The 61,486-nt window shown below is 43.3% G+C and overlaps 1 protein-coding gene across 5 annotated transcripts; it reads left to right on the top strand.

The window, feature by feature from the left end:
* The first annotated feature begins 29,325 nt into the window (after positions 1-29,325).
* Positions 29,326-47,525, top strand: DDX3X (DEAD-box helicase 3 X-linked). Of its 5 annotated transcripts, none has more exons than XM_074905115.1 (17): positions 29,326-29,491; positions 31,734-31,791; positions 32,828-32,878; positions 38,011-38,134; positions 39,278-39,418; positions 39,502-39,601; positions 40,135-40,270; positions 40,682-40,767; positions 41,384-41,482; positions 41,558-41,718; positions 41,920-42,064; positions 42,168-42,312; positions 42,624-42,805; positions 42,897-43,014; positions 43,434-43,590; positions 44,518-44,642; positions 45,005-47,525. In XM_074905115.1, exons 1-17 carry the CDS (start codon positions 29,447-29,449, stop codon positions 45,085-45,087), a joined length of 1,956 nt encoding a protein of 651 aa, XP_074761216.1. In that variant the 5' UTR covers positions 29,326-29,446; the 3' UTR covers positions 45,088-47,525. The 5 variants fall into 5 exon arrangements, with proteins under 5 accessions (XP_074761216.1, XP_074761197.1, XP_074761226.1 ...); XM_074905096.1 differs by having other exon boundaries at positions 44,515-44,642; XM_074905125.1 differs by having other exon boundaries at positions 32,828-32,896.
* The last annotated feature ends 13,961 nt before the right edge of the window (positions 47,526-61,486 follow it).

Raw genomic sequence — 61,486 nt, 5'->3', positions numbered from 1 at the left:
CATGTTTATTCCGGCCCGGGTGCAAGGGGATTTCTCCACAAAGCTTGCACACCGTCTCTGGCAAGTAGCCTGATATTTATTGCAACAAAACATACATATTCGTTTGGAAGGGCTGGGTTATCACAATTAGTTTGGGGAATAGGTGTGATTGTTAGAATTATTCAAGGGGAGAAGTATGTGGTCCTCTTCGCAGTGTCCCGCTGTTAAGCAAAGTCCAGATGTCTCCTTCCTCTTCATGAATTTTTCAACTTTGCTTCCTGCTCATGCTATCTGGCCCTTTGGTTCCTCTCCAGGTTGTAGAGTCAGCCTTTTACCTGTTTGTTTTGTTAATTGGAACTTTTGTGTCTGTTAAGATGTCCCAGAAAGTAAGTCCTTTAGCTGGTATGTCTCCCCCTTTGTCTCAAAGACAGGGATTAGTTTACTATCTATCCTGTTTTCTGTAAGAATGTTATCTAGTTAACATTGCCTGAGGGCTAGCCCTCCTTTGTGTTTTTTTTGCTTTCCTCAGATCAAAGGTAGCTTTGGTGTCTTTAGGGACGCTTCCAAAATACAGTCCAGGTAGACCTAGGTGAGCCACAAAAGTGGGAGTGATGCTGGGGCAACTGTTTTCCCTACGAGTCTTGAGGACCTTCCAAGACGAAAACAATTCAATTCAAAGCTAGTCTCAGGCATCTAGATGGATCCTGGGTGGGCCAAAGCTCTTTGGCAGGGAGAAAAGCAAATTCATATTACCTTCCAGCAGAACTTGCTGGGACCTGTGTGGTAATTTCCTCCCTCTTAGATCTTCCAGTAAATTTTTCCATTAGAGGGATAATCCAACCTAATCACTTCCATTTGACCCAGTTTAATCACCACCTTCCTGAAATGGAGTTAATAGGCACTTACTGCTAACCAGCAAGCAAGGGAGGATGGTTCATAAAAGATCTCGGAAAATCACTCTACAGTTCCTAATGCACTCCATTTTGTTCTTTTGTTACCAAGAGTCGGTAACTTCTGAGGCTAAACCACAATACATCCTGAGCTCACTAAGCTAAAAATACTGACTCACCAATGACAGAATACTAACGAATCCTCCACAGGAAAAGTAATCCATCATTTGCCTTCACACCGGAACACACACAAGTGGTTAAATATCTAAAGATTTTGTACAGCCTCTCTGCCTATAACATTGTACACTGAGATCTTGATTCAGGTACTGTAGGCTTTTAAGATTCGGTTTTGGCTTATTATTCCATGTCTATCATCCTGCAATAGCACTAATTTTAATTTTGTTTTGCAAGTGTGACAGCATTCATAAATAGAGTCTCTGCTTTTGAGGTGGTTTTGGTTTTATTCTTTCAGATAAATTTCAGGGAGCAGCAGGAGCAGGGTGCTGCACATGGTGGGGTGAGCTGGGAGCCCCGGGTAGCCCCAGGGCAGGCAGTGCCCTCACCAGGCATGCTGCTCCTGGGCCAGTGGGCAGCAGGGTGGGGGTCCCAGGTTGGGCTCCTTAGGGCAGTGTAGGGCTATTAGCGCACTCAGGACCCTGATGACCCCACAGCAGGACATTAGTACTGTCCTAGTTAAAGCTGAAGACTGTCTATTCTACGTTCTCATAAATTCACATCTGTCATGTTGTCTTGAAATCTCCCGTAAGCGAGGGAATAGAGTAATGTTAATAGTCCAAACAGTAGGTCATTTGAGCTGGGGTTGTCAAGTTACAACCACCTCCTCCTCCTCCTCCTCCTCCTCCTCCTCCTCCTCCCATCCTTCTTCCTCCAAAAAGGTCATTCGAATGACAACATTTGTAACCATTGCACTGCGGTGACATGTGCGCTCCAGGTGTGTGAGCTTGGCTAACTGTACCCCATGCTTGGTGCTAAGAGCATAGGAGGGAATATGCACTGAGTTCATTGCAGTTCACCCCCACTACTTCTTGACTTGAGATGGAGCTTCTTGCTGCAGCAAAACCACTGCTTCTTAGTAACGTAATGCATGTCATCTAATTAGACCAAAAGTTGTTTTTCTCCCGTCCCTGATACCTGTTGGCACCCCTTTTCTGGCTTGTGGATTTTCTTTTCCATTTCATGACTTCTTTTTTTTAATGTAATTGTTTCTTTGTTTTTGCTTTAAACGTGGATCTTTGAAATTGTAAGAAGATACTTAATGCCTTCACTGCCTGGAAAGATCTCAGCTCCCAGGGTTGGCGCTCTAGTGGACTTACACTGCAACAATCTCAATTGCATCTTGTCTTCTCATTTCTCACTGATGATACCATCGCCCTCTCTGCCTTCAACACCAAGCTTACCTGCTGTTCTTCTACTGAGAAAAGGACCTTGGCATCATCTGTGGATAGAGTGCATTTGCTCTGTTCAACCTTGTCATCAGTATAAGCAGTGAGGGGGATTCAGTGTTCACAAAGATATCCTACCAGCGGGACTTCTCTCATGCCCCAGCCAGAGGTGGGTATCACAGAAGAGCTGGCAGTTTTCCTATTGAATATAATTCCTGGCTTCTTGCTACTGGAAACTTACTCATTCATGGCAATGTGGTAGTTTAAGGCAGAGACTCAAACAGCAGAGGCTTATCTTACCACCCTAGGACCTCTTGTGTAATACTCCTGTCTTCCTCAAAACCTGAGGTGAGACTGAAGATGAGGAAGGATTCAGGGACAGCTCGAGGATTTGTGCTGGCTGTGCATTCTTGCCGGGAGGGCTGCTGCCAAGGAATGGGAGGCAGTGGAGTTGCGCAGATGGGCTCTGATATATGTCGATCCTGAAAAATGACTATTTAATAAACAAACAAGACATTACATCCCCACAAGCATTGTTAGTAGAGAAGCAGATTGCTTGCAGAGCCTCACTGCCATCTATCATGTGAAGATGGTCTATATTTAATCCTTTGAAATTCCCAAATAAGAATTCTTTTAACACAAAGTGAAACCTCTGACCACCATCAAATACATGGTAAGGTTACATGTCCCCACTTCCTCCCTGTTGCCACAATACAGCATTCATACTTTTGTGTTTGAATCATCAGGTTTCCAATGCTAACACCCAGTCTCCAGCAGTGTTACAACACAGTAGGGAAACAGAACACGTGTCGGGCAAAACCTGACAAAGCAACGCTTGGATTTAGGTCAGGCACAGCAAACAGGAGTTACTTGTACGCTATACCTGGCTCCCATTCAAACACGGAGCCTGATGAATTCACACTAGCCCAGACATGCAGAACGGTATCTCCCTTCTACCTTTCCACGGAGATTTCTTTTCAGACAGTACGTTCAGCACCTCGTTTCTGTGCCCCCACAACAACCATTCATGTAGGCTGCCTGACTGCTGGCCACCCCCATGGCAACCACACTTCTGTTGCTCCTACTATTAACACAAACTGAAGAATTCACTGCTGATGTGGGGCATGTCTGAACCATCAAGATACACGTGTACCCCTCTTCCTACTGCAAGTGCAGCACTGCCAGCATGCTGCCACTCACCCATTTACCATTCAATACTGCTACAACTACTGTCATAAAGCAAGCAGCAGACAGTGCTGAAACTCCAACTGCACATCCTAAACCATCCAGATTGTCTAGTTTGGCCTCCTGCATAACTCTGACCAAGAAAACCTCTGCTGGACCTAATACCTTATGATGGACTATCAAGACTCACAGGGCTTGCAGCATTCATTTGATGATGCCGATAATGGCAAAAAAAACCTCCTTTCATCCTGACGGTCTTTTAGCTTTTGTCTCTCACCCTACTGTTTCTTGATCCCTTCCCATTTTCCCCTGGCTGCTATAGCTTCCTGGTGGTAGAAGCAGACTTTAGTTTCTGTTCCAGAATTGGCAGAGGCTTTTAACTCTGCATTTTCGTCCGGTTTTGCACAGGCTTCAGTCTGTAATACCTTAACTCCTCATTTGCTGGACGTTGGGAGCTGAATTTTGTCCTTTCTTGTCTTCTGGACCTGCTCAAGGCCCCTTTCTGCAGCTCACTCTGTCGTAATGAAGTTATCATCAAATGTTACAAATCTTTTGATTAATATAAATATTATTATTCCATCATGAATGCGTTATCACTTTACATATTTATAGGGATTACCTTTACTTATATTTTATATTAAAAATAGAAAAGTACAAATATCACAAACACATAAAATATGCTGAGTTTAGCCATAAAGTATTTCTCAGCTTTGCCAATTCTTGATGGAAAAGAGATTAAACCAGACTCAAAATGTAGTAACCTCACCTACAAATTTAAGACATGGTGGTAGGAGATTACATAGATACCAGTGGGTTTTATGGGATCACTTGGGAATAGGTAGCACCTTGAGTATTTCGTCAGGCTGTACCAGAAACCAGTTTAGCATAGTTCTATTTGTTCTTCAGTTTATCCTTGAAGTTTAATGTGTATAAGCCTCAGTCTTGAAACGATTTTCAATGTTTCTATTGAAAACATATGCGAGCTAGGCACAGCCAACCACAATATGATTTCTCTGAGACATATCTTAAGTGCTGAGATTCCTGAGAAGCTTTCAGGCTGTTCTGAAGGGAAACACACAGCTTCTCTCCACAGCACATGTCCCCCCCAGCTTCTGAACCGGCATGCAGGTCTGGAAGGCCAAGTTCATAGAATGCAATAACTTCTGTCTTCCCAATTTCTCTCTGCTCGGTGCTTTAAACCAGTTAACTAGCGTGGGTTTTCTTCACATCGCTAATTCTATGTTGGGTCTCATATGCTTGGGCATCACCTCCATAGCAGCCAGATAACTTTCCAGCCCTGGTATTTTCAGCACTCATCTAGCAGTCTGGAATGGGGCAGTGAATTTGGACCCTAATTGTTCCTGCATGCTCTAATTGTTCCTGCATGCTCTAATTGTTGATTTGGACATATTCGCTTCTTTCCTTTTCTACCTTAATTGGTATTTGTATAAAAATTAAGAATCCTGGCAGATATTTTTAGTGCAGGTTCCAGGGACTGTGGCTTTTTTTTAAGGTTTTAGATGGGTGACTCCGAGTTCCTTGTTATCCAGCGCATTGTCTGTACTGGTGCCATATATTAAAGAAGCTGGAATAAAACTGGCGTAATATCCAGTTTCACCCAAATGAGGTTGTTGAGAAGGATCCAGAAGTTCTGTATCCACAGAGGGCAAACACAGTATTTAAACAGAAACAAAGCCTGTGATTTTTTTCATTATTTACCAAGTGCTGTCATCGTGCTCACTACTATATAAACATTCTCTGCCCCAGGTTATTAATACTACCAGGCAGAAGCAGGTTCAAGAATCAAACACCTTATATGAAATATTCCCAGAACAAAAAGTTTAAGGACAAGTTAAATGTTTCTGCACTGCAGACATTTTTCCATAGAGGAACCATGTTAATGAAACTTTAGACCTTAGAAATAGCTGCGTTTTCCAACAAGAAGAAATTTGCGTTTGAGGACTTAACTCTCCACCCTTCCCTGTATAACTACCCCTCACTGACTACTGCTATAATATTATATATTGTATGCCCTGTGGAGTGTGTGAGTGATGCCAGAATGGTCTTTTTGTTGTATAAGGGACATCCACTCCTCCAACAAATAGGGAGAACTAGTAGGAGATCAGATTTTGGGGGTTACACTACATAATGTTCCCATATTTAAGAAGAACAAGAAGGTTTTGGTCTTTAGACTACTCAGCTCTGGAAATGCTAGGGAGTCACTGCAGGGTCCCCAGCCTGTGTTGTGAAAGGGTGGACAGTAAAATGGGAAGTGTCATGCTGGAGGAAAGACAGTATAAAAGGACTGTTAAATGATAAGTCTTTAACTCTTATAGAAGGACTAACAGAGACAAGCTATTTGGAGGCATACTGGCAGAAGAAAAGGAAGATTTTACTTAATAATAGCTTAAATACATTATAAAATCTTGAGAAAGGCTGGGAAAATGGTACTTTAACCTTCTACCTAAACATATCAGGTTGAATCATATACCCAAAGGTATATGATTCCTTGATGAAAACGTCAGTGAGTATAAAAAATATGTCTGCATGCTTAGGTCAATGAAGACTATATCTTATGTAAAGCCACTTAAAAGACAGAGCTCTCAAAAGATTTACAAATTATTCTGGGCCCACGAAAATCATCCTGGTTTTAATTACAGCATTAAAGACAAACCCACAAAGTTGTAAGTTCTGCTGGCATGGCAAGCAATCATTACAATTCTGGACAAGGGATCACACAGAACTTGTAAATAATGACTGTGAGAGATTTCAGTACTAGCTATTTTTGTCTTTAGAAATGTTTTTTGCTTCAAAAAAGTCATTAGCACTTGTGCTCAGCCAAAACTTGCTCATAAAACTAACCAGGATTTCTTAACATAAACTGTTCTGAAAATGATACTGTCAACTCCCAACTAGTCAGTTTTTCAGAATTTTAAAGATGTTTCATCACATGAATCCCTGGGGTGATTCTTGTCCTTTTGTCAGAGTACTTTTTTTTTTTTTTTTTTTTTAAGTGCTTTACCTTGCTCTGTTGCAGCATCAAAGGCTCCACACAAGTTCAGGAAACCAGAAAAATAGGGAGGAAGCAGTGAAACTGAGAGCCTGAAAAGCACTGTCAAAGCTGAAAATAAGTCAAGGGAACTAAAAGAAGAAATGAAAAGTTATATCTTCTTTTATTAATTTTCAGTTCCAGGGATTGTTTGGAAAAGAGAGAAGAATGTCAGGTAATGATATCCCTTACTTTAACGTTTAATTAAAGACAATACTGCAATAAAAAGAGGAAAGATGGACCAAATGAAAATTCTCTTCTGATATTAAGATGACTTTAAAAAAGGAAAAATATTTTTAATAATACAAATATTCAGCTAAAGCAAGAGTGCAGCATGTTCTGGAACAGACATACAGTTCCTCCGTCTTGGCACTTTAAAACAAAAGTTTGTTATGAATATTGTGATCCAATGCCAGGATGAGTTGCTGGAGATAGTTACACTGACTTCAGTGGGTACTGCGGGCCAAACAGGGAGATGAGTTCTTCAGATCATCAGACAAGAGTTGCACAATTCTGCAGTGCATTTTATTATGTCACATCTGTTTCAGCAGCCCTATCCTGCCAGTAGGGATTGTGTAGTTGGACCTTTATTCTTGAAGGGATTTGAAATGATAGCAACAAAAATCTTTCAGTAAGGATGACAGTACAAGGTTGTGGCCTGAAATGGTGGAACAAGGTAGCAGTTGAATAGGATAGAAAGTCCTCTAAAGCTAAAGCTGCTAGAGTTTAAACTACACTGCTTCTGCCAGGTTTATCTCAATACTATTCATATAACTAGTACCACATCATAAAACAAACTCTGCCTTTCTGATTCTAGCTATATTGTCATTTTGCCTGGAGTGCAACAAGGATAACTGTGCATTTATCTGGTGATGACTTCCTGGAAAGTTATCTGTGAAGATGGAAAAAAACTAACTCTTCCTGTTTCTTGGAACAGAGTCTAGATGCCTGGAAATTTGTGACTGACTAGACAGCAACTTGTACAGGTAGACTTGTGTAAATAAGGAACATTAGCTATTACCATGTCCTGATAAGTGGGAATTCACACCATTAAAACATCACCCAGTTCCCATGTGAGTGGAAGGCAGAGGTGGGTGAAGAGATAGAGCTGCCGACAGAGGGGCAGGTACATCTGCTGTGTAGTCCTTTCCCTTCTCCCAGCCCCTTTTTAGCAACTTCTTTGTCAGAATTCAATCACTGCTGCCCTGATTCTGATTGCTAGATGTGCACCAACATGAATTCTAAAGGACCTTCATTTGTCCTTTTCTCACCTCCTGCATTTGCTTGAGAAGGGCTGTAAGGAGAGCCCTAAAAAACAGCCACTGCAAGCCCCTGCCCAGTGCAACACCAAGTTTACTCCAGATGAAGAGGTTTGGATCTGGTAATCCAGATCATCCATGCAAGATGAATTTCATGCACAAATGAGCATGCTTATGAGCCTATCATTATACGCTCATACCACGTAACTTTAGACAACAAGTAGGCAGAAGCACCCTTTGGAGGTGCCTGCGTCTCCAGTTGACTCAGCAGGATGACTCACTGGTGCCTACAGTCAGGCTGGGCATGTTCCCCCTCCCACTGTGCCAGACCCTCACTGTGCAGTTTTGCATATATGCAGGCAACTCACATGCTATGTGTACATCACTCGTGGCGTCTGCCGATGTCTTAAGACACAATTATAAAATAGTTATTTGAAAATAGCAGAGTTTCTTAAAAGACAGCCTAAGTTAAAGCTTTGGACACAACTCTTCTCTGGTTTCTTCTTTCCATTTGTCTTCTCAGCTAGTCTCATTGTCGTCTAGCATTTGGCACTGCTGTAAAGGTTGTTGTGCCAGAGTGTTTCAAAAAATAACATAACCTTCTGTTGTGTTTTATGCTGGGTCTGTTCATGAAGACCAGAACTTTCTATCCTGCAATGGCAAAGAGTTAATATCCCTAGGATATTCTACTATTCTACAGCTGTAAAAAAGAAGCCAAATCAAACCTAAAAGAATTTACTATGGAAAACATATTCCAGTGTTAATGACACACTGGGATTTTGTTTAGGTTTCTTTATGACAATGAGTCATAGTATGTAAACTTCACATGCAATTACTGAAGTTACTTGTCTGCCTTATTGCTTTGGGAACAGCAGCAATGCCAACATCCTTTGCTGCCTTTGAGGGAGGACTTGAGAATTCCCAAAAGAAAACAAGGTTGTGGTATCCTAATAAGCAACGTTGCTTTTTCACCCTTTGACTAGAAAATAAAGGGGAAGATTCTCTAGACGAGCCCTCTCCACACATTAAGTCTTCCTATAAGCACCCTGGCCCTGCTAATGCTAGCTCAACTCCTCTGATGTCAGCAACAGTGAGATTCCTGTTTGTGATGGTCTGACAAAAGGATGTCTTGTTCTGTATCTGTCTGGCCTGCCTTAAGAGAAGTGAGCCATGCACAGATGAAATCAGCAGAGCTCTGTTAGTACTGGTAGTTCCACTGCTACCTTTATTACTGGAGATGTAACAATCAGAAATCCCTTCAGAAGGGTTAGGGTGAATGGAGTCCAAAACCAGCTCCCCATCCCTCTCCTTAGCTTTCAGCTAGGCCCTAAAGAGGACTTATAAGCAGAGAGACTTCCACTGTTCTCATTCATCAGGTGAGTTTCCTGCAGTGCACCTCCACAGCCCTGCAAAGAGACTCACAGAGAGGGGTGGAAAGGGAGACAGAAGACTTCCTTGGTTCAGTAAGTGCAATGCCCATTCTTGCAGGTATAAAAGGGCAGCGTGCAGTCATCTATATAAAGAATGTTCTTCCGAGGGGTTATGTATAACTCCCTGATGGCAAGGGTATCAAATGAAGGTCGAACATCAGAGACCTTTAGGCTATTCCGACATATGACTCACGGATTAGTTAACTGCCAGTCAGATTTTCCATTATGAAACTTTAACCACAGCCCATATCTGCACAGCACCAACACCTGTAGGAGTGCAAACAAACAAGTGGTTGTGTATGCATTTGCACTGAAGTGGGTCAGGAGATGTGCTATGGTATCAAAAAGAACACTTTTCCTTAATTACAAACTATTAACTAACGAATAAAAATGAGGTGGGGGAGAAAATTCTATGGTAGTAAAAAAGATTGATTTTAAGTACGTATTTTCCAAAGATTCTGCAAGAGAAATCTGTACAGTTCAACTGTATCAGATGACACAACATAAACCCACTCCTCTGCAGAATATAATTATTTTAGCCATGATGAACAACAGTGCTTCCTAATCCAAGATTTTGTTTTTCCAACTCCACATGCTGGCATAAGCAGAAGTGAAAAAGCAACTATTCCTGTTCTTAAAAATTATTATTTAAATACTAAACCAGGGAAAAAAAAAATTGTTTTTAAATTTTGAAAATCAGTAAGAAGATGTAGCCATTTGGTGGAAGACCCTCATACGTGTCTCAGCAGCCATTACATCGGGATGTTTGGAGGCAGGTGTAAATTAAAAAAGGCAGAAGGTGTGCTCTGAGAATTCACCACAGGAAGTGGGGCTTTTGACCTGTGCGTCACCAGTTTGATGGACTCCACAGGTGAGATTCAGCTCACATAATTTTAGATGTCTACAGTGTCTACCTCTGAGCCTGTTGCCCCACAAGCACTTTAAAGGTTTGTCTTATCTGATCTATTTTAAATATCTGCCTTAGGATGAGATGATTCATGACCTCAGAGTGTCTTTTCCTCTGCTGCGGCAGTAAGAGGGACCTGAGGTGACTAGCCTGGCTGGAGAGCCTTCCATGTAGTTATCTACAGCTGATTAGATGAACTCTGCCTGAATGCTCTGCCTCCACAAGACTGGTAATTTATGTGAAATGAGTTGGTTAACACTGTTCATTGCTATTGCAATGTTTTGTCTGTATCACAAAAACACTACCACATCTGGCGCATATGAATCCTAGCAGGCTGAAACAGCCTAGAGGCTACTGATTAAAGAGGAAATCTGAACCACTTAGATAAATTTCATCACTACGTTATCTTCTTGCCTCTAGAGATGTTCCAGATCACTAGTTAGGTATGAAGTTCTCACTGCTCCTACCGCTGTGGCATCTAATCTGTGAAGACAGAAGTCTCCATTTCCACGCTTGTTAGTCCAGATCATTTCATAAACACTATATTCATTTAAATGTTAAACTGCTGCTCTACTGGAAGCTCAGAAGTTATGAACTGTAAGGCACAATGAAAAACAATTTAGTCTCAAGAAGTGAAGTCTGAGGAGAGGCAAAACAGCAGTACACAAATACATAAAAAGTAACTGCAAAGAGGAAGGAAATAAACTACTCTTCCTGTTTACTATGAACGGGCTAAAAAGCAATGAGCTCATAGTATAAGCAGACTTAAGTTATTCCAAAGAGAGGTGGCATGCAACAAGCCATGCAGCCACTTCTTGGAGCTGAACAGCAGCATTGTGCCATTTTTTTGCCAAGGGGGAAGTCAACAAGAGCTGCTGTCTCACTGGGAGGCAGCAGCAGCTCCCGTTTCCCTGCAGGCACTGGGCCGGCTGCCTCTGAAAGGGGGGTGTCTGAAAGGAGCTGCGAGCCCTTGGCTCTCTAAGCGGCTCTCCAGTCTCGGCATGAAGCAGGGGTTCCTGCCTCACAGCTGAGGAGCGGTGGCTGTGGTGACATGAGGGCAGACTGTTGCCCTGCCTCTTAGGAGAGAGAGGCCAGTTGCTACAAGGGTTGGGACCCCTCTCCCAGTTTGGGGATGCAGTTGGTGTTCTGGAGATGCAGTTTGATGAGTATCCATCCAGAGTGGATAGATATATTTAGTCTTAAGGCAGTGATGGACTAGATGTCTCAAAACTCCTTTACCTTACATGATTTTATAAGTGGAAATGTTGCAATGTGCAAACTGAAGCCTGAGCTAACCCTCTTACAATGGAGTGGAGCAGAGCTCCAGCCGCGTGACCTGCACTGCTGACCAAAGCCAGCAAAAAGGATAGAGTAGTCTTTGAAGAATCCATTCAGAAAAAAAGACTCTTTTCTCCAGACAAATTTTTTTATGGTTCTTTCTATGCTGCCATCACAAGAGATATGACTGAAAGCTTATGCAGCTGGGTCCTCCTATTCACTACTCCTTGTTCCTCTGTAGGAAATACCGTTCCAACACTGTATCGACAATGTAGAAAACATCTCGGGGCAGAGGGAGGGGGAGAAAGTGATTTTATTTAAAATAAAAACTGAAACAAAACAGGTTTCACTCCACCATATTCACAGTCTCTCACTCAAAAGCACAGCCACCAGGCACAAGGTCAGCATGTTGAAGCCATCCATCCAAAATCCAGGCAACATGAGAACATACAGATAACAGGTCTAGGATCTGTTGTGAAGTCATGGAGAACTAGGGACGACAGTTATCAAGTCCTCCTCCTGTCTCCTGGGTTATTCTCGGGTTGGTGACCATGCACTGGGTTTAGATATCTTTCCGCATCTGTTTTGGAACTGGCAGTAGCTCCATCCTGTCTTGATTGTGGCAGTCATCAGGTCTAATCCCTTTGTCTCCAGATCTGAGTGTCTTGTGAAACAGCAAGTAGATGCCCTGTGGTCTTGATGACCTGCTAATCTGGATGTCATTAATGCAGGCCATTCAGAGAGCCCTTACCCTGCTGAGTGCTCCTGCTGGTGCCTCCACATCCAGGCCTTCCCACTACTGCTCTGTTCACACCTATATGAACCTTTGTATTATGTCTCCACACTGCTTCCATTCCCCTGCAGTGGCTGGAGATCCTTCACTGGCCAAGAGACAGACCTAATCAATACTCAACAGCAACAGTGAGGGAACTAGGAAGGTGGACCTTCTTCCCCCTTTCTCTTCCAAGACCAGTATTTGATTTGGTTCATTTGTCCCTCAGGCTTCATGATGTTGGTCTTTTAGTTTCTGGCAAGGCACAGCAAGGGCAGCAGCTGCCCTGGGGCTGGGGGTTGGGACTGCAGGGGTTCTCCAGGGCATCAGAGCAGGGCCTGGCAACTGGGGGCCGTCCCACCCCCAGCCAGGAGCAGCTGGGGGCACCAGGGTAGCCTCAGCCCCAAGCACTGGGCTCCTCCACTGCTCAGGGACAGCCAAGGCTGGGCCAGGTCGTGGGCCCAGGGGTGGGGCCAGCTCAGAGGGGGCCATGGCCGGGCAGGGCAGGGCTGTGTGGAGTTGGAGACCAGCCTGGCTGCAGCATCACTGGGGCAGAGGCTGATGGCCCCAGGTGGGTGACACGGGGTCCTGGGCCGTAGGCAGGTGGGGGGAGCTCTGGGGGGTCGCCAAGGGACAGTCAGGTCTGGTGGTGCCCTCAGGACCCCGACAATCCCATAGGCATTTTTGAGCTGTCATCACCCTAGTATTTGGTCAGTTACCCTCTAGAGGTTTTTCAAATAAGACACTAATATGACATGAAAGTTACATTTGGTATTTAGAAATGGTAATTGGAAGAGAAGAGGTTTACAGAAACCAAAGTGAGAAGCATTAGTGTCTTCTTCAAAGTATAATACTAATGCTGCTTAATATAGGAGCCATCTTGACTAGGTGCCTATTTGGATTTAGGCAATTACTAGCTTACCAGTTCAAACCAGTTCACAATGAGAATGCACAGCATCCAAGATTTACTGATGTGCCTCTTTCATTTCTTCTTGCTGCGGTAAGTCTCTCTTCTTTTGTCTTCACCTTCTGCTACTCTGAGCTTGCCTACAAGAGAAATTCACACTCATAAAATTACAATCTGCTTGTAAACCAATACAGTTAACTCCAAGCATTTATGCAGTGTTCAGAGAGGAGCAGTAGACGGACACACATGACTTTTTCCTATTGAGCAAGATCATTCTGAATTATTTTTGACAAAGGACTATATTTTTAATACCTGTAGTAACGCAGTGGATGCCAATACCTTTCACAGAGGCAGCAGTCCCTGCTCCTGCTCTGTTAAGTGCTGCGGACCAGCCTCCCTTGAGTAGGCAAAAGGCAGTTGCTGAAGTGTGAAACAGTCTCCTTCACAACATATGCCAGAATTTAATGGCAGCAGAGGCTGCTGCTGTGGTGGGACTAGCTGAGTGGTGGTATGTTACCTCCCTCCAGCAGACTGTGGCTCCTGCTGATGTCAAGACCATGCCCCCAGCCTTTCTTCCCATCTGGAGGACACAATCTGCAGGAGAAGCTGCTGGACTCTCTTCGTTCTGGTGTAGGAAAATGTATTGCTTTGCAAGTTTTTCCTGTTCCTAATTGACCTGATCTAACCTGAAATAAGCCATTTGTATTCCTGCAAAGGAATACCAGGGTATCCACATGGCCTTTTGCCCAGGTTTAGTATAATTTCTTAAAGCAAACTGCAAATTAATGCAACGTGCACAACTTTCTTGTGCAGGCAAGCCCTTATTCTAATTGAAACATGGAAAACAGCATTTGGGAAGACAAAGCAGTGTGTCTCACTTGGGGAGTGAGAGAGGGAGGCAAGGTAATTTGGAGTCCAGTGGGGACAATGGAGACATCTGAATGCAGAGAAATAAAAGTTGATGAGGTTTTTAAAATCCAAGCTAGCAAGGAATTTAGGGATACAAAAAATAGAGCCCAACTCAGAACTTTTCAGTGTTCATAGAACTGCCATCTTCTTTCCATTGGTTCTTTCACTCAAGACAACAGCCCTTGCCATTTTAGTCACTCTCCCTTCCATCCCCTACAACTCTGAGCCACAGAAAAAGCCCAACACGGTTCTGACAGTGCACAAGCTGAAGCATTCAGTTGGTGCTTCCTCTCAGTATCTAATACTTCAAAATCTCCCTCTCACTTAATAAGGAGTACTACCAGCCATGGGCATTCCTCAGATAGCTGAGACCACTGCTGCCTAATTCAAACACTCCTGGCAGCTGCACCATGTTGCACAACCACCATCTGCAAAGCTCAAAGCTTACCAGGCGTTTACACCTGGCAGCAGGAGTCAAGCACCTTCACACAAGAGGGGAGAGCACTGGCAAGGCTTGTCCTTGAAACCTCAAAACATATCTGCCCCATTCCTTACGTGCAGCGTGGCCAGGGAAAATCCTCCACAGCCAGGAGAGGTGCATGGCAGAGTGAGGGACTCACTGGCAGAGCAGGGATATTTAGCTGGGACAGGGGCCAGAGGCTGGGAATGAGGGGCTGGATGATGAAACCATCAGGCTCTGATCTGGGTATCAGCTAGTAGCTGCAATCCTGGCTAGGCTGAGCTAAGCACAGCTCTCTTCAGACCACAGGGCAGTGACTTCAGCAGCCCGTTGGCTGTGCACACCAGGCCTCAGGGAGGAAAGAAGGGCGAGTGAGGCAAGCCTCTCCTGCTGCAGTGCTGAGTGTCCCTCTGGACCCAGGCAAGTGAGGCCGCCACCCGGTAAGACACCAGGTCTGTCCTTTTTTGAGTCAGGCAGGTAACACTGTAGGCTCACTGCAAGCTGCATGGGTGTATCTTTGCTAGTCTGCTTACTCTTGCCTCGAAAGGGGACTTACTTCAAGATCCAAGCAAGAGACAGATAGGAAAGAGTGCCATTTGGAACTCTTCACCTACAGCAGAGAGCTAAAACTAACTAGTTCTTGTCTTGTCTCCCATCCCTTTGCCCATACTCTCGTTTCCCTCTGCTGCCATTCAAGTGCCAACCTTAGGCAGCACTCAGGTCACCAGCTCCTAGGCCCTGACCTCAGCTCATGAAGCATCTTCTGTGTGAAATTCATAGACTCATTCTTCCCTGTGTGATCCCAGTGTAACAGAAGAAATAAGGACAAAACTATGCTCGTGATTCCTTGCTTCCCACAAAAGCCTGTACTACTTAATCTTGTCTCTTAACCATTACAGAAAAGAAAGAGGACTTCATTAAAGAAAAAAAAAAAAAAAAAAGAGAGAAGCCTTGAGTGCTGCCTCAGATAAGGACTAGCGTATGTTTGAAATGTGCAAATCCTTTCAATATATATCCCTGTTCTAGAGTCATAGCTTATAAAACTTTCTGATTCTGTCTCTCTTTTCTGTAAAGTGTCTCTGTGTTCTGTAAACAGTCTTTTGTGGCTTTTCAGGACAAGATGTGAACGTCTAAAGTTTTCAAACACACTCCAGGCATCTTTTCAGAGAATTACTATGAATCTGCTTTTCATCAAGGTCTCCCCAGTCAGTTATATACATTCTATCAGCCTCTACCAGTCTGGGAGCGTGGAGAGACAAGGGAAGGGGAGCCAACAAGGCTTCATTGGCAATACACTAGCCAAAGAACAGAGGAGCTCTTAATCAGATTGCCTTTTAATTCTTCATGTAAATTAAAGGCATAATGTCCTCTCTTAAGACTTAAGATAGAGGTGTCCTCAAGCATAGGCAATGATAGAACAGAGTGTTGCAACATAGTGGAAAATTTTGAAAATATTCTGTCAAATGCTGTCCAGGCAAAGTTTAATAATCTTATTTTTATGACTAGCAACTTCCTTTATTCCTTAGAGTAAGATTTTATATCAAAACAGAGACAAAAGGACCCAAATCAGAAAACCAACTGTGCGCATTTTGGCTAAAATACCTAACGTAATTCTACAACAGGCAACAGAAAACTCAGCCCAGATTTTCCTGAGATTCCCCACTGAGTCCCATGGTTTGTGTAATGAGCACTCCAGTGCATTCCTTCCCTGAGAAAACGTGGGTGTGCATCCTGTGCTCTCCTGTTGTGGCCCTGCCTACCCAGAGACGGAGGCTGCGGCTCTGCACAGGCATCTTCAGCAGCAGTGCTGGCTGCAGCAGTTCTGGGCCCCTGTCTTCCCTGCCTGGGGCCACCCCTCCCGCTCTTGTTGGACTGGCATGGGCTTTTCTGTGGCCACACCAACCAGACTGAGGGACTGACCCAGGTGAAAAATAACACCCTCTCGCCATCAGTTTATTTGAGAGGCTGAAATGAGCTGGGGGTGCAGAGTGAGGTAGGGACTAGGTAAGCTGGCAATGCCAGTGAAATAAATGTCTGGCTTAAGTGCACTGGCTTTGCCCTGCACAGAGTTAAGGCATGCATGGTGGGAAATATTCACAAAATTGAAGAAACTCATTGACTATGAACCAACATCCCACAGGCCTTTCTCTGGGCAGCAGGTTGACTTAGGCAGGGTTTTTTTCTACCCATACAAACAGACAAGAGTTATTTTAAACTCGTATCAGTTTCTTCATTTACTGTACAGACTGGCATCCCTAACAGCTATACTGGGACAGCCGAGAGGACAGTTTGAGGACAGGGACAAATAGCAAGTGCTGGGAACTGCCTACACCAGGACTGCTGCTGAAAGAAATGCCTGAAGAACGACAGCCTCCCAAATGTGAGGAACCTGAGGTGGCCATCCAATGCAACAGATCTGGTTTTGTTTTGAAGTTAGAGGAAGGATGACAGCTTTAAAAATGCTTTTTCATTTTATTTTGCCACATAAATTACTTTTACATACATTATTTTAAAATTTACCCATTGGTCCAAAGAGATTTGTAGCTATTGCTATAGGGAAATGCAGACTTTATAGTGAAGGCTTCACTAACAGCGTATCAATGGTTGCATGTGGTCCTTTTTTTCATGTTTTTCTTCCAAATCAGTAAGACTCTGCCTTTTGATGCCTAAAAACGCCCCCAGAAATCTGGGAACTGATCAGATGCAGCACTTAAAATTTATGTTGTTAAAGAGAGATCTCTGATATTACTGAGAGATAGACACTGTTGACTAAGACTGTTTCTCAGTCCCTTTGCTAATTTGTGTCTGGACATTAACATTATATTGTTCATTGTCCTGCCATCTTGCAATATGACTCACAAAAATATGGTATGTGGTCTCAGTATCATCGCTAGCCCTGTAGAACAAATTTTCAGTACTGTAACCTGAGAATTACATCCATAGTAGGATTTACTTGTTATCACACTCTGGATTTCAGGGCCTAAGTTTGAGTTGACTTACCATCAGTAAAATACCTCTTTCCTATAGAAGTAAGCCCATAGTCCTGTAAGATGGGAAATTTGCTTGTTATACTACCAGTTGATAGTTTCAAAACAGATAAGGAAACTCGAGTATGCAAGGCCAACATCTATCAACTTTGGGTAAAAATATTCTAAACAGCAGCAACAACTTCATAAACACTGTTGACTTTACAACCCACACTTGTTATAGAGGGCCTTAAGTAAATCAATAAGCCAGTCCAATTGACTTATAAGGTCGTTTATTTAGCAAGCGACGAATGAGCAGAACAGCGCTGGGCGCCCGGGGAGTCTCCGCTCCACCAACGGCTCGTAACTTTCCTTAAGCTCGGAGTGGATTTTATACAGTCTCTTTTCCAGTACACGTGTCACCCCCTGTTGTACTCTGCGCGTGTGTTTTCTTGTTGCTAGGGGATCTTTTTCTGCCTTCTGGTGGTCGTGGGGATGAAGGCCGACGTCTTCCTCTTACGATCGGCTCCCGACCCCTCTTCTGGCTCATGCAGTCTTCCTTGTTCCAATGAATGCCTTAAAAGGTTACGTCTGTTTACATTACAGGATGTTCACGGCTGGAAACAATACCTATTGCCATGGTTGTTCAACCATGATTTCACAATTCTTAAGACTTGCAGCTATGGTTGCCCAACCATGGTTACACAGTCTCTAAGATTTGATTAACAAACAATGTCTGCTTTTTACAATCCCCCCTTTTTCTTTTCACCATTTTGTTCATCAAATCTTTTTACAACATCTCTTGCCATTTCCAAAATAAGGGTTTCACTCGTCCTGTCTTTGTCTTTCCCAATTTGTTCATATTGTCTCCTTACAAGCATTAAGTGGGCTGCTTCTAATCTATTGTTTACTACTGCTACTACTTTATTCAAAATACAAGGTCCAAATGTGAATACCAAAATTACTAAAATTAGGGGTCCAGCTATGGTTGATAACAGTGGTGTTAGCCATGGGGAATGACTGAACCATGACTCATACCAGCTCTGCTGCTGCTCTCTTTCCCTTCTTCGTTTCTCTAGTCCCTCTCTCAATTCGGCCATAGTATCCCTAACTACTCCAGTATGATCTGCATAAAAACAGCATTCTTCGCCCAGGGCAGCACATAATCCTCCTTGCTGGAAGAACAGTAAATCTAGACCTCTCCGATTTTGTAATGCTACTTCAGATAATGACCTGAGAGATATTTCTAAATCAGAAATTGATTTTTCAATCCTAATTAAGTCCTCATCTACTGCTACCCGGAGAGCTTGGAATTTTTGATTTTGTTGTACTAAAGATGTTATTACTGTTCCAGCCCCCATGGTCCCTATTGCTATAAGGGTGGCTACTGTCAAGGCTGTAACGGGCTCTCTCTTACTCACTTGTAGTTCTGAGCTTCAGTGGTTGAATAAAAATTCCCCCGGGTGATAGGAAATTCTAGGAATTATAGCAACCTGGATGCAGTAATCTTGAGAAGCATTAAACACCTTTAGGGATAGGCAAGGTGTAACTCCAGTCCTAGAACATACCCACATGGTACCGTTAGCAGGTATTAACCATTCGCTAGGTGTTTGGTGAGGGAACGTGATGTTATTACATAAGGAATTCTTTGACGGGAGAATATTCCCTATACACACTCCTTTACCAGTAACCTGTTGTAGAGTAATCCCTTGTTTTCGCTCCCTCCTTTCCCATAAACATTGACTTGGATTGGTACCGTTAGCCGCTCGTGCTGCAGTTGGTACATCTATAGCTTCATAAAAAGGGGGTCTGACGTCATAGCACAACCAACAATGCTCTGTTACATTTGGACTGACGGAGTTCAGGGCTATGTAGCTAGCTTGCACTTATTTCCAGAGGGGGTTCTCAGGTTCCTTGGGCTCTATATGCTTAATATACTTAGGCTTACTTGTTCCTGTAGAAACATTAAAGATTTCAGTTTCAGTGGTGTTCTGTTCTATTACTCTCTCAGGTATCACTGAATTTGGTCCTATTGAGTGGGTTGTTTGCTCTGCTTTTTCCTTTTTTATATAAATGAGTCCTCCTCTATCTGTTCCTGGTTCCCAGTACCTCATTCCCCAGGTTTTTCCAACTATCCAGCCCTGGTCTTCTGGCTGGGATATATTTAGGAATATATGTTTACAATCCCCGTACGGGTGGAGTATCCCTCCACTCCGATCTCTTTGGGGCAGTTTGCATCCCATGGGTCCCCATCCTACTTTCAGGAATTTGTCATTACCACCTCCACTTATCCAATCTGGGGCAATTGTCTCACATCCCCAATATGCACAGAAGTAGTGACCTGGCCTGTTGCAATATCCTTTCCCAGGGTTGGAACTGGGACAAAAATAAAATCCCTTTAAATTTAAGCAAGGTTCTATTGGTACAAGCTGACACAATTGAGCGGTAAAGCTCGGTGAGCCTGCGGTTACCTGTGTCTGGATTACCCGTTGATCCTGCCATCGTATCAAGGACCATTTATAGGGCTCATGAGGGTTATTCCTACCCATTTCAGCATTCACGGAGAAAATGAGCCAAGCAATTATCCACAACGCTATCCATAGTCTTAAGATAATTGGTGGGTTCCTGGTATGGTTTAAAAGTCTTATTTCTCCTTCTCTGGGTGTTATCCCTTTAGTACCTTTGGTGTCATGCCTTTGGTCCCTCTGAGGTGAAGTCCCCTCTTGTTGACCTGGAGAGGCCTGGTCAATATAGAGAGATTGGGAGTTACAGCCCCACATCATTACGCCTCTGCCTCCTTCGCCTACTCTTTTGCCAAGAGCAGCGAGGTGTTTCATCTTCACGGCAGCAGTCGTATTCTTCGGGGGTCCCACCTATCCCTCTCCTTATTTTATAGGCCTCCCAGTGCTTTGCTTTCACCTGAGGTGCCCCGCAAGGTGTTTGAGGTAGCTGCTTTCTGCAAACTACTCTCAAAATTTCCGGGGTAAAGTTTCGGGGTTCATTAGCATGTACACACCCGTTTTCCAGATTTATTCCTTCTGCAAATATTTTCCACCAGACTGTGGAGTCTTCTATTATTTTTCCAGTGGCTACTCCTATCCTTAGAGCTTGTTCAGTTAAAGCTCTCTCTGCCTCGTAGCACTGGTCACAGCAATCCCTAGGGGGATAGCCGTTTCTACAATGAACCCACCAATTTTCTTTACATAGTTTGCATTTAAAACATACAAGCGGGTAACAAATACAATGTGGGGTATTACAAAACAGAGTTTTACTCATCTAGTCTCTTTCTGTGCAATTTGAGCCGTAGGTCCCCCGGGGTCCCTGTAGTCTCCCACAGTTCCTCGGGGATCGGTCCTTTCACTCGGCTTGCATGAGGCCACCCGCTGTTCGAACTGCCGTTTCTGTCGTGAATAAGACAAGAAAGGGTCCTTCCCACCGAGGGGTCAAAGATGATTCCTTCCAGGTCCTAATCAGGACTTTATTCCCGGGATTGAGTGTATGGTGACATCTAGTGGTGGTCTCTGCACTACCAGTCCGTCCTTCCTTAACTCATTGCGGCGAGTCATTATAGTAATAATATACTGCTGTAAATATCCATCTTCCAGTTTAGGATGGTCTAAGGGGACCTCTAGGTCATAGGGCATTCCATACAACATTTCAAAGGGAGATATTCCAGTATCTGTTCTAGGCTGGGTTCTGCCATTTAGTAGGGCCAGAGGTAAACATTTAACCCAGGACATCTTAGTTTCTATCATTAACTTGGTTAACTGCTTCTTTATTTCCCCATTCATCCTTTCAACTCTTCCAGAGCTTTGGGGGTGCCACGGAGTATGGCATTCCCATTTGGGCTTATTTCCCATCGGGGATAATGTTTCCTTCACGGTCTTGGACACAAAGTGTGGACCCCGATCAGAATCTATAGTTTCAAAGTTCCCATATCTAGGAACAATGTTCTCTAGTAAGGTCTTAACTACACTCGATGCTGTTGCTCAAGCGGTGGGGAAGGCTTCCACATAATGGGTTAAATGGTCCACTATTACTAGCAAATACTTATACCTTCCTACCTTTGGTAATTCAGTGAAATCAATTTGGATCTTTGAAAAGGGCCTGGAAGCTAACTCTCGTCCTCCCAAAGTTCTTTCCCTCAGTTGCTGTTTATTGACCTTTTGGCATGTTAAACAGTCTCCTAAAATTCTTTTGGCTATGTTGTATACTCCTATACACATATATTTAGTAGAAAATTGGTCTACTAGTGCCTGTACTCCCCAGTGGGTCTTACAATGGAAGTTCTTCATAATTCTCCAGGCCATCAATTTCGGGAGCACTTCTCTGCCATCAGGGATTTCCCACTTTCCTTCTCTCTTGTATATTCCCATTTGTCTCAATTTTTCCTTTTCTTGGTTAGTGAACTTCAACCCCTTTTTGTCTCTGTCCTCATACTTACTTATCCTTATTCTCACTTGGAATCACTTTTATTGATAGTAAAGCTGCCCGTTTTGCTTCCTCATCTGCTAAGTTGTTTCCTCTTATTTTACTGGTGGTTCCTTTTTGGTGGCCTTTGACATGTACTACTGCTACTTGGGCTGGGCCTCTTAAGGCTTCCATCATTTGTTTTATTAATGATTCATGTACTAACCCTTCTCCTTGTGAATTAATGAGGCCCCTTTCCTCCCAATTTTTTCCAAAAGTGTGAACCACTCCAAACGCATACTTAGAGTCCGTATAAATTGTTCCTGATCTTCCTTTCAGCAGTTTCAGGGCTCTCAATATCGCATACAGCTTGCATGCTTGAGCAGACCAAGTTTTGTCTAGCGGGCCTGACTCAACCACTTCCAAATCTTTCCCATTTATCGCTGCATATCCAGATCTCCGTTTTCCTTCTACCACTCGGGATGACCCATCCACAAATAATTTTTCCCCTTCTGGCAGCTCTTCCTCTTCTAAATCTTCCCTAATTTTTGACTGGCTTTCTATACATTTAATGCAATCGTGTGTTAGTTCCCCACTAGGCTCCCCATATAAGAATTGGGCTGGGTTTTGCAGTGTGGTGGTTTCTATTTCTAATTTGGGGGAGTGGATTAAAATATCTTCATACTTCAAAAGCCTTGCATCAGTGATCCACTTCTCTGCTTTCTGTTGTAATACTCCTCTAATATTGTGAGGGGTTAACACCTTCAGTTCCCCTCCAAATGTGATCTTATTTGCTTCTTCTACTAATTGGGCCACTGCTACTATTGCCTGTAAGCACGTGGGCCATCCCCTGCTCACGGGGTCTAATAATTTAGAAATGTAGCCTACTGGTTTCTTTTTCCCCGCCCATTCCTGTGTGAGTACCCCAAAAGCTGTGCATTCTTCCGTGTTTACAAATAAATAAAAAGGTCTTTTAATATCTGGCAAGCTTAAAACAGGTGCACTTATTAAGTTGGTTTTTAAGGCTTCCAGATTCTTTTCATCTTCCTCCGTCCATCTGAGTAATCCATCCTTGGTTAACTTAGAATACAAAAATATTACCTTTTTGCTAAAATTCTCAATCCACTGTCTACAATACCCCAATAGGCCCAGTAATTGTCTGACCTGTATTTTACTCTTAGGAGCTTGTAGGGACAAAATACCATTAACTTGATCTGGGCCTAATTTCTTACTTCCCTTCACGATCCAATGTCCCAAGTATTTTACCTCCTCCTCTGTAAATTGTAACTTAGACTTTGACACCTTGAGCCCTTGCAAACTCAAAAAATTAAGTAGTTTAATACTTTCCTGTCTTACAGCATTTTTATTTTTACCAGCTAACAACAGGTCATCTACATATTGGACTAATGTCACCTCCCCACCTAATTCATCGTTTCTCAGGATTTGTTCCAGAGCTTGTCCAAATAGATTAGGGGACTCTGTAAATACTTGGGGTAATACTGTCCACCTCAACTGTTGTTTCCTATGAGTGTCAGGGTCCTCCCATTCAAAGGCAAAATAATCTCTGCATTCCTCTTTTAGAGAGCAGGCCCAAAATGCATCTTTTAGGTCGATGACACTATACCATTGATGCTCAGGGTTCAATTGGCTTAATAGTGTGTGAGAATTTGCTACTACTGGAAACCTAGTAACGGTTCTTTTGTTTATTTCTCTAAGGTCATGCACCAGTCTATAAGTTCCATCTGATTTCTTGACTGGTAAGATAGGGGTGTTAAATGGAGACATACAGGGCTCCAATAATCCTTTAGAAATGAGTCTCTCTTTCTCTGGTTTTAGTCCTTGTCTTCCTTCTTGAGATATGGGATACTGTTTTACCCTTATATGAATTCCTGGATTTTGGAGAGTCACTTCAAAAGGTTCAATGTCAAGTCTCCCTACGGTCTCTGGAGTGTACCAAACTTCAGGATTAATTTTTGCCTCATCTTCTACCGTTAGGGGGCATAACCTGACTGTCAGTTCCTTATTTACTTCCTCTAGGTTTATTTCCAGTTTCACTATTAAATCTCTTCCTAATAAATTGTAATCGGCTTCTGGAACTAACAAAAAGATCCTAAACCATATTTATATTCTGATTCCACCTGTACATTCTTTATGACTGGTGCCTTGAAAGGTTCTCCTTTTGCTCCGGCAACTTGGACTTTCTCCGAGGAAATATCACATCCTCAGGGCAACTGTTGGACTGTTGATCTTTCAGTCCCGGCGTCTACCAGAAACACCACTACTTGATGCTGAGGACCCAATTTTAATTTTATCAAGGGCTCTGTTCCTTTCGGGGTCCTCAGCACATAGAGCCCCTGACCCCGCTAATCTTCACTGAACATCTGCTCATCCTGTATCCTCTTCCTACAATCTTTCTTCATGTGTCCCTTCTTCTTACAGTAAAAACACTCCATTGTCTTTAATTCCTTCCTCCCCTGCGGTGGTGGTAGTCTTCTGGTCCCATTGTCTCCTTTCCCCCGGGACCGTACTGCCGCTATTGCTCCCTTCTGACCTTCCCTGAACTGTGGCTACTAGAATCCTAGTCTGCTTCCTCTGGGCCTCCTCTTCTCACGTATACCTGCTGTGCTTCCCTCAATAATTCGTCTAATCCTCGCTCCTGCCAATCTTCTATCTTTTCTAGTTTCTTTCTAATGTCCACCCAGGACTTTGTCACAAGCTGTGTTTTTAACAGAGCTTGTCCCAACAGGGTAGCGGGGTCCCCCCCTGAATACAACTGGAGACTCCGACAAAGCCTCTCAAGCCATTCTGTTGGAGTCTCATCTTTCTTTTGTTGTTCATTAAATGCTTTATTAATATTCTGTCCCCGAGGGACGGATTCTCTTATGCCTTGTGTAATTATGGCCTGGAGGTCTGACATATTAGCCCTGTGCTCTGCATTTTGGTTATTCCAGTTGGGCCTTGCCAGGGGCCATTTTTGATTGGCGGCCGGCCCGGCCTGATGTTGCTAGTCCCAAATTCTCATCCCTGCTCTTCTGATCACATCTCTCTCTTCTGCAGGAAATGAAATCCCTAATATTGCTTGTAACTCATCCCAGGTATATAGACTGGGGCCCAAAACCTGATCCAATCTTTCAGCAACCCCCAGAGGGTCTTCTAGAAGGCTGCCCATTTCTTTTTTAAAGTCCCTCACATCCCCTGTGTTGAGTGGCACTGACACATATCCTACTCCAGGTTGATTACCCTGTCCTGGGATGGGGACTTCCCATAAAGGGAATAATTTTCCTTCCTGGTCTTCGTCCCGAGTTTTACTTCTAGTGACCCTTCTAGGTGGTGGAGAAGGGGAATCCTCAGACTCTACACTCGGATCATGATGCCCTGCCCCCACAGAGGGTGCCACGGGTGCAGCATCAGGTTGCAGCTCCTGATTATGGGGAGCATACGGAGGTGACCAATCTAAAGGGTCCTCCTCAGGTTCAGATTTCTTAGACCTTTTTTCTTGGAGGGTATACAGAGGTACCATATCAGATGGATGTGATATCCAAAGGCAAGCGTATTTGCTCTCTTCTGGGTTAACTGCCTCTTTACTATTAGCCCATAAATTCAATTCCACACAGACCCAGTTTTCAAAGGACCCAAAAATGGGCCAAATGATATGGGGGTTTCCCTCCCCATACTTTCATGCAATAATATACCATTTTTTCCTTACTCTTTTCTTTCCTATGGGGGGAATCATTCCATAATTTAATCATTAATCCCAGAGGACTATCTGGGGGAATGTCGGGTAGCCTATCCCCAGGGCCACCCATGGGATCAGAAGGCTTGCTCTTCTGTCCCATCTTCTGGAGTGCCTTGATTTGTGCACATACACGCTCCCCTCGGACATGACTCATGCCCTCACGGGCTATGAGAACTGCACTACTGGAGGGTCCACACTCGCTTAGTCTCCAGGAGACCTCTCGTTCGTTCACACTCTGGGAAACCCAACCCCGACCGAACGGATCACCTATAAGTACTTACTCAGTACAGAGTCTTCATCCGGTTCTTCGTGCACAAAAATTATGGGGTTCTGCAGATTCTTCTGCTCACTCATCAATTTGGGAGGGGTTCGGAACTACAGGTCTTGATAGAGGGATATCCCAGATCAGGGCCATCCGAAGATGGGGTGCCTCCCTATTCTGGGTATCCTGTACCAAGTGAGCCTGGATCTGAGTCACGGCACCAAAATTGTTATAGAGGGCCTTAAGTAAATCAATAAGCCAGTCCAATTGACTTATAAGGTTGTTTATTTAGCAAGCGATGAATGAGCAGAACAGCGCTGGGCGGCCGGGGAGTCTCTGCTCCACCAACAGCTCGCAACTTTCTTTAAGCTCGGAGCGGATTTTGTACAGTCTCTTTTCCAGTACACGTGTCACCCCCTGTTGTACTCTGCGCATGCGTTGTCTTGTTGCTAGGGGATCTTTTCTGCCTTCTGGAGGTTGTGGGGATGAAGGCCGACGTCTTCCTCTTACGATCGGCTCCTGACCCCTCTTCTGGCTCATGCACAGTCTGCCTTGTTCCAATGAATGCCTTAAAAGGTTACGTCTGTTTACATTACAGGATGTTCGTGGTTGGAAACAATACCTATTGCCATGATTGTTCAGCCATGATTTTACAGTTCTTAAGACTTGCAGCTATGGTTGCCCAACCATGGTTACACAGTCTCTAAGATTTGATTAACAATGTCTGCTTTTTACAACACTGACTAGTGGCAATTGGAGATACTGCTTTCCTAACGCACAGCAACGATCTCCTCAATACTCAGAAAGCTGTATCTCTAGCTATTTTGAGGCTAACAGTGTAGCCTTTTAGAACCCCTAGAGATGAGGCTCTGCAGGTGAAGGAATAGCAAATTTGGGAATCCTGCTAGGATTTAAGAACTGAGCATCCAAGCACCCAGCAGTGTCAGGTTTTGTTTGAGTCATCAGCAAAAACTTACCACCAAGTTTAGCAGTGAGCAGGATTTGTGAGGACTTCAGTGTTAGCTTAATGCTTGACTCAAGTACTCATTAGCTGCTCAACTTCCTCCAGCAAACGTTGAGTCAGCTGCAGGAGAATAAAAAGTGAAACCGAGAATACACAGTCCTGCCGAATACAGATGGTAAGTTAATAACAAAGGGAAAACCGACTTCCCTAAGTAATGGGAACACTTGCATGCCTGCAGCAGAAAACTCCAACTTTTTAATTCGCTCTGCCTTGGGTGGACTGTGTGGAAGCACGCTGCAAGCGTGACACCATATGACACAGAGAGGTCCCTCTACTAACCTGCCACAGAGGCAAGTGGGCCCACCTGCTTTCCTGACTGCAGGACCAGGAGTTCAATTACTGTGATACTTTTAAAACATGTATAGTGAAGGAGGATTAATTAATGTAATTTTCTAGTGCATACAAATTATATCAAAAAATGAATGCTCTTGTTTACAAAACCACTGAAGACATTGTAGGGATTTAAACATTGTAGAATTGTTTTGAATTTAGAATCATCCACAAAGTTGTAAGAAGAAAAGGAATTAAAAGATTTTAAATTTGCCTTCAGAAGATCAAAATTTGGGCCTAAGTCCAATAACAGCTTTTTAAAAAAATACGGAATCCTTTTTTCTTTGTCAAGCAGCCTTGGTGAACACACCTGCAAGCATCTAAATGATATAAACAGGTGCACCTGGGGAAGAAATACAAATATAAGCCTTTAACTCTGGAGTAGTAGTTGGCTAAAGAAGCATCATGGAAGACCGAAGAAGGGGAATGGTAAATGTTTTGTTTAAGGAGGGCTCCTGCCCTGTACAGAACTGGCTGATTTGCCTGTAAGAAGGCATATGTGTTGCTTGTTTAAGGATTTGTTTGTGGGTGTTTAAAACCTGTAGAGCTTATTTTTTGGAATGGAAGGACTTTGGCTCTAGGGCCCCAACTTTGAGGGCAGTTATGTGAAAGAATTCTGTATTCAGAAAAAAACTAGGTAGATATGTGTGAGTACTGTGGAAGAGTTTTATTTTCCTTCTAAATCCCAAAGGGGAGTATAAATCTTCCTTGTAACTTCTTGTTGGAAAAAGCAGGAGCCCGAGGAGGAGGGAAACAGAGAAATAATTGCTCTGTGTGGATCAAGGACAACCAAAAGCCATGGCTTTTCTCTTGTGACTTAGTAGCCTCAGAGGTATCCTGACTCTGTAAGCAGTTTGTCAGTACTTTTACTGACCCAAATTCAAGGAAATGGCTCTAGTATTTTCTATGTCAGCAGGCTGTGATGTGATGGAAGGGTATGGGGGTGTTTCTCCTTTTTGACAAGCGACAGGTAGCTTCATGCTTACTATTTGACTGGCATTTTACAGGCTAACAGTAAATACAAATCCTAATGAATCTAAGGTGGAGCTTTTTGTGGATAGCTTGGTTAAACCATTACTACAGGGAAAATAGGGGTGACCTTTGGCATCTCAATAGATCCGATGGTTAAAGGCAGCTTTGGGAAAAAGATGAGTATCTAATAACTAGCATTGATGACTGCCATCAATGTGTTGCGGTGAGAGGCTCGGTGATGTGCCACTGGGCAGTCGGCACAGTGGATCACTTTGTTGCCCTGTAGGCATGCCCGGACCCCATGTTAATGGCTCTGTGTCCCTGTGAAGGGCAGCTGAGCTGGGATGGCCCAGAGCAGGTGAGAGGGGCTGCCTGGACAAGGGTGTGGTGACAGAACATCTCAGGAAGCATGCAACAAATAACACCAGGCTGCACGGTGGGGCCTGTAAAAGCAACGAGCTCGAGTTCCTGCCCTGTAAAGGCACTGTGTGAGCACCTCTGTGCGGAAAGGGGGGGGAGCTGCAGCAGGAGGCCAGTGTATTTGTGGGTGAGGTAGCGCGCTGCCCACAGTCCCAGGTCCTGCTTTAGGTGACACAGCAGCCGGGTAGGATCCCCAGCGTGCCGCTACTAGCGCCCTCCTCCTTGTCTCGCCGCGCTCCAGCCCGGCGCCGCGGGCTCGCCGCGCCTCCATCAGGACCTACGCCACTGGGCTGGGGAAGCGCACAAGATGGCGGCGGGCACTGGCCGGACCGCCCACGTGACCTAGCATCCGACTCCTTCTAGAGACATCTCAGCGGCGCCGCGGGGCGGTCTCGCGAGCACCCCGAACAAAAGGAGAGACGGGCCGGGGGGGAGGCGTCATCTCGCGAGACCTCGTGGCCGCTCCCCGCGGGGCCGCCGGGGGAAACCTCGCGGTGTCGGCAGCGGGGCCCGGGAGACCCAGCGGCTGCCGCGCGGGCCCGGCGCGCCCGAAATCTCGCGACACCTGCGGGGCGCCCTTCACCGAGCGCCGTGCGCGGCGGAGGCCAGCGCAGGTCTCGCGATAGCCCAGCCCCGCCCCGCCCCGGCGGCTTCTCTCGCGATAGCGCGGGTGGGGGGGAAGGGAGCGCTCGGGAGGGGCGGTACCGCGCGTGCTGAAGTCAGCGCGCGCCGCCGGGCAGGCGGGGGGCGGGGACTATATAAAGGCCGGGGCCGAGGCGGGGGGGGCTCAGTGAGGAAAGCGATTCGTGGTGAGCGAGCGGCAGCAGCGGCGAGGTCCCGGCCCGGCGAATCTGAATTTCTCGAGGCGGAGCGGGACACCCCGAGACGATCTCTCGTTATGAGTCATGTGGCGGTGGAAAATGCCCTCAGTCTAGACCAGCAGGTGAGGGACAGGCCCCGGAATGCGGGGGGGGGGGGGGGGCGGGCGGGCGGGCCGCTCCGTTAACCGGAGTGCGACGGCGGACGAGGCGGGAGGAGAGGCGCGGGGCAGGCTCCGAGTGCGCGGGACAGGGATGGCGGGAGGCACGGCCGATATTCCAAGCGCGGGACTTGCTTTGGTTCTTGGTCGCCAACGGTTGCGTCGTGATTTCCCCCCTTCTCCCCCGCCCGCGTTTTTTTTTTCTGCCGGCAGCCCCACCCATCCCCCGCGCCCCCCGCTCCCGTCAGCGCGGCCCGTTTGTGGCGTAGTCGGTTGTTGCGCAGTTTCCGTCGTGCAGCGGCTCCGCGCCGGGTCTCCCCCCGCGAGGACGCGCCATCGCCGCGGCGTGGAGCGGGCTGGGGCGGGGAGCGGCGCGGGAAGAACGGGCCCCCGCTGCCGGCCGTGCCGGGCCGGGATCTGCGCCTGCCCCCGCGGCCTCCTCGCCACGCTCCAGGCCCGGCTTTTGTGTGGCGACGAGCGACCATGGTACCGCTGGCGGCCGGGACCCCTGGCGGTGGCGGCGGGGAACGGCCCCGCGCGCGGGGGGGGTGGGGGAGGAGGAGGGAGCCGGGGGGGGGCAGGGAGAAAGACACGATAAATGGCGGCCATTGTGCCTCTTGACGGGGCGAGGCGGGGGGTGGGGGAGGACGGTGCTTTGTGCTGGCGCCCCCTTCCCCGGGGAAGGGGCTGGTGGAGGAGGCGCTGGCGGTGCCTTTGTTCGAGCTGCGTCAGCAAAGCCCGGCAGCAGCCGTTCCCGCTTTTCCCTCCGGTGCCGGTGGGCCCCGGTGACGCAGTTGGGCCTGGACTAGGAGCGCCTCAGCCCACATGTGTCCGGGCGGCTCCCGGGCCCGCGATGTTGTTCTTTTTCCTTTTTTTTTTTTTTTTTTTTTTTAAATCCCTTTCCTCCTGCTTCCTACGTCTTCAACTTCCCACCCCCTGCCCCCCCTCCACGCGCCTGTGCTGGGCGGAGCCAGGCGCAGGCCCTTGTCCAATGTAGAGGGGATAGATGGTTATCTAATCCCTCGAGAAGGGGGAGGGGGGGGCGGCGGCGGGAAGAGGCCTCCGTGTTGTAGCGAGACCCGGGGCGGGCAGCTGGCGTGGCACGGCAGCGCTAGTCCTCGGCGGTATGTAGGCTTCGGGCGGCCGCTGCTCTGGAGTCTTCGGCGAAGTAGGTCAGGGAGCCGGGCCCCCCCGCCCTGTTTCTCTCCCCCCCCCCCCCCCCCCAGCACCCCATCCCCCCCTGAGGTAGCACGTGACGGGTGCCGGCTGCCGGATTAGCTGGGCGGCTGCGGCTGCTCCCTCCTGCGCCGAAAATCCCAACCCGCAGTGCCGGCTGCACCGCCGCACTGAGATGGCGGCCGCGCCGGCCTTCGTCGCTGCGCCATCTCCGAGATCAGATTTTGGCAAGTGTTGCCCCCTCGGTGCAGACGGTGGGGGTCCAGTGCGAGTAGGTTTATGGATCACTTCTGTTGACTGCCCCTGGAGAGATCCTCTTTTACCTAGTAGAGGGTCTTTGTTTTTGTTTACTCTTCAAATAAGATTCATTTTTTAGCTTTACGTGGATGCTTGGATCAACTGAAGAGACAAGATTAAGTAGTAGCTTACAGAGAATGATACCAGGCCTGCCGTGTGAGGATTTTTCAAGAATCTGAATGTCTTAAATGGCAGCATGCAGTCGTGTCTGAACTGAAATACCTCTTGGTAGACTTTACTGTAAGACTGAGTGCTGCGAATGAAGTTTTAGGAACGCAAATAAAAAATATTTTCTCAAGTTATTGTAGGAAAAAGTTACCTGATGTTTTGTGAACAGTAGCTGCCTCAAACATGGCTAAAACTATAATGTTTTAGTGGTGTTGATGCAGAGACTCAGCTGTTTCTTCACTCTGCAAGTGAAGTGCACAAGTTAACTGGTAGTATTTGGACTGTAGTCTCTTAGGCCTAAAAAAATATCTGGTGGGTGTAAGATACTTGTTGCCTGTGTCGTGCATGTTTATTGGTGGATGTGAGGACACTGAGGATGGTAAAACCTTGAGTGCTAACTATTGTTTTGGGTTTTGTCCTTTATAGGAGATGTAATTGATACTGTAAACAAGTTTCTTTGCAGTAATAACTTGTCGGAAAACTGCTTGCTCTTGATAAGTAAAAAGAGGTTTTGTATGTTGGAGTAAATAATACAACATGTTGATACATGTTTTATTTCTTCTAGTTTTCTGGTCTAGACTTGAATTCCTCAGACTCTCAGAGTGAAGGAAGCTCTTCAAGCAGTAAGTACATGCAAGTTTTCAAGCTTACAAACACACAGTTCTAGAAATAAGAGGTTTGTAGCTCTGGAAAGTAGTTTTTGAAGCCAAGATTTACAGGCTAGTAGAGAAATTGAGGTGGTTACTAGTTAGGCCTGCTTTGAAAATGCTAAACATTACAGTTTAGATAGGAGCACTTAATTTAGGAGTGGTACAGCATGTGTAAATTTCTTAAGTGCTTGAGAGAACTTAGTGTTCCATTGTTGTCCAGATATTTTGTTGCCTCTGTTTTAATAATCAGTGGCCTCAGTTGTTTTAGTAGTGTGGTGGTCTGTCTTCTCAAAACATCCTGCTAGAGTTGGGATGTTTGAAGGTAAGACTTCTAGTAGTTAACTGAATTACTCTTAATTCATTGACTAGAAACTGCATTCTCTGCCATGCAAGGCTTAAGTATGTTAAGAGGGGGGAATCTTCCAGGAATTCACATTCAGCTTGTGCCTGGTACATTCTGATTCATGTTGCTTAGCAGACAGATGCTTCTGGATTGTAAACGAAGAGTGCTGTTCAGAGGCAATCGTGTGGCTTCTGGTTTAATCTGAGCTGAACTGATGGGGATAGTTGAATTTAAGGGGAAGGAAAAATACTGATAGTAATAATACTGTGAGTGCTAGTACTTGAGTGACAGAGTTAAAATCTTAAGCAGCTCAAATATCTGGCATCAGGTTAAGCTTTAATGAGCTCTTGGAAGACAGGCTTTCATCATAGATACTGCAACATCTGTAAAGGGCACATATGACTGACTTGGTCAAAGAAATATTTGTAAGACATCTATGCATTAAAAAAACACCCAATACAAGGAGCTACCTAAACGAATATTTCCACTGTCTTTGGTCCTCAGAAGGAGATAAAGCACTGTATTAAAGGACTGTCGCTTAAAGATGCTGTAAGAGGCCTTAAAGTTTGAGAGACAGAACTTTCTTCTGAGCAAAAACCTGCTGTTAGACTATCTCAAAAATTGCTAACGCTGCAGTCTTGTAACACTTTTTCTTTTGTCCTTTAGAAGGCCGATACATTCCTCCTCACTTGCGGAACAGGGAAGCTTCAAAACAGGGTATGTATCAGAAATACAGTGGCAACAGTTGTTACTGGTTCTCAGCCTTCTCAGTCTCTAGGAACAGACTGTTAAAGGCTTTGACAGTACTCTTAGAGGTGACTATGCAGACTGCTTGACTATTCTGTGCAAAACACTGCAACTTAATTGTCTGCTTTTAGTGTGCAGTTCTTGGTTTCTTCATCAAGTTACACTCAAGCTCCAGTTCAGTATCTAACTGGCAAAATGTCTTCCATATCTTGTTAAGCAATTAAGTGTGACTGGTGCAAGATAGGGTCTCCCATCTTCAGTCCCTCTGTCATCTTGAGTATCAATTTTAATGAATTTTGGGAGTACCATTTTTTTGCTAGTGACTGATGTGGAACTTGTAGTCACCAGTTGTTTAATATGAACAACTAGCACCGTTTCCTTTTAAATGGATGTTTTACACAACTTGCTCTTAACTGGGGAGCATGAGAAACAAAACAGATTTTGTCCTTGTTTAGCTTCTTGCAGTTTTTCTGCAAGTACTCTTGGGGACTTCCATAAGGAAATGCAGAATGCTGGTGAACAAAACATGAAGTACATGACCGATGTTGGTCATATGTGGGTGCTTGTGCTGAGAAACGGCCTTTATATGTTGCATTTGAGTTTTCCTGAACAAAACCTAAGAAATACTTGTGGAAGAGCTTCGATGAAGTAAACTATGATCTTTAGTTGTAAGATAGATAGCAAATGCTGCAGCATGCCTTATCATGTGTAATGACTTGTGTAGATAGAAAAGAAACATTTCCTGTAATACCTATTGAAATACTGGAATCGAAGAGCTAAAATACTTTCTGCTAGGCTACAACTTCAGTAATGGAAGCTACATAGCTTGGAAGGACTTGGATCTCATCTGTTCTGAAGCAGTGGACTTTCACAGATTCTTTTTTCAGTACTGCAGAAGGATTGCTTCCATTAGTGTGTGGGAAGAGAATATTGAAATATCTCATAGTACTTCTGGAGTTACATAGTTTTAAATTTGACTAGATGACAAATGCTTCATTCCAGGCTTATGCCATTTGAAGAAACAGATCAGTATGGGGTTTTGTCTTGCCTTTGCATGTGTCCAAGCTAGTGTTTTTTTTACCACCTAAAAGAAGCATGGCCTAAAGCAGCAAATGCTGAACCGCCTGTTACCAGAGCCAAATGTTTTAGGGAAAGTAGAGGGGACTCATTGGCAACTCAGTGCTCTTTGGGATTGGGAACTTCAACATCAAATGTGAGCAGCCTTTCAAGAAATGAACTACCTAAACCTGAGGAATGGGCAGGTTTTTCAAGAGCAGGACAGAACTTACTGGCTTGTGGAGATTTGCTGTTCATAGATTTCCTTTTCCTATACCAACCTTCAGTTTAATTTTTGGAGTTACCGGATATGGAGGGATACTCCAATCTTAACATTATGTTCACATACTCTTTTCTGTGCAAGACTGGAACTTAAACATTGCAATGTACATGTGATTGTGTGGCTTTTCTGGGGGCTTCAAGCTCCACTTCGCAAAAACCTCATTAAACTTAAGTTTGACACATGGCTTGTTTAATTAATAAAACATAAATTGCCAGTTTTCTTTGGTAAATCTGATGTTTGAAAACTGCTTTTAATAAACCTGTGAGTACTATATCACAACTCCTCATGGCTCCCTGTGACAAGGTTTGTGATGGCTAAATGGAAAAGCTATGATACCAGTTCAGGCCCCCTACTGAGAAGCAAAGCGGATATCAGTACAGGGATGTAGAGCTGAGCTATTTTATAGGGTGATTTGAAGTCTGTTACTTTCATGAAAGTACAACTATGTAATGTTTGCTTCTGTTATTTACAACTAAATTAGCAATTGCTGCTTTGTGTTGAAGGTGTTCCATATATTGTCCGTTTGAATCTTCAGCAACAGATTTCTTGAGGTGTAGACATTAACAAGCAACAGGCAGAAGAGACCTTGGATAATAGTGATCTTTGACAATGTAACAAAGTTCTTGGTGCAGCCTTAAAGTGTAGAAAGTTGTTAAAATATTTATTGATGTAAAAATCAGTTAAACTACTTGGTAGAATTGTCTTGCTTGCATGGCATGACCTTACAGACTTCTGTGAAAGTGTTAACTATTACTGCATTCAAAAACTTGAAAAGTGACTTGTTTCTCTTGTGTGTTGTTCCCCTAGACATGCTCTAGAAACAGATGGTGTAGAGATCCTAGCTTGAGGTTCTTGCTTTGCTCTGTAGTTGATGACAGTGTAGTAATTCATAGATGCTATTAAAGTTGCACAATGGGCTTACTTGCGCTAAGTAAGAAATTGCTTAAGGCAGTGGACTTAATAGTTTCTTTTTAAAAAGAGCTGTTCTTTGTGTTCATGAAGACCTGAGCAACATCATGATTTAGTAGGTTTGATAGGGGAAGTATGCTAAGGGATCCAGAGTATTTGTTTAAAACTCCTGTAATGCCTTCTTCAGCTTACTCTCCCATACACCTGCAGATTGGTCCCTATTGTAATAATCTGTTAGCTTTGTACATGAACTGCAGGGAGTTGGAGCATACATAAAAATACATCCTTAGGTTACTTAATGGCAGTTCTGTTTTTCAGCTGTTGAAGTTCCAGTGTATTGAGTTCAGTATGCAGGGTGGCTTGGTCTAAAGTGTCTTCATTCCATGAGCTTCATGTAGTAATGCTAAAGCTTGTTGTCATGTTAAATTTTCTTGTTAAAATTCTTGGAAGCTCCTCTTGGATATGTAAAGTATAATGACCTCCATAGATCAAGGAGTAGATGTTCAACTTCTTTTAAAGGTGTTTTCCAACCTGAAGGATTCTATGAATCTGTTTTTCCCATCTTTAAGAAGCTGATTGCTGTGTGTGGCAGCTTTTCAAGTAAGCTGCTAGTGATTGGTGTTAAAGCATCAGAAAATGTGAATTAAAATGCTGATTGATGAGAAGCATTGACAATTCTACCATTCCTCATAGGTGCAGGAAGTACAAAACTTCTCATTACTTTTTTTTACTTAACTGAAACTCCAGTCTTAGCCCATTTGAGAGAAATATGTGCCGGATAGGATCTATACCTTTTTATTTAAAACAAAAAAACCCAATCCATTGATATTAAGGTATTTCCCAATAATTCTTCTATATTCTCATAATCATTCTCCTCACTTTAGAGAAGTCAATATATGGTCTGTTACGGATTGTCTCAGTGCATTTGCTTTTGCTTTTAATTTGCCATGTGTTTTTCTAAATCACTGTGCTATCTTCTGCTGTTTAGTTACTTAGAATTGACTTGTATGGCCTGGGTCTCTGTTGTTTTGTGCTAATGCAGAAATAAAATCAAACCAGGAATACCAAATGGAAAATGGATTTAATAGCCCTAATTGTTAAGCAGGGTGTGTGTATAATATATATATATGTATGTATTAACTTGATCTAGACTTTGCTAGAAGTTGTTGCACTACCTTAAAAGTATGACAAAGTACCAGCTTCAGAAACCAATGCAGTAAGTGGCTAGATAAGTAAGCTTACTTGTATGCTGTTTGGAGTACAAAATTTTGACCCCTTTCTGGAACTTCTCAGATTTGTTAAAGATCTTAATGTAGTACAGAGTCAGCCTATTTTTTTCACTAATGAGAAACTACATCTATATCTTCCTGAGGATTGCTCTAACAGTACCACTGCTGTTGGATCTCTCAGCAGAATGACATACCCCAGTATTTTTAGTGTGATTTGGAAGTTACTCCTACTAAAATCTGGATTTAGATGCCTTCTAAACAAGCTACAAATTTCTCATGCATTAATGAAGTGATTTAGGGTATTTGTGATCTTCTGTCAGCAGTCTGTGTGAAGTGCATTTATCCTTAAGGACTAGAGTTACTTAAAGCACTTCAGAGGTCTTGAAGCATTCCATGATCTTGTGTGCTAATAAACTTCATGCATGGATTATTTTTGCTGTCTGCTTCAGTTAGACCAAATGAGTTACAGTTATGCTTTCAAAGTTCCCTTGTTACTAGTGCATGTTTGGATTCTGGGGAGTAGAATTGCTTCTACTAAATACTACTAAAAGAACGGGGGAAGGATAATGACACTCTCCAGAGAACATGTAATAAGGTAATTGTTATAGCAAAGATTTTTCAGAGAGATAGGGTCTAGAACGATCCCTTTCTTTGGAGTAATTTTGGGTTTTTGTGTTTGCTTTATTGTCTACTGCGTAAGTCTTTACTTTGTGCTGTGGAGGTGGCAAAAGCATGCTCACTAATAGGAGTGACATTACTTGTTTATGTGTTTAATTATTTCACTTATTCTCTGCCAGAATCCCATAGCTGAGACTCTGGTTGGGGTCATGTTTTCAAACTTGTGAAGGTTGCAACTTTGAATCAGAATTTGTGAGTTCAGCCTAGTACCAAAGCAGTGTAGTACCAGAGCACTGTTTAATGCTCTACTTTTCTGCAGAAAACAAACCCAAGACTTCTTACTTCATGGTGCTGGCAAGCTGATATGCTTGCTATTCTACTTGGTCATTTACCTCCTAAGTAAGCACTGACTGTACGTGTAAAAGTGCTGTGGAAAACTTAATTGTGGTAATTCATTGTGAAGAACTCCATATTCCTTATTTTTGTATGGTGCTGTTAATTTGTCTTCATCTGTATAGATCAAATTGCTCTGTGTACTTGCAGTATGTCAAAACATTCCAACTTCCATATGGTTTTCTAATGCAAGGGCTAATAACCATTTACTGATCTCCACCAGAGGCCTTGTTAACAAAAATAAGATGCATTGTCAAGGATTTGTGTTGGATTTATAGAGATAATGTAGATAAGGCTTGGGAGGACTTAGTGTCTTAATGCTGCTTTTGACACCTGTTTTTCCAGAGTAGGCAACTTAAATAGCACTAAGGCAACTGCAGTGTTACAAAAAAAGATGCTTGTACATAAGTGGAGGGATTTCAGCAAGTTCTAGTAGGCGATGAGAAATGCTTAGTCTCTATTTGAGTAAGCCTTAACATTTGTACATCTCCCATTCTTGAAGGACTGCCTGCATTTAAATCCTGTAGATGTGAAGACTTACTGGGCAGAACTTTTTTTTTTCTTCTAAAAGCCTAGACCATGTACTGTATGGCTAAAATACCTTTCTCTACTAGGTTTTGATAGTGGTGGCTGGAGTTCTAGCAGAGACAAGGATGCATACAGCAGCTTTGGTGCACGGTCTGACCGTGGAGCAAAATCAAGCTTCTTTGACCGTGGCAATGGATCAAGAGGAGGAAGGCAAGTACTTATTTGTCTGGGTGGTGCATACAAAGTCTGTCTTGGTTCTAGTAGTGTACCTGTAATCTTGATAGTTCTAGGTGTGAATAACAGGATAAGGTAGGAAGAACCTGGGAGGGGAGGAGAGAGCAAGAGAACCTTGATTTTAAAGCTAGATGAGTTCAAGGATGGGGGAACTTGCATGTCTTGAAAAATGTGCCCTGTAGTCTTATCACCAGCCACTCACTGCAGCTGTAATGACTTGCTGACTTAACAATTTCACAAAAAGCGCTAGATGGGTGGCTACTTCCAGAAAAATCATGAAGAGCTGTTGGGAGCACATAAAATACATCAAAATGGATTTTTATTTTTAAATTTCTTTTTCCTTGTTTAAAAAGTGTAGTTAATAAAACTGAGTGAGACTCTTGCAGGTTCTCTACCTTACTTGATCAGTCTTAAACACATCATGCGTTGTATGCACAAGTGTGGTGAGAGTGACCTTTATCGACTAGTAAAGCTGACACTAGTCCTGTATCCAGACTTTTCTCAAACATGATTTACCAAGCCAAAAACTAAGCAGTTGAGGTAAGGACTTTTTCCACCTTCTTTCCAAGTCAGTAATACAGGTGAGCTCCCTCTTTATAAAATAATATTGTGAGATATAATTGAGGTATTCAGTTCGATCACGTGTGGTGGGGGAATAAAGGAATAGATTACAGCACTTGAGGGATGTGGGAGACCTATGTAAAATGAGGCATGGTACTGAACAGTGTCTCCTGAGATTAAGTGGAGCTCCCTACAGAAACCTACAAAGACTGAGCAACTTGAATTGCAGCTCTACTGGCATGTGACTGAATGTGACTTAACCTTGTTAGAAAAATTTTTATTTGGTTAAGTGTGTTGAACTCAGCTGAGCTGTGAAATTGTTCAAACTCCCCTGTCTTGACAATAACATGACCTAGTCTGATGGCTGGGACTAAATTCATTTCAGTTTATAGGTCAAGAAGAAAGTACAGATTATCTGATGACTTTGAATTGTTCTACAGTTGTAGATGTAATACACAGAGCATATACTACTAGATTACTACAGCTTTAAATTTGCATGTCCAAAAATCCTGTTGCCCAGGAATAGTGGCCTGATACTCTTGCCTGATACTCATTTAGATATGAAGAGCGTGGGAGAGGTGGCGACTATGATAGGAGTGGCTTTGGCAGATTTGACCGTGGTGGGAATAGCCGCTGGTCTGACAAATCAGATGAAGATGACTGGTCAAAGCCTCTTCCCCCAAGTGAACGCCTGGAACAGTAAGTAATGGAACACTGCAAATTCTCAAGATGGGGTCAGTTGGTATATCTAGCAAATAAAACACTTTCTCTTCTGTCCTTAGAGAGCTCTTTTCAGGAAGCAATACTGGCATTAACTTTGAGAAATATGATGACATTCCTGTTGAAGCAACAGGCAGCAACTGTCCTCCACATATTGAAAGTGTAAGTGTTTTTTTAAAATCTTGTTTGCTCTTACATCTAATAGTGACTGTTTTGCACATGAAATGATGTCATGCTATCTAAGTTCAGGGAGGAAAGAAAACACTGTCTTGCCTTCTACAGTTAAGCTGTTTTGCAGATGAGGGTTGCATATGGTGAGCGAAGACATGGGAGAAGTTGTGTAAAGTTAGGCATGTTCAGTTAACAGCTTGTAGCTCACTTGTAACTGTGACTTGTGGAAGCGCTTGGAGTTGTGGGCTTGTTAGAGCAACTGCTTAAGCATAGGCATTATGTTGTGCTAAGTGTAATATGCTAGTGTAGTCTTCACTGCAGGCTTGGCTGGCTTTTTAAAAATCACTTGTGACTAGTATCTTAAGTAGATACTAGCTCCTGAGTATCTGTAAGTGTAATAGGCAAGTTTTATTGGAAGAACTGAAACAAAAACTACTTTACAAATGAATTCTTAGACTAAATCATGTGCTCCATGGTGGCTGAAGGGAAGGATCCCCATCTTACTCCTTTTAAATATATTGCAGTTCAGTGATGTTGACATGGGAGAAATTATTATGGGAAACATTGAGCTCACACGCTACACCCGTCCTACTCCAGTCCAGAAACATGCAATACCTATTATTAAAGAAAAGAGAGACTTGATGGCCTGTGCTCAGACAGGTAAGTTTGGTAACTTGTTACTGCTTAGTCCCTTTCGATAGGAGTGGGGTCTTGTGCTATGTTATGGGTGCAGCTTGACGAGTACCACTGTTCAGAGTATACTGAAATACTTGCAACGTTGGAAATTAATGAGCTTTAGTCATGCAGCTGCTTTAGGTGTGGCTCGACTGGATTTACTGAGAGAAATATTTGTGGCTTAAATCACATTCACTTCAGGGTTTTGTGGTGCTGAGTGGCAAGTCTTTTGTAGATAACCTCTGCTGCCTAAAGAGTGCACTCCAGTAGCGTAGGTAGTATCTGTGTACTAGTGCAGATGTTACTGGGAATATGCTAGTGATACAGGATTACTGCTGTTGCTGACAGTGCAGTAGCTTTGAAAAATAGTAATAATACTAAATTCTCTCCTAATAGGGTCTGGGAAAACAGCTGCATTTCTTCTACCAATATTGAGTCAGATCTATGCAGATGGCCCTGGTGATGCCTTGAGAGCTATGAAGGCAAGTATTTAAATACCCAGTCCTGGAAAAGCTGTGACCAATAAGTATTTTTGTCCCATATACTGATGACTGCTACTGAACACAATGCTTGGGCTTAAATTTCATCATTATTTTGGGTATGATAGGCAAGTATCTCAACTTCTAGAAGACTTCAGCTATTTCCCTTGAAAAATACAGGCTGTGGAACACTTTTTTCCTATCTAAAGAGTTGGTATGTGTAACTGTCTAGAGAAAAGATTGTTCATGACTGTTTTTATTGCTGCATAAGCTTTAAAAATGCTTCCCTAGCTACAGAGAAGCTACTTGGTCACACATGTCTGTAGATACTTCTGGATAGGATGTAACGGGTTTTATGGCTGTTATTTCTCTGCTGCTGAAGTTACGGATCACAGTGCAGGCTGGGGAGATCAGGCTGTGTTGCTGTAAACAACCATCAGCTGAATCCTGGGTACTATAGTAGGGCAGTCTTCAGATGCAGTGCTTAAAACAAGTTGGCATGTAGCCATTCCTTCTCTTGTTAAAGCAAACTTGGTTGATCTGTCATCAGTATTGCCTATAGTAGCTGTTTTAATTACCCTCATATTTGGGGTACTCATTCCAATTACTTTTTTTTCAGGAAAATGGAAGATATGGGCGCCGTAAGCAATATCCAATCTCACTGGTCTTGGCTCCCACTAGAGAATTGGCTGTGCAGATCTATGAGGAAGCCAGAAAGGTATATCCAGGAGTTGACCATTATAAAATAGCTTAAGTATAGTTTTTCTTGGAGCTAATTTACTTTGTTTTATAGTTTGCATACCGTTCCAGAGTTCGTCCCTGTGTTGTGTACGGTGGTGCAGACATTGGTCAGCAGATACGTGACTTGGAACGTGGATGTCACTTGCTTGTGGCAACTCCAGGACGACTGGTTGATATGATGGAGAGGGGAAAGATTGGACTGGATTTCTGCAAGTAAGTAAAGTGTTCTTGTCTGTATGTGAATGACTTCACAATTGGAAATTGTACCCCTTTAAATCTAGAGTTAATGACACTTAAGTTCTAGCTTTTGGCCTGTGTAAACATTTAGCTGAGAACTCTTGTGGTCCAGTGTCTGTGCTGGGTTAGTTTAAAGAAAAAAGCTCTGAAGAATAATCTTTCTTTGTTACTATTTAGGTACCTAGTGCTTGATGAAGCTGACAGAATGCTTGATATGGGGTTTGAACCTCAAATTCGTCGAATTGTTGAACAAGATACTATGCCACCAAAGGGGGTTCGTCACACCATGATGTTCAGTGCTACTTTCCCCAAGGAAATCCAGGTACTTTAGAAAAAAGTTCAAGTATTTTAATGGCTCATAGGACCGAACTTCATCTCTGGAGGGGGGAGAACACACTGATTTTGTTTTTTCTTCCCTCTTTTAGATGCTTGCTCGTGACTTCCTTGATGAATATATCTTTCTGGCGGTTGGCAGAGTGGGTTCTACATCTGAGAATATTACACAGAAAGTAGTATGGGTGGAAGAATCAGACAAACGATCATTTCTGCTTGACCTGCTAAATGCCACAGGTAAAGACCTGTTTCAGATAAGCAAATAAGGCAAAATTCAGATGAGGTGAATCTAATTACTCAAGAGGTTTTATTGAGTAGATGAATGGAAGAGTATTTCCTTAACATGCAGTGGATGTATTGCACTGGCTAAATGTCAGTTTTGAGTTAAGCTCTTCTGGTAATACAAAACAGGGAGGGAAGTCTCCGCTGTCTTGAATAAACAGAATAAGCAAGAGCAGAGAACTGAAATTGCCTTTTACCAGGTGGTGGAGCCAAGTATTTTCTGTGCAGTTTTTCTTGTGCTAACCTATGCTTTTAATTATTGTTAGGCAAGGATTCCTTGACTCTGGTGTTCGTGGAAACTAAAAAGGGTGCAGATGCTCTTGAGGACTTCTTGTACCATGAGGGATATGCCTGTACAAGTATACATGGAGATCGCTCTCAAAGAGACAGAGAGGAAGCGCTGCACCAGTTCCGTTCGGGCAAGAGCCCAATTCTTGTTGCCACAGCAGTAAGTGAAATCTGTGAAGTTTGAGTCAGTAAACATATTACTTGGCCTATGGAATTTTAACTAAGACTTGATTTGATCCTTTAACCACTAGGTAGCAGCAAGAGGGCTGGATATCTCAAATGTAAAGCATGTCATAAACTTTGACTTACCAAGTGACATTGAAGAGTATGTACATCGTATTGGTCGTACAGGCCGAGTAGGAAACCTTGGTAAGTATGACCTAGGATTTTTGTAGACAGCACTTTATATCCAAGGTGATGGTTGTAGTAGTATTGATTAAGTAGCAAATAGCAACTAGCTACTCGAAAGAAACCCATGTGCTGCCTTGTGTGACCTTCATTGCTGTCTAGCCAGTGTGGAAAGTAACCAATTCCTTTAGCACTTTTTTGCTCTTTAAAAACTCTTACACCACATGTAAGCTTGGTCTCTTACATTTGTCACTAAACCTGGGTTTTTCTGACTAGCTCTGGTAGAGGAATGGTCTTAAAGGGCTTTCTCTTTGGGTAATTCTGGTGTTACCCAGCTTGTCTATAAGGAGTCTATCATAGCTGCAGGTGGACTGTGGAATGGGTTTGAGTGCTGTAGTGTACTTGCTTTGCATGGGGCTAAAACTGAACATTTACTGTAGGTCTTGCCACCTCATTCTTCAATGAGAGGAACATAAACATCACCAAGGACTTGCTTGATCTTCTTGTTGAGGCTAAGCAAGAAGTACCATCTTGGCTGGAGAACATGGCTTACGAACAGCATCACAAAGGAGGTGGTAGCCGTGGGCGATCTAAAAGGTAATGGTCACAACTATGGCTAAAGGCGTGCTTCATCCATTGTGAGAGGCGCTTCTGTGACTTGTTCTCACTCTACAAACACAGTTAGAGGTCAGCAAAGCAGTGCAGTATAAACTGAGTTATGTGCATCAGAAAGTGATAGCTTGATGTCTGGTTTTGTTCTATCTTATAAGGCAATATCTTAAGACTTTTGTCATCTTAAGCAGACAACTAGATACAGCTGAGGTACAGCAACATCTAGCAAAAAGATGGCTTTACAACTCTGAAAGGAGTCACAAAACACTTAAATGTATACCTGCATGTGTCAGATGTAACTTGAGCAGCTACTTGATGTTTAGAGAGAAGGTAATTCATCCCTCCTGACATAAACCACAAAAGGTATGAGGCCATTTGTAAATAGCTTTGCTATGGAAACCTAAAATGCTTTAAGTTGGTAGTACAAAGCCATGTCTAATAGTTTAATGGAGGGGGAGGAGAAACACCCCTGCATCTTAATGTAGGTGATGTGATATGACCACACAAATTCTAACTGGTGGTTGGTTTTTCTTCGTAAGTATGCTTGTTAAATGGTTGTCCTTTTCTACAATAAGTGCATCACTTAAACACAAAGATAGGTTTGGAAGTTCTGTGGAGCAGAGGTTGCACTGAATAATGCCTTACCAGGACCAAAGAAAGTAATTCTTAGTGTAACAAGTTCAACGTGACCCTGCTTAAATGGTAAATTTTCTTTTGCCATCTTGAATGCCCTTTCCAGATACCACAGAGATGCTTGTAACACCTACTGAACTCAACAGTTGTACTAGTTGTTAGCTGGCTCTAGTTGGTAGCCAGAATTGGAGAAATTTTAGAACTTGAATCTCAATGTCTGCAGTGCTTAAAATACCCCTGACTTTACTCAAGTGTTTGTTTTCTTCCTTTATACAGCAGTAGGTTCAGTGGAGGATTTGGTGCCAGAGACTATCGAACAAGTAGTGGTTCTGGCAGCAGTAGCTTTAGTAGCAGTCGTTCAACCAGCAGCCGCAGTGGAGGAAGTGGCAGCAGAGGATTTGGAGGTAAGAAAAACTGGGCAGGCAGTGCTGGCAAATATAAGCCCAAATCTAAAATGCTTGCTGTAGTAGAACTGCTGGAGGTAGTGTTTTAAATATGAAGTCAGCTGGTGTTTGTTATGGAAAGTTGCAGAGTCTCAGCATCCCTCTTGGATCTAGGCTGGTGTAAATTACCTGTCTTTGATCAGCTCAATGCTACCTGTCTTTCCAGTATTTTCATTTAATGCGTCTGCTTGATAGCACTTCTGGGTGGGTTTCCTTTAATAGATAGTAGACATATCTTGTCTGCACCCTGGGCTGTTTTGTTGTTGTGAAGGTGCAAGTCTTCAGCGGGTTAATTAAGCATCACTTTCTCTTGCCTTTCATAGGTGGTGGTTATGGAGGCTTCTACAACAGTGATGGATATGGAGGAAACTATAACTCCCAGGGGGTTGACTGGTGGGGCAACTGAATCTGCTTGCAGCAGATATCCTACCAAACAAGCTAATATGGAAACCACATGTAACTTAGCCAGACTATACCTTGTGTAGCTTCAAGAACTCGCAGTACATTACCAGCTGTGATTCTCCACTGAAATTTTTTTTAAGGGAGCTCAAGGTCACAAGATGGAAACAAAGGAACAAGTAGCCCTATCTTGAAGGTGGTTTTGAAGACTCTATTGCTGTAGTCAGGATTAACTCCCCTCCCACCCATCCCCACCCAGAAACTGCATTTATAATTTTGTGACTGAGGATCATTTGTTTGTTAATGTACTGTGCCTTTAACTTTAGACAACTTTTATTTTGATGTCCTGTTGGCTCAGTAATGCTCAAGATATCAATTGTTTTGACAAAATAAAAATTACTGAACTTGGGCTAAAATCAAACCTTGGCACACAGGTGTGATACAACTTAAACAGGAATCACTGATTCATCCATAATATTACAAAGAAAAACTTATGCGGTAGCCTGCATTAGGGCTTTTGGTATCTGCAGATTTGAAAAATAAAACATCTTGAAGCATATCAATGCAATTAGTTTCTAATGTGGCAAAACTGTACTAAGTTAAAGTTCTGATTTGCTCACTCTATCCTGGATAGGTACTTAGAACCTGATAGCCTTTAATAAGCCATTCCAGTCATGATGAGATGATGTATGGATACATGCATACATTAAAAGCACTGTTTTTGAAGTTAATGCAAGTAAATACAGCAATTCCTTTTTCAATATTTAGGCAGATCATTAATGTGAGCTAGCCAAATGTGGGCAGAACATTACAGGGAACGTTTAAAGGTCTGATAACTTGAAATAGTTTTTAGGAGAATTCATCTATTTAGACTTTTTAAAAATGCCTGCCATATGAAATTGAAATGGTAGAATGGCTGACCATGGCAGTGATGGGCCCTTCTCAAGGGCCTGACTGAATTTTTGGTCTAATAACGCATGCTAGTGTTGATGTTTTTTGGTCAAGAGGGTATGAACAGGAAGAATTATGCAGCAGGCTTTATTTTAATGCAGATTCACATTACTCTGTTCAAGCTGCGTGGAGATGTTAAACTGGCTTACTGTAGACTTTGTAAAATGGCTCCAGAAGAGTAACAAACAAACCTGAGATCACAGAGGTTGGAAATGTACATAAACTGCACAAGGTTTCAATTCTGCTATTAAAGTGCAGTTTTAGTCAGTTTTAGTTGCATAGGTTTCCATTGTATTTATAGTCTGTTTATGCTAAATCTGGCCAAAGATAAGTATTGTCCACCAGAAAAATGCCTCTGCCACTTGGAATTTCTGTGCTAACTCTGTGGCCAGAGCAGTTAACAACTAATCTACAGTGGCATAGGAAAATGGCAAAAATCTCCTAAAGTGCAATAGATTTTTTCAAGTGTATTGTGCCTTGTTCTAAAACTTTTATTAAGTAGGTGCACTTGACAGTATTGAGGTCATTTGTTATGGTGCTATTTCAAGTCTAGGTTTAGGCCCTTGTACATTTTGCCCATAACTTTTTACAAAATACTTCTTTTATTGCACATTCAGAGAATTTTATATATGTCTTGTGTGCGTGTCCTTAACTTCCAATCTTATTTTGTCTCTTGGAGATTGAACGCAGCTTGTTTAAGGAGAAGGAAATAGATTCTAAAACTTATTTGGGACCATGGGAATGATAGCTGGGAAGAAAACTATTTGCACACGACAGATTTCTAGATACTTTTTGCTGCTAGTTTTGTGTAATATTTATTGAACATTTTTGACAAATATTTATTTTTGTAAGCCTAAAAGTGATTCTTTGAAAGTTTAAAGAAACTTGACCAAAAGACAGTACAAAAACACTGGCACTTGAATGTTGAATGTCACCGTATGCGTGAAATTATATATTTCGGGGTAGTGTGAGCTTTTAATGTTTAAGTCATATTAAACTCTTAAGTCAAATTAAGCAGACCCGGCATTGGCAGTGTAGCCATAACTTTCTGATAGTAAAACAAAAATTGGCAACTTAAAATTAAACATGCCAAGGTTTTGATACACTTGTCTTAAGATATTAATGAAACACTTCTAAACACTGATGTGAAGTGTCCAGATTCTCAGATGTTTGTTGCGTGAGTTTTGTTTAGTTGTGTGTTTTTTTTTCAGTGAATGTCTGGCACATTGCAATCCTCAAACATGTGGTTATCTTTGTTGTATTGGCATGATCAGTGACTTGTGCATTTTAGCAAGTTTTATCAGCCAGCAATATTTTCAGTTCAGATACAAGGATTCAAAACAATATGCAAGAATGGATTTAAACTTGCTGAATGTGAAAATTGAATTTCAAGTCACTGTAGGTTTAGAATTGCTTATTGTATTAGTTTAGATGCTAGCACTGCATGTGCTGTGCATATTCTTGATTTTATTAAAATAAAAAAGTTGAACTGCACAGTCTACTCATTTGTGAAGCGTCACTCTTCTGGTTTACAAGATCTGTAGCCCAAGTAGTCTCATTCACGTGCAACTCTGGAAGCAGGTGAATCTAGTGTGGTGCACATCAGTGTGCTTACAAATGGCAGCTACACTTAGGGCTGTAGCTCTAGCAACCTCAAAGCCTGTTGTCCTGCAGATTGGATACTTGTGCAAGTTTTCTAGAGATGCTGGCAAAGCAGTTTGGGGACAGAGAAGGAGACAACCTTGTCCTTTTTTCTTCCTTTCTTAGGGTTACCAAGTTTGGCTGTAACAATTAAAATGTGCTGAACTCACACTCAGACTTGATTTCTCAGTCATGTAATGTTAAGGACTTCATCTCAAAGTTGTGCCTCTGCACTTGGCAAAGGTGCCTTGTAGTAGACAGCTTTAATTTTGAAATCTTACATGTTGATTGTTGCTAGGCAACCTTGTTAAAAACAAGCATGTGCAGTTCTGTGGGAACAGTGCAGTACAGTACCCTCTTCCCCTCTTCTGCCAAAAAAAGTTTGCCCCCTTCCCCCCCCTTAGCAGATGTATATTCACACTGCAGTTAGAAAATTAATTTTCTAAAAGCTTGGGCCTTGACCTTGAAAGAGGTGAAGCACTGGAATTATCCAAGGGGGTACAGTGGAAGGAAGAGGTCCAGATGTTTCCAGTCTATGAAGCTAGACAAAAGTCTTTTAGAATATGATTTAGCAAGAACCTGGATTTAAAGTTCTGTGCTGGTATGACAAGACTTGTGAATTCCTGGTCAGTAAGGGAGAAAGTAATGTCTGGGAGCTCTTTAGTACTGATGTTGCTAAGGGTTGAGGGTCAGTAAAGGTGTGATGTGGACTTGCAGTCCTGGATTGCTAGTGCACATGTGCACATGGAAGCCTCCCTACTTAGCACACCACCATTCAGTAATGACCCTGGGCACTGAAGAACTGTGGCAAGGTAATCAGCGTGCTTACTAGGAGAGCTTGCTGGAGGATCTGCTTTGAGCACACCGACTGTGGACCACACTAAATTTACTTGCTTTAGACTTGCACTAATTATCAACCTCATTGTTCAGGGCTTTGTGTTGTCATGCTATGTCCCTGGATGTGCAATATGCACTTTAGTATCTCCCAACGGCTCTAACCTGGCAGTTTTCCTTCCCTTGTATATCATACAGCTAAAGTCAGAGAAATACAGAACCACAGTTAGGAGACACACTGGGGGAAGTGGTGTGTGCTCTGGAGGTTGCCTGTGGGATCTGGAAGTTGAGCTTCGTGTGTGAAGGTTTGTGCTCAATGCCCGATGGTGAGATTTGTTCCTGGCAAAGGCTGTTGCAGAAAAGTGCAGGCATGGCAGGAGTCGGGCAGCTGAAACCGTAGGAGCACAGTGAAGCAGCTCTTGGCCAGACCTGTGAGCAGTGCTCTCGGGGCCAGGGGTTGTGAAGGTAGTAGAATAGTTGAGTTTAAAGCAAGCAGAGCTTTTGAGTACAAAGTGAGTGAAAACTTGAATGGAGGAAGTCTGATGCTAAAGTGTGACAGAAATGCTCAGGAAGATTGTTTCACTGAGGCTGGAGCAAACAATTTACCTCTGGTGGTATGTGGTTGGAACTAGGCTACTGGGGAAATTGCAGGTATAAGGAGTGTTGGGATGCTTAAGGTACTGTGGTGAGAGGAGCACAGAGCATGTTCCTACAGGTGGGAGTTTGTACTTTGGTAGTTCTTGGCATACTAGGCAGCATAACTTTTCCTACGATAAATAGGAAAAGACTTGGAAATGGGCAGAAAAAACATCCTAAATTGTAAGGTAGAAGAAAAGCGCTGTGAAGTTAAATAGTGAAAATGACTACTGATTTTCTGAAGCTGCGTTGTATCAGGCCTTCAAAATGCGCAGTCAGTCCTTACGCAACAACTGGCTGCGTATGCCAGTAGTAGCAGAGGTTGCAGTAAAAAGGTTGTAGTAAAACCTACTCCCGTTTCTGCCAGTGAGATTGCTGTGACCTGTGCAGATAAGTAGTGGTCTTGAAACAGCATCCATTTGACTCCAGTGAGGAGGCATGGGAGGGATTTAGGTTGGGGATTTTCATAAAGTTTGAGAGAACAGTGGGGTCACTAGAGGAATTTGGTTACTGTTTTTGTTAGGTGCAAGCATGAAATGTAGGCAATGATTGAATACAGGAAAGATGGCTTGTGCAAGCAGGATGCTGCTGAGGCTTTCACTGTGGCAAACAAAAGTTGCATTGTACACCTCATTAAAACTGTGTGTCTGTAGCTGCCTTGAGTTTGTGAATCCTCATCAAGTGCAGTGTTCACTGTTGCTCATATTGATCAATGTGTTCATGAAAATAACCTGCAGTTAGTTATTGCAGTCTACATTGACTTACAAATCTTAAGCATTTGATCTCATTCTTTGGAGGAGGGGAGCAGAGGAGAAGTCTGTAGTTTCTCTCCTACTTTGTTGTGAGCTCTTCTAGTGAATCTGGCTAGATCTGTTGCACTAGCATACAAGCCAGCCTCACAGGAAAGTCGTAACTGGATTATTTCTGAGGGGAAGAAGATTGCCAAGGCTATAGAGATGACAGAAAATAATGCATGAAGCTCCCTTGGTTACCACCTTTGCATCAGAAAACATACCTGTACAGATTCTATGTGTGGTTCTCCTGGCCTCCTAGTTGGTTGGTTGCTTCACTGAATTGGGCATAGCATTGCTCATATGTCACATAAGTAGTCCCCAGACAGTGACCTGTTTAATTATCCCCTGGTCACAGCAATCCTACTTACCAAGCTGTTAACCAACTTGACGATGGTTAACAAAGCAGGCGTGGACCAGAACCAAGACTAGGAGAAGCATAAGTGGTGGTAGGGCCTTTTTCTGGTGTGGTCCTCAGCTGCTACCCTTAGTTTGTTCTTGGCATTATTTAGGGCAGGTCTGGAAAGGCTGACGGTGCAATGGATCTCTTAAGTCTTGGCTGTCCATTTAAGGTAAGGGTGGAAGGAAATTCTCTTGTATATTTAGTCATTAGGGGCACTGCATCTCTGCAGAGAGTTTTTGTGAGCGATTGAAAACCTGCTCTAAACTGCATTTTATCAAAAATAGGTTCACTCTCAGTCCTGCCACTTAAGGGAAAATTTACCATGTGTATCATCTGATTTGTTAGCAAAAAATGTTGCTGCTAAAGGAATTACATTGTTCAAATAGGTGTTCCATGTGTTCAGAGCACAGCTTACATAGTTCTGAATCTGATTAATGATCTGTACAGGTTTCAGTACGGTGACAGCGTCAAATTACGTATTTGGTGTGATGAAAACTTTGTTCCCATTGATGTTTTATACAAATTAGATTTCTCGGGTGAAGTGTTTATCATCAAGGGGCATACTCTGATAGGCTAGGACTATAGGCTTTGCAGGGAAGCCTGAAGTACAGTCTGGAGTAAATTGATAGACATCTGTTGGCATTATGTACTTGGATCAGTGCAGAAAACACAACAGTGTTGCTTCAAGGTGGGACTTGAGTACCAGAGTTTTTTCAGTGGCTAAGGAGTTTATCTAATCTCCTTCAGTTGATGACTCAGTGGGAATGAAGTAGTAGCGATAAATTTGAAGAGGAAACAGAATAAAGGGTTAGGCAAAGACACAAAGCATCTGTTCACAGCTGTGCTGCTGATCTGGGTTACGTGGGGCCAGTCATCATCATCATGCTCCAACTGTTCTTGTCTCTTGTTCATTGTGTTAAAGACATCAACTTTTTCAAGTAAGGGCTGCTGTGCCCTATCCCATCTCATCTGTCGTCTCACTTGGGACTTCTAGTTTTTACTTAAAAACAACAGCTTGAAGGTAGATACATATTAAAAATCACTGTCTAATAAGAGCATGGGACACCTTAGCATATTCCTTGATTATTCTACTATAATGAGACAGATAAATGAGATTGCATTTACCTGATTGCATTTCTCAAATAATTACTTCAGTTGTTCTTTCTAATACAAGTTTCATTGTTTACTTTGTTTTCTATCTCTTTTTTTTGGTAAACACTTGTTTCTTCTACAGTCAAAACAAACATTGCTTCTTGTGGTGCTTGTGACCTCAGAGGTTCATGAGATGAAAAGCATTTTTTGTGAAGCAAGGGAAACAGATACTTAAAGCTATTTAAAAAGAAGGAATGGCCAGAAAATTAAGTGGACTGGGAGTCATAATTGAAGCTGTTTGTTAAATACTACTTGTACGCTGAGCTTAGTCAGAGATAAGATTCACGTTCTGGGAAGTGTTCTCTCAAGAAATGTGAAAACACTTGAAAGCTGAGGACTGGCTTATGGAAACAGTACCTCGATCTTTTCCAGCTCTCTCCTCTTCAACTTGTGTGTGGGGAAGATATGCTAGGGACTCTCTGGGTGATAAGACGCTATATGTACTTAATTATGTTATTTGTATGAGTCTAAGAATATAATGGGATCGTGTACTTGAAAGCTTGCCTGAGTTTTCTAACCATACCAGCTGGCCCAGAGAAGGACACATCCTCTCCTCACTGTTCCTTAAGCAGCTAGGGAATCTGATAATTAGACCACTGTCAAATCACAATGTACTTTAGGGACAAAATGGATTCATTCCCACAGGGACTCAAATACTTGCCTATGTTATATGGATAAATTAAAATGGTAGGCCCACTGCAACCACTAGTGCTTCTGCAGTACTTCTCACGAGTAAGTCTCAGCACACTTTAAGAAGGAGGTCAGCCTTGCCAGGAAACACAAAGCAGTCAAGCAAGAGGCCAGTGACCGAGTTAGAATCCAGAAGCCCAGCTCTCCTCTAAGAGGGTGACCCTATGTTGCTCTTGTAGTGCAAACATCAGCTTCCTTTCACGATAACCTGGGGAGCTGGGGGCAGCGTGAGGCGCTCTGTCTTAGCATGGGAACTAACAGACTGCAGCCGTTGCATGTGCCTTGGAAGTCGTTACTCCTTTAGTAGTGGCTCCCTGGGAATCAAAGTTCCCCATGCAAGAGAAGTCTTACAGTGGTCATCAGGCTTTTAGGAGGTGTTTTCTACTACTGCTGATCTGATCTCCAGAGGTGATGTACCAGGGCTTCCCTCGCTGTAAAACTGAGGTATTTTTAAAGGAGTTAATCACGACATTGAAATACACTTGACAGGAGCCACTCATGAAATGGAGGCAGGTTTCAGGGTATACTGCAGTACAAGACAGCATTCCCATAACTAGTATAGTAAATAAAGAGTTGAACCCTGCAGTGCACTGCTGAATTTTCTGGCATGGGCTGTGCCAGAGGGTTATGAACGTCTGAACAAGATGGAAGCATCAGGACATCTCTGGGTCCTTGTTGGTGTCTGCTTGAGCAAGTGTGCTCAAAAAATGTCTGCCTGATAACCATGCTACCAGTCACTTTTCTAGGACTTTTGCTAACTTGGTGGAAACTCTCTCTAGGATGCACGCTTCACACTTTTTAGTTCAGAATCTTACTTCCATGTAAGGAAAGGATCATGCTGCTTTGACCAATTCTTCTAATATTTATAAGGGTATAGCTTTGGTTTAGAAATCTGACCATCTTTCTTAATTCAAGCCTGCATGGACAGGCTGTAGACACCATGTACAGGTTCAGCTTTACCTCGCTTTCAGTTCTCCAGCTGAAGGCATTGGGTCAGAGGTGGAACTTGCAGCAATGGAAACCTTTAACAGCAGATTAGATAAAGACTTGTCAAGAATTGCACGAATATCATAGCTCATCCTTAGGGACAAGGAAGGAGTTTCCACAATGGGAAATGCATGTGGTTTTGGTGGTGCATAGTTTCTTAGTTACCCTGGCTGTTGAGTGGTTTTCATTCTGCAATCACCAGATGCTCTGTGATTAGAGATGACACTGTGGACTGTGTCCACCAGCGTTTAGGCAGGGTATTAAATTGCCAGCCATGAAGTTGGGGACCAGCAGCTATTTATTGTCATGTGTTTGTGCCATTTGTCCCGCTGGCTTAAAACCATTTTGTTTTCCTTCTGTCTTTTCTGACTCTTTCTATTAAGCCCAGAAACCTATACTTTCCTCAGTCCCAAAGATCTGCCCTCATCCTTCTGAACCAGGTAACCCTTCCTTCTTTCCCAAGCTCTTCAGCCACCATCTGCAGCCGCTACTTGGTTTGGGTACTTTCAGAGATCCACCTGCTTTCTCAAAAGTCAGACATCTCCTACTGTTATTTCCCTTGATGTTCCTGCTCCCAGAGGCCTATTTCTACTGTACAACATTTTGCCTCGAGTAGACTCTTCACAGTCTGAAGGTCTCCTTTTAGGGGTGGGTGTGATTACAGCTCCAGTGCCGTTCAGGGTGGCAAATCCGTGCTTCCAGATGAAGCATTTGCAGGACTGCTCAGACAGAACCTCATAAGTAATAGGTCCTTGTCTGAGCTGCAGGAAGATGGCTGTTCAAGGTTCTTCTCAGTAGAACTATTACTGTAGGTTATTTAAACATCGCTCTTCCAGGTCACTGAATTACTTTAACCCAGAGCAGCAGCTGGCAGAACTGTAAATGGATATGCCTGTCAAATTTGCATGTAGTCCTTAGAAACTGCTTTATGAGTTACTTGGTATCTGAATTCTCATCAGGTCAGGAGAAGATATAGCTGTATGTTGATAAGGGTTTGGTTTTTTTACTATTGTTGTGTCACTGGTATAAAAATACCAGATTGCAGGGTCTGATTAACCTCTAAAATGAGGAAGAAGCTAGTTTATATTTACATGCTATGTTTAATTTTGTTTACTAGAGCATGTTGGATTATTAAAATCAGATCCGGATGGGATGATTTTTCCTTTTCCATGGAATCTTTCAACTTCTTTTCCTCCCTGCCAATACAGAAAATAGGATCAAACCAGCAGTGTCTTTGATGTAACATTAACTCTGGGTTCTTTGATAACTTCAGGCTATTTGGTGTACTGCTGTCTTTATTAAAAATAACATTAAGTGGCTTTAGTTTCTAAATACAATTCTAAAAATGCACTTTTTAAGAGAATTCCCAAGATAGACATTTTGACAATTCTGAACCACTTGTCACAATGGCCCCACCTTACATATGTTTTTTTGAAGTATCAGCATTTTCTAACAGCCACAGGACAGTGTCGCTAAGAGTTCGTGACTGGCTCTATTGTCATTTCGTATCAGTGTGTGACACCATTTTCTTTGACACAGCATGACACTAATTTGTACCTTGTGTCACCAATGCAGCCTTGGGTGCTGTAGGTTCGGGGCTCGTGCGTGGGTGCCATCAGACAATAAAAACCTGGGGGTAAGCTGCTTTGCTCCAGCAAGCAGCAGGGGCACCTGGGCTGCCGGCATTTTTGCCTTGTTATTCACTGTATTATTTTGTGTGTTCATTTTACAAATTTAGCACCAATTTATGAAAGCACAGCCTTGGTAGCTTACGGGTTGAGTATATGGATTGTAGAGTATATCTGATTTATAGGTCCATCCTGCTCTCAGAATGCTGTAGAGAAAATGTCTATTGGATTTTTGAAAACAGAAGTGGACCTTTAAACTCCAGGTTCATTTGTCTCCTTTTGTGTACTATACAGGGCTGATTCTGCTGAGGCCTATGCTAGAGTTACTTCATCTCGATCGTACTCTTCCAAAGTACTTTTCCAAGCTTGGAGTAGACAGTCGAGGCAGTATATCCAAAGCATCCTGGCTCTTGGTGTACTTTACTGCTGTTTTCTTGAAAGGGGCTTCCTTGCTGATGCTAAGTGGGAAGAAAGTTAGTTCAGCAGCTCTCCCTTCTTCTGATTTGGTGTTCCTGTTGGGCAGTTGAGGGCAGTCCTTCCTCCACTGCTTCATGGGGCTTAGTTGAAGGACAGGTCTTTTTTAGGCCTTGAAGGTAGAGCAGGTGGTTAGTAGTAATATTGTTTTTTGCTACCGTAAATGAGGCTTTTTGTGGGTCTGCCACCAGTTCGGGGAACTATGCTTTACTGACTGAAAAACAGGGCGACTCAGCCTTGCTGCAGTAAGCTCTCTGACGTCAATGGCAAAGTGGGAATGGGATCAAAGCTTTGGATCTTCATGCTTTAAAGATGTGGGAAGAGTATAACAGATCACAGTCTGCATCCCAATCTGTGAGGCTGTGTGCTGTGGGGGACTAGGCTGGGAACGGCGGAGACACTGGCTTGTGGGGGAGGTAGGAGAGATGGCAGCTGTGCATGTTGGCGCTGGTGCAAACTGACTGCTGACGCTCGCAGGCTGGCAGGAGGATATGCTTGATCAGCTTTGTGGGTAGAGAAAACGTCCTAGATTAGTTAGTGCTGGCAAGAGCCAAAGTGAGAAAAATACTGTGAGACTGAAGCAGTGGATGTGAGTCTTTCCTGGGCTTCCATACAGAGCTTCCCAGAGTCCCTCCTGCTCACAAGCTACACACCACATTTTTTCCTTTAAACATTTTCATACATCACTGAATTGATCCTTTCTCGCTACAGAAACGTCTCTGTTTCCTTCCCAATACAGGAGTTGTTTAGCCATTTAACTTGTGGGTGGCTGGTGTTACCCTTCATTCCTGTTGTGCCTCCCGAATATCAGTGTTCCCTCACGTTGGGAGGCAAGGGAAGGCTTGTGGCTGTGGGGTGAACTTCCCACCCAGCTTGATTTATTTTGTGGTGCTGCCCTCAGAAACAGGTCTGGAGCAGGCTGTGCTCTTTTCCCTTTCTCCCAGCAGAAAGTTCCCACCATGTCACTGTTCCGCTGGGATCACTGACAGGTCCTTGGAGTGCTGGCCTGGAATAGCACTGGGCATGGGAGAGCAAGCAAAGCAGCAGCTAAAATGAAGGTGTTGATGGGTTTGATTTCTGTTCTTCTTGTACACTGTGTCATCAGTGACTTTCAGAGCCCATTTTCAGGTATGTTGGGCAGCTTGCCTATAGGATAATACTACTAATATTAATAAAGGAGCAGGCAGGAAGGAAAAATGTCCAGTTTTCTTTCAGATCAAACTGGAAAGAAGCAGATAGGGAGTAAGGAAATAGTGATTTCAGTGCAGTAGAGAAGGCTGTCAGGTCTTAGCAGGGTGATTGCTGATTGGCAAGAGTCATTAGGAGCAGAGCACATCAGTTGTCAGAACATTTTCATCCCATGTTGCTTCAAGTCACCACAGCCCAACTGGTAAGGGATACAGGTTTGAATTGTGAAGTGCCAGTAAACCAGGCTAGAGAGGAGCCAGGCTTTTCCTAGCTGACTTAAATAATGTAAAACTACTGTGCTCTAGTGGGAAACACTAAAAAAATCCCAGAGATCGTGCTCAAACCCCTTTCATGTGATGAGAAATTAATTCAGTTTCTAACCCAGTATAGCCAATAGTGAGATTAATTTATGCTTCAAGTTCTAACATTAACTTAGCTCAATGCGTCATCTAGACATGCTCAGTATCTGTGCTGTTTTGATCAAAGATGCTGTTCTTCAAGAGCTGTAACCCCCCACCCTGCAATCCAGCATAGCAATCCCAGATATAGACCTGTGCTTATTTGCATGAACACGTCTGCTAGTAAAGATATTTTCTGTAAGCAGCCCTTCCTTTTAAAGGCAGGGCATGTGTGTGGGAGTGTTGGGAAACGTTTACCCACCCTCCCTTTTAGGCACTTGGCTTCCCTGTGCAGTCGGGTCCCCTGGGCAGCACCTGCTGCCGGCCACAGGAAAACTCCTCTGCAGAGCCCCCTGCCATGGCCCGGGGCTGCAGACAACCCTCAGGTATTTCTGTTCAGCCCGCTGCTTGGAGAGCTGAGCCTGTTCGATCTTGATGACTTGCAGATGGGAGAGTGCATGTGCTATTAGTTTTGGAACTGGGCACTTAAACAGTGTAGGAGTCTTTCCTTTTTAACTGGTGGTAATTCAGTTTGCCTTGGACAAGGATTTTGCACGTTCAAGTACAACCTTTCGCTCTTCTGTTCCAGCTTTTATGTTTTGGTGTATAGTCATGTGTCATGTGTATTACAGCTGCTCATGTGTTCCTGTGTATTTTGATGGACCAAAGCAAGTTCAAAGGAAAATTGAGGCCCCTGAGCACACAGAGGTGTAAGGCAGAGGACTGCACAGGTCCCAGGCTGCAAACTTCTTCCATCTGTACCATCATCCCTCGCTTACCTTCTTCCCAAGTACTTTGATTTTAACGCCACAGGACTCCTGCCTAAACTCTTTCTGGAGCATCTTTTTACACCTTATCCCACCTCGTCAGTTGATGGGATATGTCTGCTTGCTTTCTGTTAGTTATTTCCTTTACCCAAATGGAGTCATCCTGCCAGAAGGTGTCATGGTGTGGCAGCGCATGTATGTGCCAGTCACCTCTAGCAATGGACTCGTGGAATAACAGGAAATCTGTGTGGGAACACAGATCTCACCTATGATGTCCTGTAGCCTTTTGTTCCATGTTTGTATAGCAACTGGCAGAGTAGCATCTTATCTGAATTGCTGTGCAAATGCATAGGATTACTCATGAGAGGAGGGAGGATTAACTATGTAATTCGTTGATGCTAACAAGAGCTTCTTAGGGAGGATGCTTCATAGCAGTCTCTTAGGTCTGCTTTTCTCCTGATCTCCCTGAAGTATCACCTGTGGGCTGTGAGAGTGTGGTTGGCAAACTGTAGTCAGATGTTACAGACCTCATCTGATGAAATTCCTGTCTGGGGGAAATAAACAAGCAGTGTTGTATGTTTTGCTTTAGGAAATTCAGAGATTAGCTAAGTCTGTGTTTTAAATCTCCTCCATAAACAGACTCCAGCTGTGACAGCCCTGGGATCTGTACCCTCTTGCTCCAAGCTGCAGGGCCAAAATAGAAACAGGCTTTTTCCTGGACAGGCTTTGTCCTGAGATGATCTCTTGGTTTGTGAATGTGTTCTGACTTGGCAAAAAAACAGTCATTTAAAATATTCAGCATGACAGCTGTGAAAATGTGCACACCATGGTCTGGTGACTGACCACAGGAGTAAGAAGTGCCCTCTGCAGAATGACACAGTCAACGCTGACAGCTCCAGCCTTGTTGGTTTGTGAACACATCACCCCCCATCTTTCGTAGCTGAGATGGAGGTGCAGCTTTTGCCATGAGTTAACAGAAGTGAGAGATGCAAGACAAAAAGCAAAGGTCATAAAATGCACTGGCAGCCTGGGAATACATTGGTGTTTGCATCGCAGTCTTCTGTGTACGAGGCTGAAAGAGGGTATGTCTATGTGTAGCTTTAAAGGGGCATAGTGCTCCAGTGACCTTCCTAGGCTGTAAACTTCAGATTTGATCGTGGTGTCTATTTACAGGTAAAGAATCAAGTATTTGGGCTGCAAAGGCTTGTTACCAATTTGCTGTGCAGCCCATTTGTATAAATCTTAATGTAAGACATTACTTTTGATGGAAAAGGAAGGCCAGCACTTACAACAAACCCCATGATACTGCATTTATGACAGTACAAGTTAGACAGATGAATACCAGTATTTGGAGGAAATTTCTGTAAGCTTCTTGGTGGTTACTGTAGATGGTACCACCGTAGAATTACATGTATCATTTGTCCAAGTGGAAATCACTGCTGTGCCCCCAGTCTAAGCTGATATACAGCAGTAGAGATATTGTGCCAGGATGGCTGGGTACTAACGATACCTCTTCTCTTCTGTAGAGATGCTTACCTGCAACTTTCACTTATCATTTCATGTGAACATGTAAGTCCCAGGTGAAAGCACTTGAGTTTTCCAGGCTTATCAGTGGATTAAAGCTGGCAAGTGGGTCAAAACCCCAGTCACTTCTTTAGAGCTAACTTGCGATATATAAAGGAACTGAATAAAGGAACACTGAAATATTTCTTTTCCTCCCCAAATGGAGAATGTCAGACAGACTATTTCCTGCCTTTCCTCTCTTAAGAATATGGTGTGGGAGATCTCAAAAGTATAAAATTGCTTTTCCTTAATCAAAAGGACAAGAGCCTTGGAGCTTTAATAGAGACATATTTTCTTCTCAGCAGTTCTCAAACATTTGCGCTGTGTTGGATTTAATGATACAGGAGTTTTAAAGAGTCTGAATAAATCACTTTTGCTTTTCTTCAAGTAACATGCTGGTGATATAGCCTCTGTTAGAGATCTGCTAGACCTTTCAGGAAAAAAACAGCATTAAAACCAGACTGAACTTACTGTGTTTAAAAAACAGCAGTGGAAAAACATGCCTCAAATACATAAATGTTACCATTAAACACAAAAATGTCAGATGTGCATGAGGTCTCCTCTATTCTTGGAGACCTTGGTTATATTCAGTAAATATATTCAGTTACTAGTGGTAACTTGGAAGACGCTTAAGTGTGAGGAAGAGAAGGAGGGATAGCTAAACAGCAGCCTGACAAGGGGGTGCAGCTGTGCAAGCGTGCGTTGGCTGGCTGAAGCTGTAGCGCAGCAGCTGAGGGATGAGTTAAAGCTCTGGTAGGTCACAGCACAGTTTGTTCTTTCTGATTTATGAATCCCACACCTCGAGTATGTCTTTGCTGTGTTAATGGCTTCAGTACCCAGGAGTGTGTGCGTATTTTTATCAGACACCAGTATATTGTCTATGTCAATCATCAGGCAGCAACAATATGGAAAACACACTGCTACATTCTCACTCCCTTGAAGAGGCTTTTCTCTGCAAAATGTAAAGCCAGGGGTATGTCACTGCATCTTCCAAACTTGATCCTAGAGAGAATTATAACTACTAAGGGCACAAATTGCTTTTATTTGCTTTACAGTTAGACCAAACTTACTGTGGATTACCATGCAAACATGCCAACCTGTATTTCTAGCACAGTCACTCAGCTCTCATGCATAAATGCTGTCAAGCCAGGGACAAGGAAAATCAACGATGCTGAAAATAAATAAAACAATATGCTTACATGTACCGCAATTACATCACATCATGTTTATTACATCCAACTCTTCTTATGCAACTCCTCCCACCCTATTAAAAAATGTCCTTAAGGTTTCAGAGTGGAAAGCTCAGCAGTTGCTGATGCAAAATGACAGTGGCAGAGTGATGATAATTTACACCACCCACAGATCAAGTCTGAAGGCTTTATTTACATGCTGCAAGGCTGTTTGCACAAGGGTTTGCCCAATTTGGTGCATGGGAGATATGGCGGTAAAACAATTTACTTGCATTATGAAATTAAAGTGTTCTAAAGACTTAAGGCATTAAGTGCTCTTTAAGTATTGCTGTATAACATTCACAAAATAGCCAGGCCTGGCTCTAATAGGCTATAAATGAACTCTTGGTGAAAAATACATTAAAATAAAACTGTAGACAGCCTGGGAGAATGCCTTTCGGGTTCCTCATAAAGATCTCATAGCAATTAGCAAAGCTAGTCCCAGAGAGCATGTAGCAGGCTTTATGCTAGACTTTGCAGATGCTGGGACATGAATGTATTTTACAATACCAGTATTTGCACCGACTATGGGCTTGAGTGATAGGAAATGCAAGATCTGCAGTGAGAGCAAGGCAAACGGAATCATTTAGAAGGGAAGATAAGCAAAATTGTTACTACCAAGAAAGTGGGAGGTCAGAGCTGCGTGGGCTTAGTTCTGTCCTTATTTGGCTTTGGGGAATTACGTGATTTTATTCTATGACTCAGAGTTGTTTTTACAGCATTTGCGTCACCCAGAGAAGTTGAATCTGCATAAGACCCAGCATGTTCCAGGAGAGAATATTTTGTTCTGTAATGTGAACTCACTAACAGACACTGTCAGTTTTCATGTTTTGCTTTATTGTTATTATTGTCATTCAGGGATAGACTGCAAAATGTATCAGAGCTATCAGGTTGTGTTACCACAGCAAGTACATGCAGTATCAGGGAAAATCCTAACACTTGGAGAATCTTTTTACACATCAACAACAGTGAGTTTCATTTCTTGAGAGAACTGTAAGCTTTTAGTTTGCCTTCTTCAGCCTCTGTTCACATGTGGAAAAACACAACCTGTGTATGAAGCAGATAACGTAACTG

Source organism: Athene noctua, chromosome 1 (assembly GCF_965140245.1).
Source record: "Athene noctua chromosome 1, bAthNoc1.hap1.1, whole genome shotgun sequence".
NCBI lineage: Eukaryota > Metazoa > Chordata > Aves > Strigiformes > Strigidae > Athene > Athene noctua.
This window is presented reverse-complemented; position numbering and strand designations above follow the sequence as displayed.

Excerpts from the sequence above, each read along its gene's own strand:
- DDX3X (XM_074905105.1), top strand. The coding sequence starts at position 29,447 with ATGAGTCATGTGGCGGTGGAAAATGCCCTCAGTCTAGACCAGCAG. Across the intron at positions 32,897-38,010 it reads GGGTATGTATCAGAAATACA|GTTTTGATAGTGGTGGCTGG; the intron begins GTGGCAACAGTT and ends TTTCTCTACTAG. Across the intron at positions 42,806-42,896 it reads CAATTCTTGTTGCCACAGCA|GTAGCAGCAAGAGGGCTGGA; the intron begins GTAAGTGAAATC and ends TTTAACCACTAG.